This window comes from Ipomoea nil, unplaced genomic scaffold, assembly GCF_001879475.1.
Source record: "Ipomoea nil cultivar Tokyo-kokei standard unplaced genomic scaffold, Asagao_1.1 scaffold1895, whole genome shotgun sequence".
Taxonomy (NCBI): domain Eukaryota; kingdom Viridiplantae; phylum Streptophyta; class Magnoliopsida; order Solanales; family Convolvulaceae; genus Ipomoea; species Ipomoea nil.
In genome coordinates this window covers 1,379,831-1,451,919 of record NW_017618323.1, presented here as the reverse complement: position 1 = coordinate 1,451,919, position 72,089 = coordinate 1,379,831, and the positions used below count along the sequence as shown (strand labels likewise).

The 72,089-nt window shown below is 35.5% G+C and overlaps 3 protein-coding genes, 1 long non-coding RNA gene and 1 other non-coding gene across 6 annotated transcripts; 2 read left to right on the top strand and 3 right to left on the bottom strand.

Annotated features, from left to right (window-relative positions):
• Positions 1 to 5,903: 5,903 nt before the first annotated feature.
• Positions 5,904 to 10,431, bottom strand: LOC109193494 (biotin carboxyl carrier protein of acetyl-CoA carboxylase 2, chloroplastic-like). Its single transcript, XM_019344335.1, has 7 exons — positions 10,086 to 10,431; positions 9,948 to 9,980; positions 9,666 to 9,784; positions 9,267 to 9,579; positions 6,983 to 7,054; positions 6,266 to 6,331; positions 5,904 to 6,177 (listed from the first exon to the last, which is right to left on the bottom strand). Exons 1-7 carry the CDS (start codon positions 10,230 to 10,232, stop codon positions 6,154 to 6,156), a joined length of 774 nt encoding a protein of 257 aa, XP_019199880.1. The 5' UTR covers positions 10,233 to 10,431; the 3' UTR covers positions 5,904 to 6,153.
• Positions 10,432 to 26,161: 15,730 nt separating this feature from the next.
• Positions 26,162 to 26,233, bottom strand: TRNAG-UCC. Its single transcript has one exon. It is a non-coding gene; the product is annotated as a tRNA-Gly (tRNA).
• A 10,007-nt stretch (positions 26,234 to 36,240) lies between these two features.
• Positions 36,241 to 40,931, top strand: LOC109193579 (SNAP25 homologous protein SNAP33-like). 2 transcript variants are annotated; one of them, XM_019344454.1, is made up of 6 exons: positions 36,241 to 36,507; positions 37,413 to 37,987; positions 39,202 to 39,295; positions 39,439 to 39,569; positions 40,123 to 40,220; positions 40,494 to 40,931. In XM_019344454.1, exons 2-6 carry the CDS (start codon positions 37,490 to 37,492, stop codon positions 40,594 to 40,596), a joined length of 924 nt encoding a protein of 307 aa, XP_019199999.1. In that variant the 5' UTR covers positions 36,241 to 36,507; positions 37,413 to 37,489; the 3' UTR covers positions 40,597 to 40,931. The 2 variants fall into 2 exon arrangements, with proteins under 2 accessions (XP_019199999.1, XP_019199998.1); XM_019344453.1 differs by having other exon boundaries at positions 36,241 to 36,546.
• On the top strand, positions 40,219 to 40,421 carry LOC109193580. Its single transcript, XR_002056306.1, has 2 exons — positions 40,219 to 40,300; positions 40,333 to 40,421. It is a non-coding gene; the product is annotated as an uncharacterized LOC109193580 (long non-coding RNA).
• A 9,116-nt stretch (positions 40,932 to 50,047) lies between the features above and the next one.
• Positions 50,048 to 55,914, bottom strand: LOC109193594 (heparanase-like protein 1). The gene is made up of 10 exons (XM_019344472.1): positions 55,666 to 55,914; positions 54,620 to 54,860; positions 54,464 to 54,500; positions 54,097 to 54,280; positions 53,497 to 53,642; positions 53,039 to 53,272; positions 51,961 to 52,150; positions 51,711 to 51,836; positions 51,480 to 51,579; positions 50,048 to 50,633 (listed from the first exon to the last, which is right to left on the bottom strand). Exons 2-10 carry the CDS (start codon positions 54,827 to 54,829, stop codon positions 50,235 to 50,237), a joined length of 1,626 nt encoding a protein of 541 aa, XP_019200017.1. The 5' UTR covers positions 54,830 to 54,860; positions 55,666 to 55,914; the 3' UTR covers positions 50,048 to 50,234.
• Positions 55,915 to 72,089: the final 16,175 nt, after the last annotated feature.

Genomic DNA, 72,089 nt, shown 5'->3' with positions numbered 1-72,089 from the left:
TGGCTCTTCCATCCGCTGCCTCTTACTCCCTTCCTCTTCCATGCATTTAAGGTGATTTGCTTCTTCAGCCTCCGCGTATCGATCTGCCTTCATCATCAAGGCTGCGTACGACCCCGGGGTTTTGCGCCGCAGGCTCTTGTAAAAGTCTCCGGCGTTCGCGCAGCGATGAACGTGACAGTCATTGACAGGTCATCCATATCCTCTACCTCGGCCTCTTCCGATCTCCACCGCGCGAGAAATTCGGTGAGGGTCTCGTCCTTCCCTTGCTTGATACTATCAAGGTGCGTGAAATGCTTCTTGCTCCTGCTCCCTCTCATGAAATGGGTAATAAACCTGGTGGCCAGATCTTGGAATGAGCTTATGGAGCCGCTTATCAAGTTCGTGAACCATTGTTGTGCACCTCTCGACGGCGTGGAGAAAAATGCGTGACACATCAAGGCGTCGAAGGACCCCATTAACATCATGGCGGCCTGATAGGTCAGCACATGCTCTTGGGGGTCTCCCGCCCCATCATACCGACTGATGTTAGGGGTCTTGAAGTTAGGAAGGACTCATTCATGATCTAGGTGGTGAAAGGCGGGGTGACGGCTATCCTAGGTACCGTGGGTGGGCACCATGCTCCTTCCACCGTACCAACTCCTCGATCTTGGCATTCACCCTCTCGAGCCAGTCCATCGGAGGGTTGACTTGTCGGGCATGCACCCCTCTCTCCAACGAGCGATATGCACTCTCCTTCGGCTTCCTCTAGGCTTGCTTCGTGGGTGGTCCTCCTCGGAGTCCCATGGTCCCGCGATACCACGAGTGTCCTCCTCCCGTTTCCAAGGCTGTCGGGCCTCGCACTCGAGTGCTGGAGGAGCTGACCGCCGGCCTGGATAACATTCGCCCTCTCGCTGCCCTCCGATCTTCCTCCTTCCGCATGAATTGAGGCTGGCATCTCCTCCATACCATGCTTAGTGTTTCGTCCAACCTCGCTGCGCGGCTGAACGGGTAGGTGTTCTCCTCGCGAGTCGGCCATTTCGACGTACCTCGGAGTTTTCGTTCAGACGGATAGAGACTATAGACACGTACTAATCATAGCGGTCCCCACAGACGACGCCAATGATGGTTTTATTGGGACCAGGTATAGAGGTATAGAACGGGGAGTAAGAAAAGAGTAACTTTATTACCCAGGGCGCTCGGCCCAAAATAGTACATACAGGCTTAGAATGGCCGCCCAATTACAAAGAACAAGGTCCACGGGGTGGGCTATAGCTAACTATGCTATTTATAGGAATCGAACCCAGATGGTTGGGTTGAGAGTATAAACAAAAGACCACTAAACCAGGGTGCCAGTAGTGTTTAGAAGATCCCCCCTTGAAGGGAGGGAAGGACGCCTTATATAGTGAGAAGGGCCTTCTGGATTGCTGACAAGCGTATGACATCAACTAGCCTTCCGTATCCATCTTCCACGTGTCTCATGCATGCCTCATATCTTCACCCACGTCTCCACATTCTCTCCCACCTTCTCTACCACCCCTCCCTACCTCTCACTACCCCCCCAGCCAGCGGGGGCGCCGGGGGTGCATGGTCCCCGCTAGTCACACCATGTCATGGGAAGTCCAATGGGCTCACATTAATAGCCATGCGTTAGCCTGAAGGGTCAATTACCAACCCCTCTGTCGTACCTTATCCCTCCACACCATACCGCACCATTCCGAACACCACAACGCACCGCCTCGCACCCCCTCGGGAACAGGTGGCGCCGTTGAAGTGTCCGAGGGCGCACCACCCTGCCCGGCCACGCCATGGCCTGAGGTGGCCAGCGGGGCACGCCGCCGGCCGGTCGTGGCCTGTTAATGAATCTGCCCGTCGAAAATATAGGGCTTAAATATAAGCTGTAGCGATTCAGTAAACATAAGATGATGTGGTCTGATGGTCTTGGACGTGGGCTGCTATGTGGGGAAGTGTGGGTTTGAAACCTCTCCAACTCTAGCCACAATCCTGGCGGGCCACCCCGGCCGTGTTCGCGCCGTCGGCGCGACAAGATGCACACCCCCCTCCCCCCCGCTAGTCACGCCCAGCATTCCCGGCGGGCCACCCCGCCGGTTAGGGGCCGGGCCGCCTGAGCCGACAATTCTTCCTTTGTGTTTTTTGGGCCACCATGCAGGTTTGTCTTCCTAGCCCAATAAGAATTGGGCCAACCTCCTTCCTTCACCACTTCCACTTAGGTCAATACTTTGCCAATAAAATGGACTATATAAACGTTTACTATCTATATAAAGACCTATACGTACAATATATACGTTTACTATCTATATAAAGACCTATACGTACAATATATATGGTATGGGGTGGGGACTAGGGCAACCCGAATAAAATGAACTATATAAACGTATCTATATAAAGACCTATACGTACAATATATACGTTTACGACTAGGGCAACCCGATGTAGTGATCGGTTCAGTTCAGATAGGGCAACCCGAAGTACTGATCGGTTCGGTTCAGATTTTACCTAACCCGAACCGAAGAACCAATCGGTTTTTAGTTTTATATATATATATATATATATATATATATATATATATATATATATATATATATATAAATATATACAATATATTAAATTTCTGAAGTAAGGTTTGAACCCTTAACCACTAAGTTAGAAATTAAGACCAAGACTATGTGGTCTAATGGTACCCGGGTTGGACTTTCATTTGGAAGGTTGTGAGTTCGAGCTTTAGTGGAGGCGTTATTGGCTCTTTGTGTTTCAGTAGGTTGAGAAAGTATATGAACAAACACTACAATGTAATAGAGTCAGTAGCATTCACAAAAAAGTTAGAAATTAAGAGTTTTACCCATTAAGCTATACACATTTGTGTCAATGCTTACATTTGTATGTTAATAACGGTATACATTTTTTATTAAATGTTGTACACTTTAATTGTAATGGACAAAATTGTCCTTACTACATTCTTGTTAGACTAAAATAATTCTATCATTATTAGCATACACCTATATCTAATTATCTATGATATCTTTTTCCTATTCTTTAATTATCATTTTATTAAAATCATTATATAATTACTTTAATTGTTGATTATATTTTAATTAAATTTCTATGAATAGTAAATCATATATGTGTATATTATATATATAGGCACGCACACGCACCAATATATGTGACCAGGTACTAGATTAGTATTATAGATATTTTATTTATTTATTGTAAAAGTAAAAGTATAAATTATATCAAAATTGTTTACATTATTAATAAACAAAATATAAATTTTGTTCATCTCTATAGTTTTCAAATACGATGATTAAAATTTACTACTTTAAGGAATTGTGAAATATAATATGAACTATAATTTGTAATTATTTGCATTTATTAATTTTTTAATGTTGGGCATAAATTTTCGTGCATCACGCATACAAAATGCTAGTATTATATATATAATATTATAATAATTAATAATTTCAACTCTTCAAGTCCTCAGATCTCAACTCTAAGTCGTAAGTCCCAACATTTGGTGTTGTAATAATTCTTATTTTTTTCAAATATTAACTATAGATGATTGATTCTTCATCTTGTCATCAACAAAACACTTCAAGTGACACTCCAAGTGAGCCAACTAAACAACCGGTCAGGCAAAAAATGAAACTTCAAATAGTGGACTTCCACCAAAACCGAACCGAATCGAAACCGAACTTTTCAAACCCAAACCAAACTCTATTTTTAAAGGCTAAAGTGTCATTCCGCACCATGAACTATAATGAATTCTTCATGCCACACCCTGAACTTTCATAAGTGATATTTAGATCCACAAACCACTAAATTTTTTTCGTCTAGCAATTTTTACAAGTTTCTTACAGGTTGCCGGTATTAATACGCTGACATGGAATTTTCTTTTTCTTTGTTCGCCTTCCATTTGATACGTCAGCTTCATTAATTCTTTAATTATATATTCTTAGCCAAACCCAATGCATATTATTACCGGTAGTCCCGTAGAACATGGTGGTGGCGGTGTGTCCATCGCCACCGGCACGATCTCGGCGAACAGGGAGTTGAATCTCGGCGGCCAGCTCGGCGATCTCCGAGCACGCCACCAGGTCGTCTTCACTTAGCAGTTTTTGCATGGTTTCAGTCTCATTGTTCTTATTGGGTCTATATGTTAAGCAGACTCCACCGCCCATGCCAACCAATAGCAAAGGAGCTTAACTTTTCTTCACTCCAGCTTTTATTTTTGTATTGCATGCAATCCAATTGGATTTTGAGTTGAGCATTTGATTGACAAAACATGTCACAGGAACCACCCACTTTTGCGAGGACCAAAGTCAACACCTCCATTCACGTCAATCCAACTCCTTGCCCGCCATCGTCGCCGAGATTCACGTCAACCGCTAGGCAAGCACCACAGCCACCGGAGATCGATATTCGACTCTCTGTCTCTGGTTTTGCTTGACGAATTGAAATCCGATTTTTCTTTGAAGTGGTAGACCAGAAACAGCATGGCTAGATTATTGGCCTTTTACATGCTTTCTTGAACAATGGCGACCTTTGTTGATGTGCTCTCGAGCACCACCATTTTTTTTTTTACGACACCTCCCAGGTTCAGGATCAGTGTTTGCAGCAACAATGGCATCCACCGCCACCGCCAAAGCTCACGCCGAAAGATCCAATCACTACCTCGTCGGTGTCTGCTACGGCTGCTAGCTAGTGGCGACTGTGACCATCGATGGAATGAGACCGATCGAGAAAGAGAGAGAGAGAGAGGATGTCAGGTGGGGCTGTTGGGCGTGGTGGCAGTTGGTGGAAGAAACCAGGCATACGCATAGTGAGCAGCGAGAAGTTTCGGCTCCGGTGCTGCATGGCTGTCCTCCTTGGACTAAGTTAGGATTCTCAATCTCGATGATGCCCTGTAAACCCTTTTGCCTCTGTTCTTTATCATGCCCTTTAGATTCATCTCCAACTCATTCTCAGATATCTCTCTTCCTCAACTTCGGCTTCTTCCTTTCTCAATGTGCGAGGACCGGCCGTTGAGGTACCAGCCTTCATCTCCTCAGGAGTGGAGAACTGGCGGCCCCCTTGAACTTTCCTCTCACCATAGCGGTTTTTTCAGAAGTTTTCTATGAAGAGAAGAGGGAGAGGGCCAAATTCAAACGATGAGTGTTTTGGCTCGTACTTAATTATTATATTTATCATTGGATTGACTTAAAAAGAACGTCCACGTAAGTATATTATCGGTGCCACCTCATCTTCATAACTGGAAAACCTGCAAAAATTGCTAGACGAAAAAAATTTAGTAGTTTGTAGATCTAAATATCACTTATGAAAGTTCAGGGTGCGGCATGAAGAATCCATTATAGTTCAGGGTGCGAGATGACACTTTACCCATTTTTAAATCAAATGGTTTAATTTTTTAAAAACAGCAACCGAAAAAAATCAAACCGAAACCCGAAGTGCCCAACCCTAGTGGGGACAACTGACCCCACTGTGACTCTGCCACTGGGTCCCTTGACTATAGTAAAATTACAAAGTTGATCCTTGACTATATTTTGACCAATTAAGTCCCTCAACTTTAAAAACCTTAATCAACTTGGTCCTTCATTTGTTTTACCGTTAGACATCGATTAACTTAAGACCAAATTGGTAATTTCACTATAGTCAATAGACCATTTCAGTCATACCACTACCTAAAAATGTGTGCTAGGTAAATCCTATCTTGTGACCTTAACCCACAAACAACCACAAAGAGATAAACCAAACTAGGTTTCCCATAGTTAACCAACTCAAATCAAGAAGGAAATAGACCGCTACAGCCAGTTTGCAGTTCATGCAAACGTATTAATCCAATAATTTTAACAAATTGGTAACAGCAACCTGTTAAGATAGGAAAATTAACCCCTACACTGATTAGTTTCTAAGTCATGAATCTACAATTGCTTGGTATCATACAAACAAAACCAGGAGTTTGGACGAACATCCCTTGGAGATAGAGATAGAGATTGAGACGGAGAAATCACATCTAAACACAAGAAAAATATATCAATAGTTGGCATTATTCTAAAATACATCAAGCATGAGCTCATTGCAAATAAATAATTCAATTTATAAATACCAAGGTAGAGCTAAACTACTTTAACTCATGCTGTTCCACCTATCATCTGTTCTTCAGGGTTCAATGATAAATAGAGGCTGCAAAGAGGCAAACGGGAAGTTAAATACAGGGCATGTGAACGGATCAAAAGGTTAAACGTGCATGAATTGAGAGAGAAGGAGATACCATGTCTACGCTAACAGGTTTGCCATCTTCAACTACTATCTCAACTATTGTCCCAGACTGATCAGCCTGTCAAGAACGCAAAATGGTTATTTCTACAATGGGTTGGTAGCACAAAAATGCTAAGTAATCTAAAAGGAGTAACAGAATCACTAGCATGGCCATGACTCGGGAATTCATTCCAACATAGCACACGCCCCAAAACAGTAATGATTTTGACTTTTGAGCATTGAATACATGCCCATGCCCTCTTAATAGTTAATACAGGTGGCCCGCATGGATAGCTCAACTGGTCACAAAGGTGAGGTTTGTCACAAGAGACCAAGGATCGAGTCTCACCAGCGGCAGTATGGTAACAACCTCTCAGTGAGCAAATTCTAGCCACTGTTGATCAGTTGAGTCACCATGATTGACCCTACCAGGATGTGGGGGCGACTAGGGTGGGCGATTCCACATGGTTTCACAAGTTAATACAAAGGTGAGAAATGATATTGGTCATGTTGGGTGTGGGGGCGATTCCACCTTTTGTCACAAGTTAATACAAAGGTGAGAAATTATATGGGTCATGCTTCAAACAACGAATAAGCATATGACTTCTTTATCCTTCGACATACACATCTCAAAAATAATCCCATTAATCATTTGTCAATCAAAATGGAAAATGGAATTACCCTATATAAAGTGAATTATTGAGCTATTATGTAGGGGCTATATGCTCACCTCAATTTCATTCATCAATTTCATTGCCTCAATGATGCAAACTACCTGACCCTTTTTAATCTTGTCTCCAACCTGGGAAACAACAAATGTAATCATGATATGATATGAGAATATAGAAACTGTAAAGTATATGAAACATTTTTGGAGCTAGACTATGGAAGCTAGCATAAGAGGCAAATGGTTATTGCAGATGGTACAATATCAAAACATTTAACACACTTTTTGGTATTACAATTAATAGAAACATCTTCTATAGAAATTTAACAAGAACTTTAAAAGTCTAAGGCAATATTATTAAGCCAGTCAATTATATTTTTACTGTTTACTGGTTTTTTTTTTGGGAAAATGGCACTTTTTCCCCCTGAGTTATATACTTATAGCACTTTTCCCCCCTCAATTATTCAAGTGGCTATTTTTCCCCCTAAAATGTTAAATGGACATATTTACCCTTAAAATAAATATTTTATTTATTTTTCTTCTCCAACAAATTATGACCATAATTTGGTTCAAACCAAATAAACATTATAGCAACCAAACCGAAATATTCCAATTACAATTTAGAATCGAAAATCGATATTTAGAGTTTATTAAAATCCCGGAATGGACGGTTCATGTTCCGAACTGAAAAAATAAAATACATTTATTGTTGAATTTAGATTATTTTTAAAATAAAAATAAAATTTTAAAATAAAAACGGTTCAAAATCGCGAATCGGGTCCGGAACCGCTGGTTCACGGTTCAGGATCCAATTTCTTTGATTCATAATTTTAATAAATTGAAATCCAAATATTGGGTTCTAGATCTGAATCATAACCGAAAACTTTTAATTCGATTGCTATAGTGTCCGATTCAGTTCGAACCGAATCGTGGTCATCCCTACGTATACGCAATAATTTGTTGGAGAAGTAAAATAAATAAAATGTTTATTTTAAGGGTATAAATGTCAATTTAATATATTAGGGGGAAAAACCACCACTTTTAGAATAATTGAAGGGGCTAATGTGCTTACCTAAATAATTGAGGGGGAAAAAGTGCTATAAGTATATAACTCAGGGGGAAAAAGTGCCATTTTCCCTTTTTTTTTTTTTCATTTTCTTATTTTCTCCTATTTTCTTTAGTGGAAATTCTTTCCCCGTATGTTAAGGCAAAACTTTATAGTTAAATTGTTGAGCTTTATCCCAGTAATGGAGTGTAATTCTTTTGAATCCCACAACCATAGTGGGATCTTCAAAGAGTTCAAATAAAAATAGTTAACATAAGAACTTAGTCAGAAATTGTAAAATAACAAAGAAACTAATGGACAAAAGAAGCTGCAAAATCTATATTTCCTTCATTTGAGCTGGCAATTGAGCCTTCAAACAAAGTTAATCCAACGACTCCAAGTCTCCAAGTTCAGTTCAGTCTCATTCACTTTGTGTAAAGAAATACTCCAAAAGAAGTAAAATAGTTTTCATGGAAAATGATCTACGTGTAAAATATTACATAAGGCTTAGTTGCGTTTTGTAAACTTGAATCAAAACCTAACGTCCTAATGAAAACTCATCAAAAGACAAAAATGACTTTATACGCCTAAAATCAACGCTTAAACTCAAGATCCAAAAGTCATTAGCTGCCACTACCAGCCACCTCAAATAAGCTTCAGTTTGACTACTCAAATAGAAAATAAATGAGAAAACACAATCATAACGTCTCCATGATCAAAAGCAATGTTTGCAATGGATTGGAAAATAAACAAGAACATTGTTTGCAAGTTTTGGAACCGAGGTCACCTGTGGGCTTGCAAACTGATGGGAGAGTGGAAAAAGAATCAGATAGCAGAAAGGTAGTTTGAAGAAAATGGGCTACTTCCATAAAACATTTCAGATCAATATTTTATGCCTATGGGAATTGTCCATTGGGCTGGACATTCTGGGTTCTAGTCCCTCACCATTTTGGCCCTGGCAATCCTCTTGGGCCAAAGGGGGTGGTTATCCCAACATAGGTAAAACATTTTATAGCCAAAAAGTGTTTTATGGATACATCAGTTAAGTGAACAATGGAAATCATAAATGTTTTTTGCCTAAAACTGTTTATACCTATTTTACATAAAGTGAGCCAAACATTCAACTTCAGTCACAAGGGTGTGGCAAAGTGATCATTTGAGAAGCAGATAAGTTATTTCAACTTTCCTTATCTTAAAGGGCTACTAGTTAAAACATTTCCAGAAGAGAACTAGTTTGAAACCAACAAAAAATCAATTCATGGTACAAGCAAAATACACTTGAAAACATCGATAGTAAGATACCTTAACAAAAGGTGGTGCACCGGGGGCAGGGGAACGGTAAAAAGTTCCAGCCATGGGGCATTTTAGCGGGGGATGAGAAGACTTTGCTTTTGCAGGCGCAGGTGGTGGAAGAGCAGGAGCAGCTGGAGGGGGTGCGAGAGCAGGACCAGGTGGCATTTGAGGCTGGACCATTGGCTGAGGAAAAGCGGGCTGTGCTGTAAAAACTGGAGCTGCTGTGATGTTCATCGGGGATAACGCTTCCTTTTTCCTTACAAGGATTTCGCATTCCATTTGCTTTAACTGCACCTCTACAATGTCCTTTGAATCCACAAGCCTAAAATCCAAGAAAAAAAATGAATAAAATAACAATTGTAAGACAAAACAAGCTAAAATGCTCACAATCATGAAAATTGTACTCACTTCACAAGATTGACTGCTTGAGACAAGAAAGCTGAAATGGAGGCAGCATCAACCATAGCCTTGGGAACTTTTTCCTCAGTGGCTAGTTGTGAATTTGTAGATTTCTCAATAGCAGAAACCTTAACATTCCAAAAAATAATATTACATTTATTTTCCAGGACCAAAAGAAAAGCACTTTCTTTAGACTTCTATAACACTTTCTGTTTTTTGACTCTGGGCACAAATGCTTTATACAAACAAGTGAAACAACACTATAAATTAACGTAACTAAGTGTAATTCACCTCATTGAGCTGCGCAGACACTTTAAAACCACCCTGAAGGAGACAAAACCGTGTAAATTATTAAAAGTTAGAATTATGGTCGCAGCAGCAAAATTAAACATGAAAATTGAAAAATAAAAAGATAAAAGGTAAAGAAACCTGAGGACGAGAGAGCAATGCGGGTCCCGATCTCGAATCGGAGGGGAAAGAAACAGAGCTCTGCGGCGGAAGCTGGTGGCGGGACTGGGACGAAGCACCAGCAAAAACGGCGGAGGTCTTGGGGCAAGGGACAGTGAAAGAAGCCATTCTGATAGAGAATGGAAGAGACCCAGACACCAAAACCCGATCAAGAAATGTGGGTAGTGTCTCAAAGGATAGGATTCAAATGGAGATGAAGAGAGTGAGACAGGAAGAGGGGGCGTTTTGATGAGAAATGGGGCGGTGGGGTTGATGAGAAACCATCAAAAGAGAGGCGATACGTACGAGAACCAAAAGCATGGGGCTCGTGAGACAGATGGTGCAATTTATACTCGTTTGAATATCAGTCGCCAAAAGTGAGGAAATTTTTAAGTTTTATTGAAAACAAAATAACTCAAGATTTTGTTTTCAAAAATAAAATAAAATAAAAAAATAACTCAAGATTTTATAATCTTTTTTAGTTAGTGAGAAGCTCTAAAATTCAAAAAGCCTCAAATACACCATCAAACTTTATACAAGGAATCAATTAGGCTTTAGAATTTTTAAAAGGTGAAATAAAACACATTAACATGCATGTCATTTCAATGCATCAAAGTTCAAATATCGATGCGTAAGCACCGTCATATTGTTGAGAATGGTCTTACTCTTTTAGCTCATGCTTATGTTCCATTTCGTTTCTGGGACTTTGCTTTTGAATCTGTTGTCTACCTGATAAACAGGATGCCTACTCCAGTTCTAGATGATCACAATCCTCACTATATTCTTCATAGGTCTCCGCCATCTTACTCTTTTCTGCGAGTTTTTGGTTATTTGTGTTATCCTCATCTGCGTCCCCATAATCGTCATAAGATGAGTTCTCGTTCATCTTCCTGTGTCTTTTTGAGTTATCTTGAGTTTTTTCGGGGGTATAGATGCATGGATCTTCAGTCTGACAAGCTTTTTGTCTGCATGCATGTTCGTTTTGACGAGCATGTGTTTCCCTTTGCCACTAAGTCTATTGTGCAGCCTGTTGGTGTTTCTGGATATGTTCCATGGGCGGTCAATTTCTTTCATGCTCCAATAGGTCCCCTAGTGGGTGATTCGCATGTGTCTGCTTCCACAGTTCCCTCTCCATCTGTGGCAGCTATTCTAGCTACGCGTCCAGTCACTAGGACGCATGCCATGTTACCAAGAGTTTGTCTCATGCTAGAGGTGTTGCTCTGGTGGCTTTAACTGTTGAGGATTGTCCTAGTAAATCTACTTGTTATTCGCAGGCGGTTCGATTTCCAGAATGACAAGAGGCTATGGACAATGAGTATAATGTCCTTCTTCAGAATCAAACGTGATGTCTTGTTCCTTACAAGGCTTGCATAAATGTGGTTGGTTGCAAGTGGGTCTTCTGTACCAAACGGAAGGCTGATGGTTCTGTTAAGAGGCACAAGACGCGACTAGTGACTAAAGGGTTCAATCAGGTGGCTGGTTGAGATTTCTTTGACACTTTCAGTCTAGTGGTAAAACCAACTACTGTTCGTTTTCTATTGTCGTTGGCTCTGTCCTCTGACTTGGTTATACGTCCGTTGGATGTTCACAACGCTTTTCTTAATGGCACCTTGGTTGAAACTGTGTATATGAGGCAACCACTTAGTTATGTTGATAAAGACTATCCTGATCATGTTTGTTTATTGCAGTATTCTCTTTATGGTCTTAAACAGGCTCCTCGGACTTGATTTCATAAGCTTCAAGCATTTCTTGTGTTTGTTGGCTTTAGGGCATCCAACACATATGTCTCCTTGTTTGTTTTTACACAAACGTCATCGGCTGTTTATCTTTTGGTTTATGTTGATGACATACTTGTTATGTGGGAATGATGTGTCATTGGTTACTAATTTGCTGGCTAAACTGTCTGTGGCATTTAAGATTCATGATCTAGGTGCTCCAAGCTTCTTTCTTGGGATAGAAACGGTGCGGCAAGGTGCGGCAAGGTGATGGTATGTTACTTTCTCAGTGACGTTATATGGCTGACATTCTAAAGCGTGCAGGTATGGTTGATTGTAAGTCATTGGCTACTCCGATTCCTATGTCTCGTCTTGTGGATACCATTGTGGAGCCTTTTGTTGATCTCATGCATTACAGAAATCTAGTTGGAGCTCTATAGTGTTGGTACCGTTGGTAGAAAAACAAATAATAATCAAATAAAATTGACTATTATTTTCCTGGAAAGAAGGGAAGAAAAGATGAAGAAATTTGGCTAGTGTTTGGTGTTGGGTTTTTGCAAGAGTCGAGTGATCACTCTTTCCTTAAAACCTTATTTGCCACCTCCCGTAGATGCTAGGAGCGTTGTGGCCTAGGCTTCCCAGGATAAAACTTGCTATGATCCAATGTTTGAGCATTCAAACAAAGGATCCGGCGAGCAATACAATGGCTATGAACACAGTATAGCTAAAGAAAGAGTAGAAGCAGAGATTTTTGAAGCTGGAAAAGTATACTTTCATGCTGTGTAAAGCTGTGTGTTAAACTCTACTGCCTCTATCCTCTCTTATATAGGGTTGAAGGAGCCAATAGCCTTTATTATGGCAATTAAAAATGACATTAAAGCTGCCCTCCAACAGCTATAACAGCAGGCCACTACCTGGGAATTGAATTCAGAATTCAAAATTGGAATTAATAGACAATTAATTCCGTAACAGATGAATTCAATCCCCTCAACAGTCAGAACTTTCGGGTTCCTGACCGTTGGCGTACAGGGTTCGGTCTCAACTTTCGACCTCATCCAGTTTCGGCCCTTGCACCTTTCGTGGACTCTGTTGCACGAGAGTTGTGCTCTCGGTGCACCACAACCTCTCGTGCTCTCTTGTAGCACGAGAGTAGGTGGCTTCGGCCCTTGCACCTTTCGTGGACTCTGTTGCACGAGAGTTGTGCTCTCGGTGCACCACAACCTCTCGTGCTCTCTTGTAGCACGAGAGTAGGTGGCTGTTGCACGAGAGTTGTGCTCTCGGCGCACCACAACCTCTCGTGCTCTCGGTTCGGTTCTGGCCGAACCCGAACCAAGTGGCTATACCAGTTGGAAAATGATACCAAAGTTTGGCATAACTTAGCCCGCAAGGCCAGCCGATTTCCGGACGACATTCGTGCCCCCAGGTGCCGGCGCACACGAGCTTGAATCAAGCCTCCGATTTCCGGACGACATTCGTGCCCCCAGGTGCCGGCGCACACGAGCTTGAATCAAGCCTTTTTCAATCTCTGCTAGTTGGAATTTGATTTGCACCCCCCCCCCCCCCCCGCGCGAGAGAGCCTCTATGCTATACAATTCTACAAGCTTCAAAAGAGCTCTTGTATATAAGGGGGGAAAATCTTCATTCCAAAGCAATGTGGGACAAAAAGCTCACTTTTTTTTCCCTTCATTTTCCAACTCAAATGGGTCTACTTTGAGAATCAATATCTCATTCACCCATTATCCGTTTTGAGCGTACAATATATCGATCTCTTCGTCTCACTACGAAGAATCCGAATCCACTTTGACCCGACCCAAATCGGAAGTGGACCCCACTGATAATTGTACCACAAAATAGCCACTTAACATGCCATTTTATGCCATTTTAAGCTATTTTTTCCAACATATAGTACCGGACAGTTACTCGCCCTAATTTATCATTTGCTGCCAATCAGCTATGCTAGCACATGCATGCTCCATCTGTTACACATTGGGCTCAGCTGAAGCGTGTGTTGCGGTATGTCAAAGGTACTTTGCATTTTGGTCTCCGTTTGTGTAAATCTTCTTTGACAGATATTCATGCCTTTTCTGATTCAGACTAGGCTGGCTGTTCGGATGATCGTAAGTCTATGAGTGGGTTTGCTGTTTTCTTGGGTTCCAATTTGATCTCGTGGGTATGTCGAAAGTAGCGCACGGTTGCCAAGTCCTCTATTGAGGCTGAGTATACAGTTCTTGATTATGTTTGTGCGAAAGTCACGTGGATTTTTTCATTGTTGCTTGGACTGGGTTTTCAGGTGCCAGCACTGAAGCTATGGTGTGACAATCTTGGTGCAACTTATATATGTTATAATCCTATGTTTCATGCTCGTACAAAACACGTAGAACTTGACTATCACTTCGTGCAAGACAATGTGGCTTCAGGTTAGCTAAGTGAACTTTATATCAACCAAAGATAAACTAGTATAGCAGATATATTCACTAAACCGCTTCCAACTTCTCGGTTTGCATTCATGCAGGACAAGCTTCACTTTGTCTGTCTCATGTGAGCTTGCGAGGGAGTGTTAGGACTCTTATACTTCTAGTTGTAGTATATCTCTTTCTCTTGTATATATTTCTACTTGTATCTTGAACTGTGTAATTATTCAATTACTCAATTACTATAATCCTAATCATATCTAATAGTTATTTAACATATATAATCTAATTTTTGTAAATTTTAAACAAATGAAGTAAGAATTTCAATTTCTTATGATAGAACTCAACTGTGATTAAAGCATGACATTCTAGAATTCAATGATTTTAAAAGGAGGTTATAATCTTAATTAATAACTAACTTTTCATTTTGGCAAATTTATATTAGTACAAAATAATGTGTTACTGTGCTCTAAATACATGCTGAAATTTTGTAATTTTACTGAGAAAATTTTATACCCCAGTCGTAGCATAAATATGATGCAATCAAGGCTTTCAAATGGAACAACAATGGAGGACATGATTAGTCACTATGCAAACTTCGGTGAAAATTCGGTTAACGGTTAATTCGGTTCGAAACTATCGATTAACTGAATGGTTAGTTGAATATATATATATATATATATATATATATATATATATATATATATATATATATATATATATATATATATGGATGTTTGGATTTTATAATTTGTACTTTTATGTTTGCAGTTTTGTTATGGTATTGTGTTTGTATATTTTCTTATAAATTTATTATTATAGATATTATTTTAATTGATTTTATTTTTATAGGTATTATTTTAAAGATTTAAAACTTTAACTTTAAAAACTTCGGTTAATCGGTTAACCTACCGATTACCGTAAAAAACTTCGATTCGATTAATTTGGTAATATAAAATTCGGTTCGATTAACAATTAAACCTTTAAAAACTTCTCTTCAAACAATTCGGTTAACTAATTACACATCGATAAGTGTCACAACAATGAAGAACTTGATAAGTGAACAAATTGTTTCATATCAGCTTTTTCTATATCAATCAAGAAGGTAACTAAACACCAACTATTATCGTATAACATAAATTGTACGTTGGCTACTTTCCCTTTCTTTATTTTTATTTTTGAAGGAAAAAAGCTGAACTTATATTAAAAGCTCCGAAATAGAGTCACGGGGACAATGTCATAGTGTCGTCCGATGACATACAAACGCTAGCTAAAGTATAGTCTAAAACATTACCCGATTTAGGAACATGAAAAACTAAACAAGAAACAGAAGTATCCATCATATTAACACATTCTCTAGTAGTAATTCCAATATAAGATAGAATCTCTAAAGTTGCCAGAAGATTACCATGTAGAACCGCACAATCCGTGTACATAGCCACCGAGTCTTCACCCTTATTCTTCAGCCAAGAAAGAACCTCCTTGCAAGCTAAAGTTTCTGGATAATAGCTTACTCACAATACGGGATGTGGGTGCTCATTGCCGCTAAAAAACCACCGGCCTGCGTAAGAAGAACCACTCTAGCCGCTGCTCTCTCCGTACTTTCGTCATACATTGCATCAATGAAGCAACAGGGCTAAGTTGTGACACCCCGGGAATTTATCCTTTAAAACGGAATTAATTACCTAATTAATTCCTATGTTGCCTTACAATTTTCTTCTTGTTTACCTTTAAGCATAGTCGAGGGACCTAAATTGACTAAATCCCTTAACCTTTTAATTAAGTCAATGGGAAGACTTTGTGCTTTATTCTTTGTACCCTAACCTTTAGTTCTTCTCCTAACTAGTTTGTGGGAAAGGGAGGTCATTTTGGTCTTTTCACAATCCTAACTTGGAACCCAAGATATTTCCCTAGACTCCCACCCTAGTCTTCCTCACTTAGACAAGAAACACCTCTCTCTCTCTCTCTACACTCTAGCTTTCTCTCTAAGCTACTCTAAACCCTCCCACCCTAACCAAAGAAACCCTTCATTTTTTATACCTCGAAGGCCATCAAGTTTCCATCTTTCCTCATCTACAACCTTAGGAAGGGTAAGTTCTAGGCTTTTATGGTTTTATTACTTAGTTTTCCACCTCCTTTACCTAAGACTTCTTGTATTTGTTAGGTTTTTGGTTTGTGTTTGAAAGATATTTTGGAAGAGGACCTTCAAGGAGGATCGTAGGAGTTTGAGGAAGTATTCAATAGGCTAAAAAGGTAACTCATGTCTTACAAAATCTATTTACACTTGCTATTTATGATTTATTGATGCCTTTGAGTGATTTTGTGCATATTCTTATGTATATGTCTTGTAGAGCTTGTATCTAGGGTTCTTTGATGATATTTATTGAGTTATTCTATGTATTCAAGTATCTTCTTGTTGTGGTTATAAGTTTTGAGGTGTTTTGGACTTGAACTTGAGCATTCTTGCATTTTTCCTCGAAGGGATTTCTTCTCCATATTCTCGGTACCAGCGGGTACACTGGCGGGCGGTGTGCCACCCGCCAGTCCACTTGCTAGAATGTGGCTAAGGAGTAGCGGGGGGTCCACGGGTGGTTGACCACCCGCTGGTACGTGGCGGGAGGTTGGGCAGGTGGTTTACCACCCACTGGTACATTGGTTTTTGGCCTCCGTTTTGTTGATCCATTGTGCACTTGTGTGTCTTCGTTAATGTTTCGTAAGTCTAGAACGATGTCTTAAGTACCCGTGATAGGACTTGCGAGTCTTGAATCGTGTTTATGATCCAACTTTGTGATTCGTTGGATTGATGTGAAGTCTATGATGTTCGTATGAGCTTTATGATTTTCTTGATTGAATTGCATGCTAGCTACGTTATTCGTTGGTATTAGTATGTGCTTTCCTCGTATTGATCTTGCATATTCTTGATGAGGATTGGTGACTTGTGTTTACCAATCGTTGCGGTCTCTTGATTTGGAAGCCTTTTGTTATTGTGGCAATACCTTGGAATGTTTCCTTCGTATTCTTTCTTGAGTTCTTCGATTGAACCTATCATTGTGAACTTGTACAAATGTTGTACTTTATCATGAATATTCTTTGATTGGGCTATGAATGAGCCTTGATTATCTATGTCAATGATTATGTGATTATGTGTATAAAAGCTAGCATTAATGAGCTTTGTTCAAATGATTGGCGGTAAATGATCATATTATGTTATGTTTAAAAGCCGGCGGAAAGCGGTAAAGCAGGCGGGGAGCATAGTCTCCGGAGGAATAAGGTTGGACTGGTTGTACAGGGTGGCCTGGAGGTGCAGGTTATAACTGTTATAAGGATGAAGCGGTGTAAAGGTTGAAACTTGGTATAGGGTTGGAACTTGGAACTTGGTCATTGATAATAATTCTTGAAATTCGTTGCTTATGAGCATATCTTTATATGTGACCCTTTTGATGAGTGTTATTGATTACCTTTCCTTGATGATTATTCTTGTATCGTGGCATTGTTTCCTTGAATTGATTCTATTGTGTTGTTGCCGTATGTTGGTCGGTATGATTAAGTATATCTTTTGATAAGTCAAACGATGTTTCTATCTCTCTTGTTTTAATAGCTAGTGTTGCTAAGACTATATTTATGTATTCCAAGTCTCAAAGGTGTTTTTCTTATTTTATAGGGGCTGGCCAGCCGTGCTAGAAGCTGGAGGGGCTAAGGTTTGGACATAATTCCAATTTTGCACCACTCTCGCAGCTGAAGAAATAACAAAACGCGTGGGTACTGCACAATCCCAAACTGTCGAGTTCCTTCCCATCCATATTGCATAAAGAGTAGCTGCCACCTTTATGATACTGTCGCCATCTGTTGTGTTTGGAACCATGCTGGAAAAGACATGCCAGCGCCACTTGGAACATCTAGAAGAGAATCGTGCCAAACAAATGCTGCAAGATCACAACAAATTAAGGCATGCATCAGATTCTTTACCATCGTTGCACAGATAGGGCACATAGGGTCAATATCCAATCTATTCTGCAATAAATTAGAGGTGGTGGGAATTGTATTAGTAATTGCTCTCCATAAGAATGTTTTTCACTTTGGTGGAATTTTTAAATTCCACATTTTGTTCAGCCATTAAAACCAACGACCATAAAGTTAACACTACCCCTAATACGCTCTTTACTGAATAAATACCCCATATATCATCAATCCAATATCAAGAATCAACAAAACCAGGACTAATAGGCACACGTTTAATTAACCCACATCCCTGGTTATAAAAATATCTGTCAGGATATTAGTGTCCCAACTCATAGTATCGGGATCAATCAAACCAGAGACTTTGCACTGCTCAACTGTGGAGGCATGATAGTATGAATCATAGGATCTGGGTCGGGAAACCATGGGTAACCCCAAATAGTAGTATTTGTACCATCTCCAATTCTACGTCTAATTCCCCCACAAATCAAACCTTTAGTCGCAAAAATACTTCTCCAGCAGGCACTTGATTATTTCCCAACGTAGCATCAACAAAGGAGGAACAGGGAAAATACCTAGCTATATAGACACGGGCCACCAATGAAGATGGATTGGTTAAGAAACGCCAACCTTGCTTACCTAACAGAGCTAGATTAAAAGCGCATAGATCTTTAAATCCCAGTCCTCCTAAACTTTTAGGTGCGCACATACGCTTCCAAGACATCCAATGGATACCTGGCCTTCTCATTGCTCCCTCCTGCACCCCACCAAAATCTATTCATCAAACGTTCTAAGGCCACACAGTGTGAGGTAGGTAGTAAGAAAACACTCATTGAAAAGGTAGGCATAGATTGAGCCACACTTTTCAACAGAATCTCCTTACCAGCACAAGATAAAAGTTTTTTATTCCAAGATCCGATCCACTTCTGATTTTATCCTCAATATAAGAAAAGACCCTCCGTTTATTACAACCCACAAATGATGGAAGTCCCAAGTACTTACCAAAATCAACTGACGCACCTAGATTTGTTGCCACTGTATGACGGTCAATAGGGTCAGTATTCCTACTAAAGCAGACACTGGACTTATGAAAATTCACAGCCTGACCAGAAGGCATCTCATAAGTTTGCAAGCATTGCTTCACAACCACCGCTTCCTGCAAATTAGCCTTAAAGAATAAAATACTATCATCAGCAAAGAATAAATGAGATACCGGTGGGGCACCTCTGGCTACTCTATAACCATGAATAGATCCTGCTACCTGGGTATGTCGAATCAATTGTGATAAACCTTCAGCACAAATGATGAACAAGTAAGGGGACAATGGATCCCCCTGTCTGAGGCCACAGGTGGGGGTAATCGAGCCACCAACAGACCCATTGATCAAGATATTATATTTAATAGTGGTTACACAAAGCATTACCAATTCAGCCCATCTTGGTGCAAAACCCAAAAACTCCATCATCTTACACAGGAAGGTACATTCCATCCGACCATATGCTTTTGCCATATCTAATTTCAAAGCAGCCCAACCAACTTTTCCTAATTGCTTGCGATTCAAAAAGTCACCGACCTCTGCGGCTAACAAAATATGATCAATAATAAGCCTGTTAGGGATAAAAACACTCTAGGAATCTGAGATGATCGAACCCATAATAGGTTTCATCCAGTTTGCAATCATCTTAGCCATAATTTTATAAACCACATTACACAATGCAATAGGTCTAAGATCGATCACAACTTCAGGGGAATTCTTTTTAGGGATTAACACAATATTAGCATCATTCAAATTACTGGGAAAAGAACCCGAATGTAAACAGTGCAAAACAAAATCTGAAACATCCTTACTAACAACATCCCATAAATGTTAGTAGAAACCATGATTCATAAAATCAAGACCAGGCGCCTTATCCGGAAACATAGAAAAGAGAGCCAACTTTACTTCCTCCACAGTGAAAGGAAGAAGTAACGCCACATTCTGCTTCGAAGTAACTCGTATAGGTAAGACTGGGAAAGATGCACCATCCTGTACCCTTGAAGATTTAAAAATATCGACATAGTAGGATAAGATAAGAGGTCGAAAAACATCTCCCTCCAACCAGTTTCCCGAACCATCCTTCAACTTATTGATAGTATTCTTTTTCTTGTGAGCCGAGGCAAAACGGTGGTAGTACTTGGTGTTCGCATCAGCACCTCGCAACCAATGTTGCTTTGCACGTTGCCTCCAGAAAGTATCCTCCTGCGCTTCTAACTGGCTCAATTCCTCATCCAAATGTCTAAATTCCGCAAGGGAGGGAGTATCAGTATGTCCCCAAAGTGACAGAAGTTTACTACGAAGTACCTTAATCTGTTTACCAAATTTATGAAATTTATCACCACCCCATGCTTTCAATCTCTCGCCACACAACTGCAAACAATCCTGCAAACCCTACCATATCCCTTCCTGCCAAGCGTCTTCCACCATACTCCTATAGCCCTCATCTAACAACCAAGCCATCTCAAAAACTTAAAACTTTTCTTCCCCCTTCTAGACTGAAAAAACCTGTCTCTAAATCAAGAAAGAGAACATAATGATCAGAAGTGCGGGAAAGAATATTTCCCATAGACGCAGACGGCAAATAAGATCTCCAATCATCAGTAGTGACCACCCTATCAAGCCTTTCTTCAACCCAATCATCTGTGCCCCTCCCCCGTTCCGATGTGAATGGGTAGCCTTGTGTGACTAGAGTATGCAAACCACAATCCTCCAGGGCTTCTCCAAAACCCCTAAGTAAATTTTCTGGATGGAGACATCGCCATCGTTTCTCCTGTTGAAGCACCAGGTCATTAAAATCGACAATAGTTAACCACAACAGCGTGGATTGACCATGAAGAAAACGCAACAGTTCCCATGATTCCCTACGTTTATTGCGTTCAGGGAAACCAAAGAAACAAGTCATCTTCCAGGGGGGAGAAACCAACACAACTCACCTCAACATCAATGTGATTCCTAGAAAAGCTCAATAACCTAGCTGTGTTATTTGACCTCCAGAACAATGCCAAATCACCACTCAAACCAACATTATCCACATAGAATAATCCTTCAAACTCCAACTTCACTCGTAGACGCTCCGCATGTACTCTTCCAACCTTCGTTTCCATGAGAAATACAAAGTCTGGTTTCTTATTGGGCACCAAGTTCGTAATTTCGCAAACTGTCAGTGGATTGCCCAAGTCACGACAGTACCAGCTCAAGGTACCCATGATGATGGGCGGGCCTGGGATCTAGGACCCGCCAAGAACAACGTCGTTCATGGTTTCATCGCACTCATTATCCTCCACCCTCATGCACTTCTGGTCATTAATGGCCAAAACCAAACTGCTCACAAAACCACCTCTACCCTACCGATTAACACCTCCTGAACTCCTAACCCCCTTGTCCGACACTACAGTGCGACGAAGCAAAAGACCAGAATTTTCAGTCATTTTTTCTGCCGCAACAGAACTGGGAGGAACCGCTGCACTATCATCCTCCGCCTCAGCCGGAACCTTCCCCTTATCAACCCCCACCTCATTTTGAATAGGCCTAGACCAAACACTCCTCTCCGTCGTAGTGTCCCCACCTCATTAGTTATATTATCTTTATTTTCTACAATTCAAAGATTTCTTACCTTTAAATTCATTAATTAATTATATTCAACACATGAGATGTCCATTGTCTTCTTTTACACTATCTTGTTATTAAATATCAAATTTTTAATACGAAATATGTTAATATTTATTTACCAAGTATTTTATACAAATATAATAAATATTTTGTTCAATACTTTCAAATGATAATCTATGACACACATCTCATAACACATGAAACATGTAGGAGAAAAAACTACCACTGCCAAATATCAACTGGCGCTTGCAAGATAAAGAGTTAATAGTACAACTAAGATCATAGTCACATACACATGAAGGTAAATCTAAAACTTCTTATACCATAAGCTCATTGCATGACGTTGCCCTCTATGCTACCACTAGTAACCCAATTGCACATGACACACTACCAATGAAAAAGAAAATGATAAGTACTGAAGATAAAGACAATGACAATGTTACCTAAAAGAGAATTAATAAGACTTAGATAAATTTAAATTAAAAGTAGTATTTATTTAGACTATCATTTTAAGACTAAGTATTTAGACTAGCGTTATTACAAAGTTGCAAACAATTATTTTAGGTGACAATTATAATGAATCTCTTATATATTATCTTGCATTTATATACTTTGAATTACTGATTTAAATAAACAAATTCAACATTCAATTACATATGCATGAACATCTCTTATATAATCTTGCATTGATATACTTTGAAGTACTTATTTAAAAATAATCATTTAGCATTATCCTTTCGCGCAATGCGCGTGAAAAACTAGTTAGTATTATTATTATTTAAGTTTAGAAGTTACTGCAGCATATATATTAGAAGATTTTGCTTGGTTTTTAGAATAGTAAAAAACTTATGGGTTGGTTTTTAACTAATATGGGGTGAGTTTTTTTGTGGGTTTATTTTACTACAAATATGGGGTTTTTGTGGGTTTATTTTACTGCAAATATGGGGTTTTTTGTGGGGCCCGGGTGAAAAGAGAAAAAAGGAATGGATGCTGAGCTCTGAGCGTGAAATGTAGTATTCGCGCCCCCTAGCTTTTAAATTTTTTTGTCAGTTTCCTTTTACTTTTTTTTTCTTTTTTTTTCTTCACTTTTTTTCTTCCTCATATCTTTCATAGTTGACTCCACAAAATTCAAAAAAAAAAAAAAAAAAAAAAAAAAAAAAAAAAATCTCATTGCAAATGAGGATGCCTTAAGAACCGCATTCACTTCGCTGGATTTCTACATGACGTCTCCTAAATGATCAGGTAAAGTGCTTTAACTTAATATCATCCTATATATAATAAAGCTATATGGTCTTGTGAAAATTGAATGTTGCATTTAATTTTCACAAGACCATATGACTTTAAGATGTGAAAGTCTTGTGAAAATTAAATGGGCTTTAAGATGTGAAAATTAAATGCAACATTTAATTTTCACATCTTAAAGCCATATGGCTTTAAGAAGCATGCATGCAACCCCAAAGTCCATAAGTTTGAAATTAATATATAGCATAGCTATGTGGCTTAATATTTAAGATTGTTGATGTGCATATTGAGGACTACGGAGACAAAGATGCGTTATTCGTGGATTCATCGGATACTATCCAACAACACTCTCCAACTTAATTGACGTGAAGTAAGCTTAGTAACATTAAGATTATATTCTCGAATTATTAGTTCTCATCTTTTATTGATTACACACTTAATTCGATAGTATTTGGAAGAAAAAAATCAATGTTCTAACTAAGATTGTGATTTTGGTCTTTAAAGGTCAATTGTATGTTGCTACATCTAGAGTTAGAAATCCCAAAGGTCTAAAAATTTTGATCTGTGGTGACTCTAAAATTCTAATTCAATTACTATTGTAGTTTACTAAGTTCTTAAAAATTTATAATATTAAATACTATGTACTAAATTTTTAATATAGTTTAAGATTTGTAGTAATCACCCACCTTAAATATTATTTTAATTGTAAATATATTTATGTTCATAATTTTATCATATGAATTCACACATAATAATTATTAGATAACAAAAATTTTATATATGAATAAACCTCATATAGTGTATATTTTTATAACATATTTTCCGTGCATCGCACGGGACAAATACTAGTTTACATTAATATCTTTAATTCCTTATCTAATAATCTAATATTCATTTCATCCCATTTTATGTTTCTTATATATAATATTTACTCAATTGATTTGAAAAATGGGCAATGGAGTAATATTTAGCAAACTTAAAAGCTAAAATAATATTGTAGTTTTAGCTATACTCCAAGAGCAAAAAATGGGTTTGCCAACTTCAATGATTAATTAATATAAATTGATATATATATATATATATATATATATATATATATATATATATATATATATATATATATATAAACTAAGATGTCCTAACCGCCACTTTATACATAATTAAAGCAAAAAATGTATGTATGATAATAATTTATGGAGTTAATTTCCTTTTTTGGTCCTAGACTTATAGTGGCATGGACAATTTTAGTCATCTATAAAAAAATTGGTCAATTTATGGACACACTTATTGTAACGAGGACAATTTTAGTCCTCTGTCTATTATCTCGTTAGTTGACCGTCAAAAGAGGGCCATTCTTATCAATTCAACAATACTCAATCCAATTTTCTTCCCCAAATAAAGTTTCATTTGTTTTGGTAGGGGGTTTAACTTCCGATTAGATTTCTTCCCCAAACTCACCCTTCTTGTTCGTTTCTTCCCAAAACTCAATCCAATTTTCTTCCCAAAATTCACATCGTTCTGAGACTTCATAGTTATCACAAAGAAAATCAACAAGCTAGGGTTTGAAAAATCGCCAAGTTTTCTGGGTGGAGGAGGCGGGCGAGCGGACGAGAGTGGTGGCAGCGGCGATGGTCGCAGAGATTGGTCATGCGGAGGAGGGGGTGAGAAGGGTGGAGAGAGAAGAGGTGGCAGCGGAGGCGAAACGAGCGGCGATTATGAGATTACCTTCAGATTTCGCCTTCACAAAATGCCCAACCAAGGTAAATCTCCTCTCAATCTTTGCTAAATTCTCTCATTCCTCTATTGATATTCTCACAATCGGATCTCCTTGATGTTGAATTTCTAAGGTTACCTTCAGATTTCGTTTGAAACGCATCTGCTCGAATCTTGGATTGATGCACGTTGAAGCAAAGTCCCACTTCCAATTTCAACATCGTTGACAACGAGAAAGAGAACTACTTCACTTACTCTGTAATTGAATCAGTGATATCAAGAGGGATAATAGACATAAACGGGTAACAAAAGTCGCTACCGTGGTTGGAGGCTACAAAGGAGTGGGCGGCGATCAACCTTGTTCCAGATTTCGCCTTCACAAAATGCCCAACCAAGGTAAATCTCCTCTCAATCTCTGCTAAATTCTCTCATTCATCTATTGATATTCTCACAATCGGATCTCCTTGATGTTGAATTTCTGAGGTTACCTTCAGATTTCGTTTGAAACGCATCTGCTCGAATCTTGGATTGACGCACGTTGAAGCAAAGTCCCACTTCCAATTTCAACATCGTTGACAACGAGAAAGAGAACTACTTCACTTACTCTGTAATTGAATCAGTGATATCAAGAGGGATAATAGACATACACGGGCAACAGAAGTCGCTACCGTGGTTGGAGGCTACAAAGGAGTGGGCGGCGATCAACCTTGTTCCAGAGCAAGAATGCGACGTTTACAGAAGCTCTGTTTAGTATGGAAAATGCGGTATGGAGATGAAGTAGATGAACACAGCTTATATGTCGCTTCGGTTGAACATGTGCTCTAATTAATTCATGCCGGGTTCATGATTCATGAATGCCCGGTGGCCGGGTTAGGTTCGCCATCATTTCTTTCAAGCAGTTGAGGTGAATGAGAGCTCTCATTATAGGCGGAGAAGAATATAATATAGAATGACAGAAATGCCCCTCATTTAGACGGTCAACAGACGGAAAATTAGATGGAGGACAAAAATTGTCCTCGGCACAATAAATGTTTTCATAAATTGGCCAAATTTTTATGGAGGACTAAAATTGTCCATGTCACTATAAGTCTATGACAAAAAATGAAATTAATTCTAATTTATGAACTGAGTTTACAATACTTGTATAATTAATGGACTAAAATCACCATTTTCTATTAAATTTTATATCATTTTACAAATGTTCACTTTTAATAAAATCAATATAGTAACATTTGAAATGAATTGAAATTTACATCTTTTTTTTTTTGCACAAATTGAAATTTACTTCGTGTTTATTATCACCACTAAGATTGAATATAGTTAGACTGCGTACTAAATGATTTAAAATTTCATTTTCTACATGATAGTAAAAGCTGCGTTTGCCGGGAGTCGAACCCGGGTCTATTGCTTGGAAGGCAATTATCCTAACCGTTGGACTACAAACGCACATCTGTTTATGTGAACGCATTTACTATTGATTATAACCTCATGAAATTTTAATTACAATTTGAATGCTTTTTTATTTTGTGATTTTATATTGATATAATGCTTAAATAAATAAATATTGATATTAGTAGAGAATTTTTATTATGATATTTTTTTCATTCTTTTTAAATTTATAGATTTACTAGCACACTTTGTTTTTGTGTGTGTGTGTGATGAATTATTCTTTCCATTTATTATATCTATTCATTCTCAAAATGAGAACTATAGAAGGATCCATATCATGTGAGGAACACGGTACATCATGGTGCAATATTGCTGCAAATATTATTGTTGTTGTGGTTGTGGAATGACCACTTTTATTTCTTAAGTAGTTACAGATACTTTTAAGGTAGTGGGTAGTTTTATTATCATGTATAAATAGATATATATGTATTTGAAGCAGTGTTGTAAAAATCGCGCCTAGGCGTTAGGCGGTCCCCAGGCGCCTAGAGGGCGCCTAGCGACTTTTTCAACATTGATTTGAAGAAAGATGGTGAAGAATATATTAATTATCTGGTAATATTCTCTTCTTTATCTTTTTTTTCTGGAGTTGGGTTGCCACTCAAAGCACATGCATCCATGTCTCTTCTCCCTTCATTTTCTGAAGTTTAGCTCTTGACTGGATAAGAACAATCCATTGGAATGTCTTTTTAATAAGGTCTAAATGTTCTTAATTAAATGGAGATTAACTTTTAGGTGACTCATGGATGAAGTTTTCCAACTTATATCTTTGGTGCTATGCTACTCTATCACAATTATATCATAAAATATATGATATAATTGTTTTTAAATGTCATTGACTTTGAGAGTTAGTAGGTCCCTATATTAGTTTGCTGGCTAACTCAAAATTCTAAATTTTCTGGTCAATACATGTTATTAATATATATCATTGTTTTAATTTAAATGTTATATTTTTAAGATATCAAAAGTAAATCATATCATGTTAGTTTGTTAGAGACAAACATGTTTTAAAATATTGATAATGATGTATATGTTACTTTTAGATGATTGTATATACTCTCAAGTATTCTTAATGTTGCGATGAATTTTAAAATTTTAAAGACTTAAATTATTTTAAATTATTATATGGCACGAGTTATTGAGTCATCATGGACAAAATATGATGAGTTAGGTGTTTTTTTTTAATTATTATTTTGGTTGGACATCATATATATGTCAAGTAACAATTTCCTTTATTCAAATATGAAACATATGTGATGGGAAAAAACTTGTTATATGACTTTTTTGATCAAAATTCAAAATTGCCTTGTTTCTTTCTTATTGGGGGACATTTAGTATTGTGTACATAGTGTATAATATAATCAAATATTTCTCATATGTGTTTTAATATTAGTGTGTAGTTTATATTCCTATATTATCCCTACAACATACTACTAAGTGCTCAAATATACTTATTTCCAATAGCTATTTCATATTGTTAGTTTGGTACGTCTACCCCCTAAAGAGAGGGGATTAAGGCTTGACTCTACAAGAAATCGCTTCAACCGCGTCAAGTTGCAACATCGTCTCCATTGCCTCCGATGGATTTAGCCATATCTTCGTCCTCATTCACTAGTTTGGCCTAAATTGGCTAAGAAGTCCGCATATTTGTTGCCTTAGCTTCTCTCCGAACGTGAGAGACAAGAGCCATACCACCAAGTTGAATACGCTTCTTGCAGTCAGAAAGAAGAGTAGCTTCCTTTCTCTCTCGCCCGGATCCTTGTTAACTGCCTCCACCATCACTTTTTAGCCCAACTCCACTTCCACCGGGGTTAAATCCCTCTCCCTCACCACTTTGAAACCTTCCCTAAGCCCCCAAAGTTCAACCGATTAGCTATTCGTGGAACCAATCCTAGTTGAGAAACCCACAATCCAACACCTTGAATGGTCTCTAATGGGACCCCTGCACTCGCCCTCCGGAACCCCTTCTTCATTGCATCGTCCGTGTTAAGTTTGAAAGTCCCGACCACCAAAAAGGAGACAACCTATCCATTTATCATAATCTCCAAACATTGGATGCTTATGAACATGTAGCCTCTTAGCCTTCTTAGTGTGCCATTGCACTTTCATGTGCCCTCTTTTCCCTTAAAACCCCATTCGTTTTGGCTAGCCATAAAGCCCACAACATATAGAGGAATTTCATTCCCCACGTTGTATTGTGAGATTACATCTCCTTATTGTTGCAATTGATATCAATCCACTTGTCGAATGGGGAATGATGAGCATTCTTGAAAAAGTCTCTACTACAAAGACAAAGCCTTTAACTAGCTTGAGCGAACTCGCATTCCCTAGGTGGTTGGCTGATTAGTCACCATCCATACATCTAAACATATTTGCCCTACATAGCTTGGACCCATAGTTTATAAGGCTTGGTCACCATTTGCCATGCAAGTTTTGCTAGGGGGCAAGATTAAAATCCCTTTCCATACAGAGGCCCAACCCGCCTCTGTTGCGGGGTTGGGGGTATATAACTTCTCACATATATCAAACAAGATGAGTTTTTTTTTTTTTTTTTTTTTCACATTGTCTCTCCACAGAAAGTTCTTGCAAATTTTATCTACTTCATTACACACACCTACCAAAGGTCTAACGCTTGCATGGAATAGACCGAGATTCTAGAAAGGACCGACTGAACCAGAGCTCACTGCCAAGCTAAGTTGAGGTTTTCCACTTGCCACGACTCTACGAGGCCAATTTTCCTCTCATATTGTCCAAGATGTAAGCAAAATCATCTTTGGAGACACGCTTATGGAGGATAGGCACCCCCAAGTATTTACCCAATTGAGTTATTGTCATCTTTATGTCTGTCACTTCTCCAATCTGTTGCTTTATATTGCTAGGGGTATTTTGGGAGCAAAACACTTAGCACTTGGACAGGTTAACCTCTAAGCCCAACTAACTGTCTAACTCTTCTGCAAATTGTTGCATGGTATCCATCATGGTTCTCACTTGGTTAACCTCCGAGGGTTATTGGATCCCTTTGCCGCTAGAATCCTTGTGTTTCAATATGTAATTCCTTCTTTGTCCAACAACTTTTGAAATTCTTTTGAGATTAGGGAAAATGATGAAAATACTTTCTATATATTATCCCTCTTCTTTGTCCAACAACTTTTGAAATTCTTTTTTTTTTTTTAATTTTTTCTTATATTGTAAACTCAATTTTAGAATTATTCATTCTATCTATTTTTTACTGTTTAATTTTATTATTTTTTTTTTGGGTAAAGTGGTGTCTTTAACTAGGCCACTCATATAATGCATCATATTCCAAAAAAAAAAAAAAAGTAATATTAGTCAAATTGTCAAGATCAAATGAGTAATTTCACAAAATTTTCTCTCCTTTCCTTGGATGAATCACCACATATATGCTAAACCCATAAAAAAAAATTAAACTTTTTCCTTAATTGCAAATATTATAAACCCTAAATGCAATGGGTGTATATCAATATTGAAGAGAAAATCATCAAAGTAAAAATAATATTGGGGTCGCTTACCAACTTGGAAAAATGGAAGATTTTTTAGAAAAATGGAGAAATTGAGAAGTGGAAAAAATAAAAATGGAGAAGTTTTTTACTAAATTTATGCCTCCAAATGCTTATTCCACCTCCGTTCTTCAAGTTTGTATAGAATTTTGGAGAACTCTTATTTGGATATCTCCAAATGGAGGAATGGAAGGTAATGTGGATGAACAATGTTGGCTTGTGAGATGTCCACGCTTTGAACACTGCTGTGCACATTTGTGTTTTCTTTATTTTTCTCTGTTCTTTTCCTTTCTAGCCTGTTCTGTTGTGCACATTAACATTAGCTTTCTTTTACATTTCTTTGCTCCTTTTCTTTTGTTGTTGTTGTTGTTGTTATTATTATTATTATTATTATTATTATTATTATTATTATTATTATTATTATTATTATTATATTTCATTCCTTATTGAAAAAATAAGGAATGAAAATTAGAAAACTGAAAAATTGAAAGAATGGAGAAGAAAAATTGGAGGAATGGAGAAATGGAAAAATAGACTTCAATATATTTGAACTTATTATTCGGTATCTTCTCAATCCTAAGCCATCTCTAATTTGTCATTTTTGCTTTTGAAGTTGGAATCCTCTTCAATCACAAAATATAAGCATTTAGGGTTTACAATTTTTGCAATTAGAAAAGACTGTTTAGTAATTTTTTATTTTTAAATTTAAATTAGCATATATGTAGTGGTTCATTGGAGTGAAAGGGAGAAATTCTATTAAATTACTCATTTGTCATTGATAGTTTATGTAATATACTACCTTTGTCGTAGTTTTATTTTATTTGTCATATTTACTATTCATTGGTCAATTCAATTTTTTTTTTTTAAATTATTTTCTTTAACCTTTTCTTATAATTTTTGAATTCAATTTTTTTGTTTTTTTGTTTTTTTTTTTTTTTTTGAAAATCAAAGGAATAAGATTTATTAAATCAAGTGTTCAATACATGAAGGAATTAAAAAAAGCCAACAAGCTAGAGAGACCAGTTTGAAAACTCATGGCTCGAGCCAAAGCATGAGACACCTTATTCACTGATCGAGAAATATAGTGATAGGACACCCTTTCAAAGTGTCTTTCGAGAAATTTTTGTGTTTAATAGTACTTTAGTCTAGTCTTTCAATATATAAATTTTATATAATAACACTAATAATATAAATATTACAAAAAATTGAGTTATAAATAATAAGAATTAAGTTTTATTAATTGAACTAGACACTTAAAATGGGACATTGAAACTTGAAAGTATAAAGTTATTTTTATCCTTGCAAATCTCTCCCACTTTAAAAAAATATGTCCCACTTCCAAATCATCAAATTTGCAATTTCTCTATTATTTTTTTATCCTTGCAAATCTCTCTTACTTTTAAAAATGGTCTCACTTTCATATTATATTATATTATAAATATAATAAAAAAAAAAAAAAAAAAAAAAAAAACTTATGGCGTTTGCTGCCATTTTAACAGCAATAGAAAATTTGCTAATTACGTGGAGGTACAAACAAAATAAATAATGCTTTGTGTAATTTCTACATCATCTTGCAAATCTATCGTATTGTAGGTTGAGGACAGCCTAATATTTTCTGTTGAATATGGTGCATTCCATTAGTGCATGGTTAAAACTGACACTCTTCAGTCTTCACAAATAACAAAAGGAAAAAAAAGAATTGATAGAATAGTAATTTAAAGACTGAGTATAGAATAATCATTTCCTTTGAAGCTAATTAGGGTGTGTTTGGTTCGCATATAGGAATCGAAATCGGAATGAGTATCAATTAAATACTTGGTAATGGTAATGAGTTTTGGTAAAAGTATTTAACATGTTTGGTAGTAAGGTGGAATAGGAATGATTACTAATAGTAGTGGTTGAGAATGAATAAGGGAATGAAACCCTTATGGCCCGTTTGGTTCACGGAATAGGCCGGGAATGGCATAGCATTCCCAGTAATAGGCCTATTCCTTTGTTTAGTAACCATTTCTATTACCAGGAATAATATTCCCGGTAATAGCCTATTACCTCAAATAAGGTAATAGCTATTACTAGGGCCCCCCTTGTATTAGCCTATTACTGAATGCTCAGGAATATATTTTAGAATCTATTTCCTTTTTTACCCATTTCTTTAACCTAATTTTTTTTATCCTATATATAAATTTATCCTATTTCACCACCACCACCATCACCGCCGCCGCCACCACCATCACCATCGCCGCCGCCGCCGCCCCACCACTGCCACAACCGCCACCACCACCACTACCAACCCAGCATCAACACCGCCACCACCACGATCACCACCACCGCCACCATCATCGCCGCCACCAGAACCACCACCCAGCACCACCACCACCACCACCGCCACAACCGTCGCCGCCACCACCACCGCCACCAAAACCATCACCCAGCAGCACCACCGCCGCCACCACCACCACCGCCACAACCGTCGCCACCACCGGCACAACCGTCGCCGCCCCCACCACCACTACCACAACCGTCACCACTGCCACCGCCACCGCCACCACCGCCACCGCCACAACCGTCGCCGCCCCCACCACCACTACCACAACCGTCAGCACCACCACCGTCGCCCCCACCATTGCCATCGCCACCACCACCACTACCACCCCAGCACCACCACCACCACCATCACCACCACCGCCACCACCACCACCACCACCACCACCACCATCGGCACCATCACATATTTTTATAAGGGTATTTATGTCTTTAAAACATATTTCATTTCTATTCCTTAAATCAACCGAACACTGTAATATAATTCCTAAAGTCTATTCCTTCCGCGAACCAAACAACAGAATACAATTCCTATTCTATTCCTTGCCTATTCCATTCCTTATGGAATAGCATTCCTATTACCTCAAAATTCATTCCGTGAACCAAACCTGCTGTTATTGTATTTGGGTATGGGTTTTTCAATTGATGGAGTATTCGAAACCCATAGTAGTGTTCTAAAAACCTATCAACCAAACAACAACAATCACTTTCATACTCATTCCTATGGACAAAACTCACCAACCAAACACACCCTAAATTTTAAAATAACATACAATAATATCGTCTATTTCATTAATAAATTGTACCATGTGCTTTAAAGTTGTCTTATTCTGTACGAAAATATAATTCTGCAAAGCACAAGTTATTGTAAAATTTCCCTTTAAACTAATACGGAGTACTAAACAATTTCTAATAATTTATAAACTTAGCGGTTAAGAATTAATAGTTTGATTTTGTAAGTAATTCCTTTGAAGTTTCTAGGAAGTGTCATTGGTTGTTTGCATGAAAAATGCATTTGTTGTGTTTGGAAATAGTTCTCGTTTGTAATTATCCATTTATCTTATAAGTCGAACATGTTGACGAGTTGAAAATGTAACATATATGATAGAGATTATACGCTGACCGTATTGTATCATATTCGTGCTTCGTATCGAAACGTCCCATTGAGTGAAGCCGTCGTTGCCAAGCATTACCGAGCACACAGTCCATTGACTTGACCTCGATTGTCGAACTGAGGATGGATTAGCTCGCCAGCCGTGCTTAGACTTCATTATTCCACATTTTCACCTCCGGTCATATTAGGTCGGGACCTTCTACATACCCGACCTGCGCAACGTGGAGCCTCAAACCGCGCCCCTTTAGCCAAGCTGATACAACCCTGAGGTTGTATGGGTTGCTCTTCTTCGAGTCAAGAGCCAAACTCCATGGCTGTGCTTCGAGTGGCAGCCATACTCCCAATGACTATACTTCGAGTGATAGTCTAACTCCCAAATGTCTCCAGACATTCATAAATATATTCTTCATTGATATTCTTCAAATACACATGTAGCTATTTATACTGATAATAAAACTACCCACCACCCCTTTAACTATCCACTACCCCATTACATGTATAACTAACTACTCATTATTCCACTATAAACTAAACCACTAATAATAATAATAATAATAATAATAATACTAATAATAATAGTATTGCAGCTGGTTGTATCATTTCCATGCCCCACAAAATCACCTTGTCCTCAAGGTGATGGTAAACAATGGTTGATTGTATCATTGTCATGCCCATCAAAATCACCTTGTTCTCAAGGTGATAATTAATCAGAAATAGCTCCAAAAGCTTGAATAACTCTCTTCAGTACCCAACGTGATGTACGTAAATTATGGCCACCTAGCTTCAATTCCTCCATTTTATGTTCATGTTGCCCTGCAAGAGTCGACCGAAGTTGTAGCAAAACATGCTCTGCTAGGTACTCCAATGTAATTGTGGGATTTGCAAGAGAGCACGAGTGATACTGAATTGGTGTGGAAACTGTATGGAACTTGCTATCTTCTTGAAGCTGCTATGCAAATCCACGACTCAATAAGTGTTACTCCGTTTATGGTTTTTCTTTCTTTTTTTTTTTCGCAAGCCTGAAAATAATTTTTCCAGGTTGATACTCTCAATGAAAGCACCAATTGATACAACCCTGAGGTTGTATGGGTTGCTCTTCTTCGAGTCAAGAGCCAAACTCCATGGTTGTGTTTCGAGTGACAGCCGAACTCCCATTGACTATACTTCGAGTGATAGTCTAACTCCCAAAATGTCTCCAGACATTCATAAATATATTCTTCATTCCTATTCTTCAGATACATAAGTAGGTATATATACAGGACCATAAAACCACCCACTACTCCTGTACCCCACTACTTGTATAACTACCCACTATTCCACTATAAACTAAATAACTAATAATAATAATAATAATAATAATAATAATAATAATAATAATAATAATAGTAGTAGTACAGCAGCTCCCGTGGTTGTATCATTTTCCCGCCCATGAAAACCACCTTGTCCTCAAGGTGGTAATTATTTGAATGTTGAACATGCAAGGACCACTGAACTTGACTTGATGAGTAATATTGTATTCAACTGGATGCTTCATTGTATATATTCTCTGGTTCTTCAAGCCAAGAGTTGTTAGCAACAACAACACCATGCAGATCAGACGGGGAGAAATACTGCAATGAAATGAATTGTTCAAATGTGGTTAGGACGCATTGTTTATGCTCTCCGTGGCTCTATTGATAATATAATAATTCCTATCAAAGGAATTATTATGAGCAATTTCATTCTTCTAGTTCCTTGCAAAGCACAATAGCAATTTGCAAATCTTCATAGGGGAGCATATGCAGCTTGAACAGTTCGTCCTTCATAGTGGAGATCCGGGCTCTATCAGTTGTGCTGCATCGGATAGATCAGTAGATGGATTTTTTTGTTTCGTCCCAAAAATAATATTTCTGGACGGATACTCTCAACGAGAGCACCAATTGATACAACCCTAAGGTTGTATGGGTTGCTCTTCTTCGAGTCAAGAGCCAAACTCCATAGCTGTGCTTCGAGTGGCAGCCATACTCCCAATGACTATACTTCAAGTGATAGTCTAACTCCCAAATGTCTCCAGACATTCATAAATAGTGGGTAGTTATACAAGTAGTGGGGTACAGGGGTAGTGGGTAGTTTCTATGATCCTATATATATATATAACTAATAATAATAATAATATAATAATAATAATAATAATAATAATAATAATAATAATAATAATAGTAGTAGTAGTAGTAGTAGTAGTACAACAGCTCCCGTGGTTGTATCACAAGCACAGTAACTCCGAGAGAGTCAGGAATCTTGAGACATGTAGAGAAACCAGCGAAGCCTCCGACCTTCACCTGTGCATGCGCTCCACGTGCACATACCAAGAGACCGACATGTGTTCTCTCGCACCTCATATAAATAGTACATTAAATACAAGAGAGTTGGACTTTTGGGAGATTTTTCACCGACAACTATACAGCTCGAGATCCTATAACCTTACGTCATTTCCCGAGTTCAAGACTTAAACTAATAGCAGACTAGAGAATAACCTGAATTTGGTCCGACCTCAATACTTATATGTATTTGTAGAAAGTGCCGTATTTACCACATCAATATATACATACTACTCAGCTTGTACTATAATTGAAAGTTTTATAAAGTTGTGTTTTAAATATATACGTGCATTAATTAAATATATTAGAACCCTTAACAAAAATACTTTGTTACTATTTAAAAGAAAAGTTCAGTAACAACTATAATAAATCTCCTATATTACATTGTATTCATATACTATGAGTTACATATTTAAATAAACAAATTCAACATTAAATTACTTATGTATGAACTTTTCATATATAATTTTATATGAATATACTTTCAAATATTTATTTAATTATATACATTAACTCATTCGTGCAATGTGCGTGTAAAACTAGTAAGTTATATATAGTCAAATTAAATAAACCATAGACACTTAATAATTAAGTATAAAGTGCATTATTTTATACTCCGTATTATAATAAAATCTAGAAAGGGAACAGTGCCATCGTCGCATATTATACGGCGGCATATGGAAACGGTCTAATTTTCGTCAGAAGAGGCTGCCTGCCTGCCTTAAATTCAAAACTCCATCTCCAGTCTCCACGCGCTCCTCCCTCCGCTCCTTCATTTGATCCTTTCAACTCTTTCCATTTCCATTTTCCAATATTGAAACTACACTACACGCTTATCATTCACTTATAATTCTGTATATATGCACACAAGTACAAATATACCACCTTCAATTTCAGCATTCAAGCTCTTTCTAGATTTCTTCTTTTTTCTGTCTCCAGTGTAGATCGGCTTTCTTGGAAAGCGTGCGTTAAATCTTGACACCGCGCCTTTGGATTCTCGGGGTAATATGTCTGATTTGTTTTGTTAGTGTTTTTTTTTTCCCCTGGGTTTATTACATTCTTCATTTATTTGTGTCGATTTTGAAGTATTTCCTTGAAGGTAGTCATATCTTTGCAGTGGTTTTTCGTGTTTAATCAATCAGATTCATTTACAACCACCCAGTTCTTGTTTTTATTTTCTTGTTCTGTTAACTTTTGTGTGTATAAGAGTGTCTAGTTGAATGGATTAATAGAATCTATACTGTTGGTGGAATTAGGATTTAGGTTTAGTTGAGTTGAATTGAAGATGGGATGTGTGACTTGGGCATCAGTTCGTTACGGGGTTTTTGAATTTGTAGAAATCAGAAGGAATAGCAGAGATAATATTTAGTCCTTGAATTTGTTTGTTGGTCTTGAAGAACAGATTGCTGGTGTGAGTTTTTGGCAGTTTGGGCTCAGGGGTCCTGCTGCCTAGGGTGTGCTGGAGATTGGGGCAGGTGGAACAAAGGACAATCCATGTTTTCCTGTTTGTATCTATATGTATGCTTTTGTCTAATTCAAAGGGTAGAACTTAATATTGTCAAAAAGGTTTTAAAAAGTGCAGATTAAATTATTAAATTTTCTCTTTTTTTATTATTGACAGGCTAGGAAAAGACTGTATTATATGCTTCCAATAACTTTCTAATGTTTCTAACTGTTTTTACAGTTATGAGTCCCAAGTAATTATCATCTTTTTCGATTTATCATTTTACTGCCAGCTTTCTTGTGATTGTTACCCTGTGGATTTCATGAAACATTTTAGAGGACATGATCTTCATAGTTGGTTCTGGTAATGAATATAGCCCTGAATAATCTTAGTTTGGTCTTGTTTGTTTGTGTATTTTGTACAGATATATTCTTTTCTGTGGCTGTAGCAGTTGATCCTTCTGACATCCTGATTTCATCCTGCAAAGTTTTGTGACTCAAAATGTTTGGTCTTAAGAAGTTGTCCCCCTTGAACAAGAATACTAGAAACCACTCAGTTGATCCTGGATTTCATACCTATTCTAATTCAAACCCTTTTGATTCTGATGATGAGTATGATAAGAAGCAAACTGTCAAAGCCTCAAGGAGTTCTTCAGAGCCTGCTCTAGTTGCTCCAAATTTGAGCACTAACCCCTTTGATGATGATGAGACTAAAGTGGGGAAATCCTCATCAGCATACTCCTTCACTTCAGCAGACAGAAACAGATACAAGAATGGTTTCCATGATTCAGGAGGATTGGAGAATCAATCTGTACAAGAATTGGAAAATTATGCTGTGTATAAAGCTGAAGAGACTACAAAATCAGTAAATGGCTGTTTGAAGATTGCTGAAGAGATAAGAGAGGATGCCACTAAAACATTAATCACCCTACATCACCAGAGTGAGCAAATTACTAGAACTCACATGACTGCTGCTGACATTGACTATGATCTTAGCAGGGTATGGCTCCATAAACTCAATGAGTGCTATTATTCCAATCTGTTGAGAAACTTGATGATTTTAAACTTGTCTCATTCTCAGTGTTAGCTTAAAGATGCTAAAAAAATTTACTGCCTGCATTGAATCATGTATTGATCCTTTTCCCCAAGGTGACCATTAAAGGGATCCTTCTTCCAATATAAGAATTAGGTCTCTTTCTGAAAACATTAACTGAGAAAATGCTTTACTGCCTTCCTCACATGTTCACTGGTGTTCTAGCTAGCAAGTAATACTAAATATCTAAGTCTAACTCCAGCAGATTTTCTTAATTTGGCTGCCTCTGTTTTTTCCTTTGTTTTGTGAAGGAACAAAGTAATTCTGAAGTTATTTCCATTTTAGGTGTAATTTTGAACCCACAAGTAAACATGATTCTGTCACAAATTCCATATACAAGTATTGTTGAAGTTGATGAATCTGTTGTGTTCTTGCTATTATTATTGATGCATGATCCAGTTAATGGTCAAGGTTCTGATGTTTTATGCATAGCTAAAATTTTCCCTTCATTTACTTGTTTAGTGTAGGCCCTAAAGTGAAATTGAACTGATAGAAAGTTAGTTTTTATTTTATTTTTTATTTTTATTTGATATCAAATTATTTGGGTGATAAAATGGTTTCATTCATTGATTATTTGGTTGTCATACATGGAGATGCTGTACTTGATAAAAATATTGCACTCTTGGAATGCTCTAATTGACATTTACCAAATTGCTAGGTCATGCTTGCAGGATCTTAATTATGTACTCCCTTTGCCCCATTTTACCTATACTATTTACTATTCATTGGTCAAACCAAATCTTTCTTCTTTGCTTATTTTCTTTAGTAATTTTAAATTATTTTAATATTTAATTTTTTGTGTTTAATAGTATTTTAATGTAGTTTGACTAGTTTCTAATATATAAATTTTATATACTAATACTAAACTTAACAATATGAAAAATTGAATTAAAAAGAATTTCAGTCAAGCCTCGTTAACTGAACCAAACACATAAAGTGGGACGGAGGGAGCATATTTTAATTCCCATGGCCTGCATTCCTTTTACTGTCTTCAAATCTCTGTTTCCTTGAGTTTTCTGCCTAATAAAATGTTATGTTTTTGTTTGAAATAGTGACTTGTTTGCTTTTGGATTGTGGCTCTTGATATTGGATAGCTGACTGAAGTTTTGTATTAATTTTAGGGTGAAAAACTTTTGGGCAGTCTTGGGGGCTTATTTTCCAAGACTTGGAAGCCTAAGAAGAATCGTCCAATAACAGGGCCTATCATCACTAAAGGTTAGTTCTTAATCTCCTTCACAAAAAAAAGTGATATTATAGACCAGTAAAAATGATTGCTTTTGCCTTTTGGGATGTAGAAGTAGGTTGGGTGATTGAACAGTTGTCTGTGCAATTTGTCTGACTAGTTTTTGATGTTACAGATGATCCAGTACCAAGGAGAGGTAACCACTTGGAGCAGAGGGAGAAACTTGGATTGAATTCTGCAACCAAAGGGCAGTCAAATGCACGAAGACCACTCCCTGAACCAACTAATGCATTGCAGAAAGTTGAGGTATAGCATTGTGACCTTGAGGACATGGCTCATTTGTTAATTATTATTTCTTTCATTGATCTGAGCATATTTAGGTCACATATCAAATATGTTTGGGATTAGCAATTTGTCTGCTCCCTCCTCAATCAGTTTGTTTAGATCATGATTGGGATTATTAATCATTGCTCCATTTTACTAGACAGCTTGGTTGTAATTACAGGTCAAGACTCAAGATTAAACTCCAGTTCATTTCCTCTTTATCAAATTGTCATGACTGTTTGAGTTGCTCCTTGTTTTCCTCTTCCTCGTGTTACCCCACCCCAAAAAAATTATATATATATAAAAAATGATGTTAATCCCCGTTTTGACATGGTTGTCTTTATTCTTATGATCTTAACGCCTGGTAATTTTGTTCTGGTGCAATTCAGACTCATTTACATGCAATTTGGTACTGTTAGTTATGTTACATATTGTTGTGTGAAGTCAAGCCTGTCTAGTGGGTATATTTTTCTTATAAATAGATGCACTTGTGAATATAGCAGCTAATCTTATTCTTCTACTGACATTTTAACAGGTGGAAAAGGCAAAGCAAGATGATGCCCTGTCTGATCTTAGTAATCTCTTGGGGGAGCTCAAGGAAATGGCAATGGACATGGGGTCTGAAATTGATAGGTACGTTGTTCTATTGGTCCCCTAATCCTTTCTTCACGTGTCCTTTGTCAATGTCTTTATTCTTTTCTCCATGTACATTTGTAATGTGTCTCCATGAATTAGTGATGATAAGTCTATTACAACTTACAAGAGCAAGGCTTTTAGCTTTACTTGTGTACATTTCTTTTACCTTGACCTAAGTAGTCAAGGGCACCCGTTCCCCAAAAAAAAGGGGAAAAGAATTGTAGTTACTTGTTACTATGTGCTCATGGGAAATGGTCATGGACAATGCAGGAGTAATTCGGCCTTGGATCATCTCGACAATGATATTGATGAGCTCAACTACAGAGTGAGAGGTGCTAATATGCGAGGCCGCCATTTGCTTGGGAGGAAGTAGCATCTGTTCAGGATCAACTTGATGACTTTTTGTTGTTCCTAAACCATGTTTGGCTCCCTTTCTATAGTAGAGCAGAGCTTAGAGAATAACCGTTCATTCGTTGTTGGTACCATACTCCTTGATGCGCATTATTGTTATTCATAGGAATTTTACTGATGTTTTTATTCATTGAACTATTGAAGTTGGTCCCATATCAAATGAAAACTCTAGCCTCTATCAAGTATGTTTTGTGTATTCTGTTCATTGTACTACAATGAGTTTGTGTATGTGGTTTGCGTGTATGTACATGTCAATATGTCATGATTCTGGATTGGATGAGTTCATATTGATTCCTCTATTTCTTTGCAAAACTTCTTCAGCTTTACAAAACAAGGCTAACGTAGTAACGTTCATTGTTTGTGTACATTAACAATGCTGATTATTGAGATTAACGAGAACGAGAAAGAGAAACAATAACAATGATAGGAAGTAAAGAAGACAAGATTTTTGTGGTTTGGTAATGTGCATACAGACATGGCAGCGAAACTATTTTCTTAGTAATTGTGATGGTGATAAAACTTAGAGATACAAATAATGTATTTATAGGTATTTCTAGACATGTACATGTACAAAAATACCCATGTGCCATGGGCCCAACCTACTCCGCTTTGCTCCTACCATATATGAGACATACTCAACAAATCTCTACATTAGCAAATATGTCCTTTAGGAGAAAAAACATATCTCACATATATACATGGGTCAGGGTAACTATGTTCATCTAGTATCTGGAAACACCCACAAATCCAAATAATGTTTGAACTTGTCACTAGTAACGGCCTTTTTCAACATGTTTGCTGGATTCTCAACTGTATGAATTTCTTGCAATAATATCTCATTAGAAACACCCAACTCTCTAACCTTATAGAGCCTTACATCAACATGTTTGTTTGTGGCATGATATACTTGATTTTGGCCAAAAAGATGACACTCAACTGTCACAATGTAACTAAACTCCACATTGCTCAATATCCAATTCTTTAATCAAGCATGAAAGCCACAAAGCCTCCTTAGCTGCCTCAGTCACAACCATGTATTCTGCTTCAATTGTAGATAAAACTACAATAGATTGAACCGATGACCTCCAACAAACAGGTGGTGTTGCGTCCTCCGCCTCAAGAACATTTGGTTGATCATTTGTGGGCTCGGCCTTCGCAACAAAAGTGTGAACCACTTCGTCCACCATAGTGTCAACTTCAGTTCGAGTTGTTTCATGTCCGGTCTCCTCAACTGGATCATCTCGGTTGCTTGGGCCAACGAGAGGATTGGGATCAATGAACTCAGCTTCAAAACGAGCCAAACGTTGGGCTTCCATTAGTTGTTTTTTGAAAGATTTGTTAGGGTCAACGGGAGTAGAATCGTCGTCATCGACTGCTCTACCCTTACCTTTGGCAGGGTCTTTATGAGCTAGCTTGTCTTGAAAGGCTCGATCTATCTCATTAACTTTGGTGGTTGCGTAGATGGAAGAGGTGCCCATCCACTCTAGAGCAAAGGCTTCCTCGTCCACATGCGAGTTAATCCCTCGACAATGACTTCGAGGCTCGACATGCGCCGCTTCTGCCATTCAACAACTCTTCTCAACTCGGCTAGCAGAATTTCATCGATTTGTTGCTTTTCTGCCTCGCAAGTTTAAGGAATAGCCTCAATTATGTCTTCATTGGCTATTTGATGTGCTAGTTCGGCATCAACATTCATTGGACTTCTTGGTTGAACTAAGTCAGTGGCTTGAACATTTGCGTCCTCGCCGACTTCACGAACGATCTCGGCTACCACGTTGGAAACATTCTCACTCGTCACCTCTGCTACTTGGGTAGGTTCTTGTGGGAGGTTCGGAGTTTGAATGAAGTCCGGAACGTCTTGGGACTTGTCGCCTTCCCTAACCGGAATACTCATCTCCTCGGTTAGAGGAATCTCTTCATGATCCATTAGGGCGGTAAGCTCGGTCCTAACATCCTCTCGAGCCACATCCACTCAATGGTCTTCACCCTGGGTTGGCACTGTCTCGGCTGCTGGTGCGGCACACCCCCTCGGTCACCCTTCTAATGTGCCTTAGAACTCCAAACCCTCGAGACTTTGAGGACTTAGAAGTTTTGGACTTCTTCTTTGCTGGTTCGGGTGTCGACTAGGCTTCTTCGACCGGTTGACTCGAGGTGCCCTCAGGTTGCTTACGTTTACGCGTCTGGGCTTGGCTAAGCACCTCAGTCAGGGGTAAGTCAGGAGAGTTAACACTTCGGACTTGGTCCGAAATTGGAACTTCATCAGCTGGTGGGACAACCGGAACTTCTTCTTGAATCACAGCTGGAACTTCAGCCAGAGAGGTGGCTAGATCATCAGATGGAATAGGAGCTTGAACCTCAATGGGTTCAGATACTATAACTGGAATAGATGGTGGGGGCAAGTGCATAAGATTTCTTTTTCGAGGGCTTCTTTGATGGCTCGGCCTTGTCCTTGGTAGGAGCGTTCAAAGTTGCTTCCTTCGAACCTTTTGCCAGAGCCTTTGAAGTTGGTACTTTTGGTGCCTTAGAAGTGGAAGCTTCTTTCGCAACCGTACCGGAGTAGATGGTGCTGCTTTTGCTATCGAAGTCTTCGACTTCTTGTTGCTTGGAGAGGGGGCGGCTAGAGCTGTGGCTTTCTTCTTTTGTGACCCTGGTGGCTTCATCCTCATGAAGTAATGAGTCCTGTGAGCATTAGAACCTACTCGAAGCTTTACACCCTTGGACTTTAATAGCTCGCCAATCAGAAATCCAAAGCCAACATTTTTGGTGATTCGGTGGTGAGAGATAACATCCCTAGCACATTATTTTAGGAAATCATAAACTACCCTATACCAATCAACTGGGTAGTTGTTAAGGAATGCACTCAGCGTCTTCAACTTGTCTTCGGACACATCATTAGTGTCGGAGAGCTTACTTTCAACGACCTTGCTGAGAATGTCGACAATGTGCTCTTAATCCCGCTTGAGGGCCTTCTTCTTCACTGGGAACTTGAGCTTTTCAGAAGCGTCTTCACCATGAATCGTCTTCCACAGTTCATCATTGTCATATACATGTCCAGAACAGTCAGGATGGTCATTTTCTCTAACTGGGAAGTCGAAGTGAGACTTGATGTCAACGTGAACTATGGTGAGCTTCGTGCCATTAAAAGTGAGAGAATGGCGTCCTCAGTCTTGGAGATTCTGGAATTGATGAAAAACTCTGTTGCATCATACATATGATGTTTCTTGAAATCAAAGGTTGCGTATTTCAAAAGTCCTCCATCCTTGATGCAATTCAGAACCTTCTTCGCCAACTTCTTGTCGTCGATGTACTTCAAGAAACCGTTCATGTCCAACATTGAACCGGTCTTGACCTTCAGTTTGAATGTCTCAATAATAGGAGAATCTGTTACTGGCTCCAAAGATTGCTCGGAATGAACTGATGATTGTTTGGATTGCTCAGAAGCAGTGGATGAGTGAGATGATTCTTCAGAGTTCGCCATTGATGAAAAGCTTGAAGAACTTGAGAAGTTAGGGTTTGCTGAGAGAGGGTTTGAGAGAGTTTGAGAGTAGGGAATTTCCTTAGGCTGAAAGAAAGAAAAGTGGGACTTGAACTTGAGAAGTTGGGGTTTGCTGAGAGAGGATTTGAGAGAGTTTGAGATTAGGGAATTTCCTTAGGCTGAAAGAAAGAAAAGTGGGACTTTTGGGTTGGAAAGTGGGACTCTTTGGTTGAAAAGGGGTTTTATACTTTGGATACTGGGTCGGGTTGTCTTGGGCTTGGCTTGGCTTGGATTTAATGGAAAACAGACAAATTGTCTTAAATGCCCTTGAGAATTTGAATTTTCAAAGGAAATAAGGGTTGTTTTTCAGTCTATAAGTACGATTGATTTAATGTGAGAGAATTATCACCAATTTGTGAAATTGGCATTTAATAGGAGAGAGAAAAGATACTTGAGTACTCGACATAGCATTAAATGAGAGAGAGAAAGTAATGAGTGCTTTTTTTCCTCATTGTACAGTCGTGTCAGAGACGTGCGCGAGTGGGAGCGACTTTCCCGCTTAGTGCGCTCTAACCGTTTCGACGCTTCGATGAGTGACATGTTCCCCCTATCCCTTTGGCTTTCATACTATAGTTATGATCAGACGGTTCATCTTTGTAATCATTCGAATCTTAAATGTGTTCCGATTCGACCAGGCTTATTCCTTTTATCATAAATGAGCATTTATTGATTTTCTAACGATTCGCCTTCTATCAACTCAACTTTATTTCATTCTTTGCCCTTTTTAACGAATCATTTGGCCAGTCTTTCCATTATACTTTCCAACAGCTTCAACACTTTGAGTTGTTACAACAACTCGGTCTTAGATTAAGTAGTTTCATATTTAACTGTTTGGATATCCATTCGATCTACTTTGACATGAATCGTTTAAGTTTATCCATTCGGTCTTTTTTTTCTTCACCAATTAACTTGGTCAAGTTGTCTATCAACTCTACTGTCCTCCCTCGTTATCCATTCGATCAACCATTTCTTTTAACTTGGTGATTCGGTTAAGTCTTTTGTCCATTTGTCCATCTTGACTCTATAGTAACTTTGAATTAACCATTCGGTCAATTTTACTATCTCATAGCTTTTTGAGAGTTTTATTCTTGTTTCGGCTTCTTTTATCTCCTCAAATCGTAATGACGACTCGGTTTGTATTCGAAGGATCTGCTTATCCTCTTGAATTAGTGAAGACTTAATGAATTTGTCCTTAATTCATTTTGATCAATTTTTGTGTGTTGATAAGGAAGATTTGAATATGTTAGTGCTGTTTTGGATATGATAGCAAACACACAACATTTATTCATTAACGCATCAAAGGAAAATACAGCAACAACTTTTAACATTCATCACTTTTTCTTGGATTTATTGCTGGATGCAATGGAGCGAAGAGGTGGTGTAGTCACCTCAAGTGTTGATGGAGGTGAGAGATCCTCCATGGTCTCCACGAGCTCTTGAAAGATCCTCATGTAGTCCGAGTCGGTCTCCGGACTACTGGGCACTTCTGGGATTGCATGGATGTAATACAAGTGAGGTGGTACTTCTTGATGCGGTGGTGCTACTGGTTGAGGTTGTGATGGAGGTGGAAGTTCGTCATCATATGAATACATGATAATTCCATCGTCTCCTAGGTAGTTACTATCCTCTTCCGAAGACACGAGGAGAGGATTGTTGGAAGAGTCTCCAACTTCATAACCTCCAAGAGCAGTTTTCCGCTGTCTTGGAATTTCTCATCTCCTCAGCTCGGCTAGTCACCTCTAGAAACGCTTCTCTGAATTCTTGATGTTGTTCTTCTTAGAGTCCATAACTTCTGTAAAGAAAAACTCCAAACAAGAATTTGTTAGCTCTTGCTCTTATTTATAGTCGAAGAGCTTGTACTTTTGGTCACATGCATTGATGTTTGGAGACGTTTGGAATGACAATTCAATGCTTGTCCATTTCACAAACTCTAAAAGTTCTTGAAACTCCCATAATTAATGCCAATGTGCTCCTCACGAGAAAGCTTTAAATGCTGATGACTAAAAAGACTTTTCACTTATTTGGTCAATGGGATGAATTTTCCTTAATTCATCTCTATCATTCCCAACTCGTGCCTTAGAGTTGAAAATCTACTTTCACTTAAAGGCTTGGTGAGAATATCTACCAGTTGATTGTCCGTGTGAACATATTCCGGGATGATATCTTTCTTCTCGACATGATCTCGAATAAAATGATATTTGATATCAATGTGTTTGGTCTTTGAGTGAAGCACTGGATTATGTGTGATGGCAATATCACTCGTGTTGTCACACTTAATGCTAACTTCTCGAGCAATAACACCATAATCCTTTAGCTGTTTCATCATCCATAAAATTTGTGCACAACAATTGCCTGATGCGATGTACTCTGCCTCGGCAGTACTCGTGGCTATTGAGTTTTGCTTCTTGCTAAACCACGAAACTAGCCTTCCCCCTAAGAATTGACTCGTGTTGAGTAGATTAAATTTCAGACCTTCTACGTATGACACATCACGAATCGTCAGTCCATTCCTTTGGACATCACCAACGCCTCTTGTTTGTCCACTCGATTCGCCACCAAAATTCACCTTTGGATCATTGACTTCTCAGTAGTTGCTCAGATTTGATTTATCTCCAGTCATATGCCTCGAGCAACCGCTATCTACGTACCAAATGATCTTGCTCACCTAAAATCAAAGATTTATTTGTTTTAGGTATCCATACCTTCTTAGGTCCTTCCGGATTAGCAGTGAGCTTCGGCATCCACACGAACCTAGAGCTCGTTAAGCCCATCCTCGGTCCTCTATATCCATTAAAGACTCGATAATCATAAGGGATGTTTTGAAACTTTTGGGGCTTTTTGGGTGTATACTGTTTTTGAAAATGGAGTCTTGGCATGTTACGATACACCATAGAATAGAACGTTTGCTTATGTCTATGATACCTTTCGAATTGCGCTTTCGGCATAGGTTCAGGGATCTTAAGCTAGTCCTCATTGGAAGGAAAAAGTGTTCCGGCACCTCTCATTGACCTTCTAGATAGTCTCTTAGGTTTTGCGAACCCGCTATATTGACCATTCGGGTAATGACTCGGCTTACCCTTAGATTGACCATTCCTTCGTCTTTGTGAATGGTTTCACCTTGGGTTGTTATTGGGTTTACCCTTTGATTGGTTATTCCTTCTTGGTTGACCATTCGTGGGATGACCACTTGGCCTATCACCACTCGGTCTATACCAATTTGTGTGTTGAACACTCCTCGGTCTATATCTGTCGCCATGTGCGGTTTAACGAATCTGTTTTCCCTTTTGCTACAGGTTCACAACAACCGGTTGCTCCACCGATATCTATTCCGTGGGCTTCTTGTCCCATTATACCTATAGGGTATGTGTCCCCGGTAGCCGAGCCTATTCCCTTGGCTCAAGAAGCACTGTCGTTAGCCATTGAGCCCACAGCACCACCTGCACGGACTCGTAAACGAGCTAAACGGACTCAACCTCAAGATAGGGGGCATGTCATGCGCCTTCGTCACATGACGAAATGAACCACCGAGGAATTCCAGGCCCTAACTGCAACGACTGATCCGACGTGCTACTCCTAAGCAGTTGGGCACCCACAGTGGCGTGACGCTATGGACCAAGAGTTCAATGCCCTGCTCCACAACAGCACTTGGCGTCTAGTTCCACCTGATCCGACTATGAAGATCATTGGGTGCAAGTGGGTTTTCCGCACTAAGCGGACTGCTGATGGCTCAGTCGAGCGCTACAAAGCCCGACTCGTAGCCAAAGGGTTCAATCAAGTAGCTGGTGAAGATTTTTTTGATACCTTTAGCCCGGTTGTCAAACCAACCACAGTACGTATTCTTTTTTCTATGGCTGTAACGAACGACTGGACACTACGACAGCTGGATGTTCACAATGCCTTTCTAAACGGGCATCTAGCTAAAACAGTATATATGAAGCAGCCCCTAGGGTATGAAGATCCGGCACACCCAGTTCATGTTTGTCTCTTACAGCGCTCTCTATACGGCCTTAAACAGGCTCCGAGGGCTTGGTTCAAACGGCTACATGACTACTTGATTTCGGCCGGCTTTGCTTCGTCCAAGACCGATGTTTCACTCTTCTACTACACCTCTGCTAAGTCACAGGTTTATCTTTTAGTATATGTTGATGACATAATCATGATGGGAAGCGACGCTACCTTGGTCAACTCCTTACTCCAGCGTCTGGCCTCTACCTTCAAGATTCGGGACCTCGGAAGACCAGGTTTTTTCTTGGGGATTGAAACAGTACAGTCAGGCTCGGGCATGGTTTTGTCACAGCGGCGCTGTATGACTGACTTATTAAATCGGTCTGGGATGTTGGATTGCAAGCCACTAGCAACACCAGCTTCTGTGACGCAAGCTGTATCTCCGTCAGATCAACCGTTTGATAACCCGACACAGTACCGCCGTATAGTGGGGGCATTGCAGTATCTCACTATTACACGACCTGATCTGTCTTATGCGGTGAACTGCCTCTGTCAGTTTATGCACTCACCCACTACTGATCACTGGGCCATGGTCAAACGTGTGTTACGGTACATCAAGGGAACTATTGATTATGGGTTACGTCTATCACCGTCCTCGACTACTGCGATTCATGCTTATTCAGACTCGGATTGGGCTGGTTGCCCTATTGACAGAAAGAGTACAAGTGGGTTTGCTGTCTTTTTGGGGTCTAATCTTGTTTCCTGGCTCTCTCGGAAACAACGCACAGTGGCCCGCTCCTCTACTGAAGCCGAGCATAAATCTCTAGCCGATGTTTCAGTTGAAGTCACGTGGATTGTATCTCTACTCCGTGAGCTAGGGCTGCACTCTGGACAGCCATCTACTTTGTGGTGTGATAACTTGGGGGCTACATATCTGTGTGCTAATCCGGTATTTCATGCTCGGACGAAACATGTGGAGATTGATTATCATTTCGTTCGAGACAAGGTAGCTTCTAGGGACTTCTTGGTTAACTTTATTTCTACCAAAGATCAGCTAGCGGATGTTCTCACCAAACCGCTACCAGGGCCGAGGTTTGCTCTACTACGGGACAAGCTCAATGTTGTGCTTCACCCACCTTGTGCTTGAAGGGGTGTGTTAGTACGGTTCATATTATTATTATTATTATTATTATTGTTATGTCTATAGTATATTAGTTTGTGGTAGGAGATTAAGTCTAACTCTACTAGCCTATTAGTTAGGAGTCTTTAGTGGTAGATTACTGATATACTATTCTGTAATCCCATTACGTTTGATCAATCTAAATCACATTCATCGCCCTAAACAATTTTTTTTCCACTTATTAAGTTTCTATTAAATCCAATTTTTATATTCATTAATAGGTAAAAAAAAAAATGTCCAACGTGAAAGATGCATCAATAATATGCAGCTGCAAAGAAAAAAATGGTCAATTGCTTTTTTGCTCGAATTCAAATACTGAAATGAAGCCTTTTCTAATTTGAACATTTTGATGGCTTGTTTGCCCTTTTCGCTAATAAATATGGCAATTTGGCACTTCTCCTACCTTTCTATTTATTTGTTTCCCTCCTCCCAAAAGGTTAAATCCCCAACCCCAAGGGCCCCACACTCCAAACCCGATAAAGCATTTCAAAGGATTGAAATCATAGTGACTCAATGACTCAACAAACAGAGCCAAATGCCGGTGCGTACAAGGGATTTGCCCACTTTGAGCATAGTCTCCATAGTGCTGCCGCGAGGTTCGAATCTGGGTCTCTTCTCTCAAATACTGCCTATTGAACCATTGAGCTAAGCCTACACATTTTCATTTTCCTGTTCACAGACGAGTTTTCTCCATTTCCATAACTACCAGTACAAATCTTCCAACTTAAACAAGACAAATAGAAAAATGAACTGTGGAAGGAAAAAAATGTATTGATTTTGGAACATTTATTCATATTGAAGGTATATGCCAAAGTGGAAAGAAAATTTGCAACAGATGCTAGTGATACATGGTGCTATGCTAAGCTATAATACATTTGCAGAATGCCAGAATGCATGTAAGTAAAACATTAGTAAGCGTTTCAGAATCTTAGAATATATGTCAAACCTCCTGGCAACCTGGAGCAATGAAGTTAGGAAATACAATGAATTTGATGGACAAGGGGGCAATAGAAACGGGAGAGCTTACATCTTGGAGGACTGGTGAGAAACTCGGTATGTCTCCAGTTTCGCTAAGCTGTAATGGTCTTCCATTCAGGAGCGCACTTCTGCTTTGAAGGTTCCCGTCTTCTGGAGTTAGATGGTATTCTTCTCGTGACAATGGTGCGTCCGATGCCTTACTTCCTACCCATGAAACCGTTTGCTTTAGACCGTGCAGGAACGACCTTTTCTTGTGATGTGGTTTCACACTGGCATGCAAGCTGATGCTTGTAGTGGATTTAACGCCAACGCTGAACTCTGTTTGGTTGCTTAGGTTTATTAGAAGCAGCGTGACACCCGCCTGTACAAACACAACTGCAGCAAGTTAAATATACAGAAACGCAATGAATCTAATCTCAAAAAGAATTGGAACACCCTATATGCATCAATGTATATACTAAAGCACTACAACTCTGTTGGGCGGAGGCCGGGGAAAGGTCAAGTCCAACAATCGGTGGATAGGGGAAGTGTTGGGCGGAGGTCGGTGAAGGGCCAAGTCTAGCACCCTGCCTCTCGAAAATGTGGTGGCGGTATATATATAAAGTTGCGCCTTCGCTATGAGCTATAGCTTTTGGCGTAATGGTAAGCACTTGAGAGTTAATTTCACTTTTGGTCCTATGACTATTGAAGTCTTGTTAATTTCAATCCACGACTTTCAAAACCATCAATTTATTACCTTAACTATTCAATTTTTTCAATTTTGGTCACTCCGACCAAATTGTCGACCAAAACTCACAGGAAAATATTAATAGGTAAAATAATGATGGTATTGTAAAGAAGAAAGAAAAGAGGAGTAAAAAGACTAAAATACCCTCTTTATTTTACCTATTAATATTTTCCGGTGCGTTTTGGCCGGGGTGACCTGATAAAAATTGATTAGTTAAGGTACTAATTGAAAGTTGTGGATTGAAATTAATAAGACCCCAATAGTCATAGGATCAAAAGTGAAATTAACTCAAGCACTCGATCTTACCAAGTGGTATCAGAACCAACCTTTGCTATGAGCTATAGCTTTTGGCGTAGAATATCTTACCGTTTTTATCATCCTGCTAATTCTCTATTAAAATTTTTCATAAAAAATATAGGTCTCCAGGCAGCCCATGTGACTCATTCTAGTACCAAATAAATAGATACACATGGTGCTTACTCTTTCTTTTGTGCAGTGAGCATAAGAACGTAAATATGGCGATCCATTGCTGTTAACATCAAGCACTCCTCTTCCCATAAGACGATGCCATAGAAGTGCACTGAATTGAACAGAACATGAGTAAGTAATCCAAATTCAGCCGAATCTTTCAATAACCAACTTAAAAAGTTCATTATACATTTCATTTAGCAGCACCACTTATTCTTGAATTTTATAAATAATTCGCCTAACCTGTAATAATCAGGATTCGGGATAAACGTGTTTGTGTCAAGGAGCCCATAGTTTCCACCGATTAATGTCTGCCTGCAATAAACTTTTGTCTTGTACTTGGCCGCCATCCCAAGCTGATCTACATACCTTAAATTCCATTTCAGATAAAGATGTTGATAACTTATCCATGTAAAAATTTCACATATTAATGCAAAATTGTGTTTGAGTTGCCAATTTTCGATACAAATTCAAGCATAGTAAAGAAAATTACCAAAAACTGTTGACAAAGGTGTTGGACACATTATGCCCACCGCTATTATAGGCGCCACCAGATTCTCCAACCCAAGCTGAAGCCCAAGGACCATTTGCTTGAATGGTTTGTGTAAGGTTTCCAAATGTATATGATATCTTATCCAAGTACTCGGGATTTAAAATTTTACTAATGAGATTGCGGTCGGATCCTGAAACAGAATTTGTAAGGTTTCATTCAAACATTCATAGTAGCATTGTCAGATTCATGATCCCCGACACTTAAATGAACCAGAATTTAGTAAAGATCTAAAAATACGAAGCTCAGTCAATGTGTTTCACTCTTCTATCTTGGTGGAGAAAAATGTTTTGAGAGCGGAAAAAAATAGAGGGGCAAAAGGTTCTTTTTTTTATTTTTTAATCCATTTGAATGCAAGAGTTTATGCTCACTTTTGTCCAATAACTTTTCATGCATTATTCTAACTACATAAAATGCAAAACATTCGTAAATAATAATGGTTTTAGTAAATTTTATTAGGGAAAAATGCAATTTTAGTCCATCAATTGTTCATTGCTAGTTGTTTTAGTCCCTAACTTTTTACTGTTGCAATATACACCCCTAACTCTTCAAAAAAGTTGCAGTTTTAACCCCTGGAGCAACAAAACTATTAAACTCTATTAAAATTTTACTTAATACATGCGTATTTTAGTACTTTTTTAATATTTCTTCTTTAATTATAATCTTATTTAGTCTCGATATTTCATTTGTAAAATAAATAACATGATTTTAACTGGGGTGTGTAGGGAAATAGGGAAGATATGCCACAATTGAAAAGGAAAAAAAATTAAGAAAGAAGGTTGTTAATTTTCTATTTTGCAGATTAAATACCAAAACTGACAATGTTATAAAGAACAAAGATAATAAAATTTTAAAATAACCATGTATTAAGTAAAATTTCAATAGAGTTTAATAATTTGTTGCTTCAGGAGTTAGAAATGCAACTGGTGTATATTGCAACGGTAAAAAGTTAGTGACTAAAACCGCTAGCAAGGAACAATTGAGGGACTAAAATTGCATTTTCCCCGTTTTATTAACTTACCTGGTCCTAGATTGTATATATGATGTGTCAAAGCATTGACAGTGGTTGGCCCTGAAACATCAAGAAACTTCTCAAACCACACCTTATCGTAAAACCCTCCAGGTGCCAATAGAAGAGGCTTTGGGTCGACGTCTTTATACAGTTGACCTATGAGAGATTTTAGTCTGATCACATCTTTTGCATATAGTTCGGCATCAACACTTGCACCTACACCTGTACCACACAGCTCATTGCCTGCAACAGCAAAAGGAAATAGTGATCCAAAGTCGGTATTGTATAGCACTTATAGAAGGGGACATTTGCACAAGTTTCAGGAACAAATAGATTTCGAGTCCCCGGTGGTGGGGGCATTGATTCTTTGAGCTGAAAAAAAGATTGAGAAAGTATTGAACATATACTACCTTGTAAAGAATCATGAGTGTTTCAAAAAATAAATAAATAGATTTCAAGTACTCTACCAAATTCCCATGAGTCTATCTGGTAACCCTTGGAAATAGTGTACTTAATAAAATCATGGGCATTGCTGGATTGCCAGTTTCCTCTCCATTGCTTTTTTATCTTCTGTCTCCCGTGTAATGCATTCAAACCGAATGTAACAAGTCCTCTGAAACAATTATTTTTTGACAAGAAATTATCATAATTATGAAATGAGTTTGTACCTAATGACAAAGCAGAGGATCTCAACCATGGCAGACTGTCAAAAAGCTCAACCACAACATAAACTTGCTATCCTTTTAGGGAAGTGAAACAAAAAGAAAAGAGATCGACCAAAGTCTTTGAATAACTAGAATGGAAAGTTTAAAAAACAAGGAATTCTTTTGGATGAAATGCAAAGGTCCCGAAATTCACTTGATGTATTAACAAATTTTTCTGGAAAGTATTCGATCCATGAAGCAAGAACAAATGGGCTAAGATTTACCACACTAAAAGATTGTTAGCTAGTCTAACTTATTTCTTATAATCCCATATGCTCTCTCTTATTTATCAATGTGGGACTCTTAACAATTAGAAACAAAGTGGGGGGGGACAGAAAAGGATTGTGAAAAGGTATACATTACCCCGTCCTCTTGAAAAAGCTGTTTAGCTTATCCCACCTATCCATAGGTAGGCATCCATTAGAAAATCCAAACAGCCCGTCCTTCTGCTTTCTAAATGGATGGCAGGGAGTCTTCAGATTGCCCACATCATAAAGAACTTGGTCTTGCAATGAACCCCCGAGCCGCAATCTCAAATGCTCAAAAGCTGCAATGGTCAAAAAGAGATACACATCCGCAGAGGAGAATGTTTCCAAAATTAATTAATTAAAACAAAATAAAGCATAGTAATTAACTTGAAGGTGAGATACAATATGAAATTGGAAAACGTGCTTTGCAGGACTAGTTTAAAACATGGAAGGAGCATTAGCATTAACGAATCGATACAAACCTTGAATAGCCTTGGCAAAAAAGGGGTGAGATAAATCCTGAAAAGATCAAAACACAATTAAGAAATGTGAAAAAAAATTTAACTGCAAAAAATTGAGCTGAGGTGTATAAGAATGCTGATGATCTCTATGGACATAATTATCATTTGGATCCTTACCAAGTTTAACACAGAAGATGACTCCCAAGGGCATTGGTTGTAGTTACACTTCTCGTGAGGCCACCAATCAATGGTAGCACATATATAATTAGCATCCGTATCCGAAATCCTTGCAGTTGTTTCAATTAGAAGTTCAGCATGTTCGATAGTTTGTGTTAATGCTGTGGGAAAAAGTGCCAAAAAGAGTAACAATACAGCTGGGAAGTGCATTGATTATTGAACCCCAGAGCTTCACCACTAGCTGAATTGAGTCAAATGAAGAACTGTCAGAGTTGCATAAACAAACCCTATTTTCTGCTTCTTTATTTAACTGCAAATACAAAGGGGAAAAGAAAACATGTGGCAATGAAGGAATGAAGGTAACATATGGCCGGTAAAGGCGAAGTCTAGCAACCTGGTTGGAGGATTGTTGGGCAGAGGCCGGTAAAGGGCTTAATATGCCAAGTCCAGCACCCAGCGTCTCGAAAATGTGTGGCGGTACAAAGAAATAAAGTTGAACCTTCGCTACTAGCTATAGTTTTTTAGGTGAGTGGTAAGCGCTCGGTCTAAAAGTGGTATCAGATCAGAGCGACAGAAACACGGATTCGAGTCCCAGCAATAACATTTAAAGTTAATAATAATGAATATATGTCTGAATTTGAAGAATGGAACAAAGAATTGCTAATTCAAAGCTTCAGATGCCAAAAATAACCAGACAACCAAATGGCAAGTAGCAAAGCATCAATATTTTTTTATCCAGAGGGACAAAGCTTTAGCAGGGAGACTTGCTTTCTACTTCTTCTCTTTATGGAAATAAAATATTTATTAAAAAAAAATGCAGAACAGCATTCATTAGACGACAAACAACACCAACAAAATGTTTCTTCAAATCAAAGAGAAATTTCAAGCAGTATAAGCAAAGCAACAATGTCGTTAATGACGAATATGAAAACTACCCATCCACTCTGAACCAAGAAACAAAATTAGATACGCCAAAAGAATCAGATCCCTTTCAGCTAAAGCAGCCAAAAAAAAAAACGAAATACAAACAAGGCCAATTTAGTTACCTCCAAGCTAAAACACAGTAGAATTAAGACGCAGGGAGAAATCCGAAGCTTCCCAGAGCCAAGTGCATTAAAATTATGCAAAACCCAGATGAGAAGTAACCCCGAAGACTACAAATCCGCCATTAATGAGCTGAACTTCTGTACAGCATACACCAATACTGGGAAGCGCGAAACACAATTTTGCTAAAAGATAATCCTTTTGTTTTTTCTCTCACTAAAATGCATAACACAAGTGACAAGTGTGTCAATAGCGTCATGCTCAATGGGTTGGCAGAACATGGGGCTCTTTCCTGGAACTGGTCATGCGTCAGCATCAACTTTCGCTCTCGAGGGTTTGGTATAAAACATACGGTTCATGAAATTCATTTTTGGTTCATGAAATTTTTCTTAAAGTGAAGGAAAATGTTATATTTTAGTGTTTGGTTCATGAAATTTATTTTTCATTGGAAAATGAATTTCTCAAATTTGAGGAAAATAAAATTTTTGATTGGACCAAAGATTTTGTTTTTCATGGAAGATGGGAAGAAAAAGTAAATAGATTGTCTATTTTACCCTTACTTTCTTTTTTAATTATATTACTTTTATTAATTTGTAGGGGCATATAAGTCTTTATACTCATTATTCCTTACAATTTCAAATCTAACCAAACAATTAAATTCATCTTCCTAGTAATTGTTTTTCCATGGAATTCCAATTCCACTTCCCTTAAAATGTTTTCCGCGAACCGAACGAGCCCAGGAATGTGAATTAAAATCAGTGTTTGGTTGACATTTTTAAAATGTAATTATAGAATTTGGGTTGTTTTTGGCATATTTAACTGAAAAGATAACTTAAAGCTAAAAAGTTAATAGCTAATAAGTTAAATGATTGAAATTAGAGAAAATCAACGATTTGGTCCCTCAATTGTTAGCGAAATATCAATGTAGTCCCTTAATCGCGAAATCATCGATTTAGTCCCTGGAAATAACTGTTTTTAGTTGATTTGGCCCCTCCGACCGTTCCCCGTTGAAAATCCGGCGAAGGCTCCGATTAGGCATGGGTAATTTAGTCTTTTCACACCATCTTCTTCATCCTCCTTGACTAAGCTTCACCAGAAAACGTTCCTCGGCCGGAAAATGGAGCCAAGTCCATTTATCTTTCTCAATCCGAAATACGACATTGATCATTACGATTCACTGTTCTTCAAAGATGAAGATCAAAAGTTTCTGCAGAAAATTCCATGGCTGAGTATGAAATCCGACCAGTATTTCATCCCATATCTTTCCCTAATGCAATCCTTCAAGAAAGATGTCGGGGACATGTTTCCCAACATAGAATTCGTGTTCCATTTCCTGGTACGGTACCTATTTCATCCCACAAATCCGGTCTGGAAACTGATTACCAGATACCATCAAGCATACCTGGCCAGAGCCGATGAGAAGATAGGAATTCAGGTGAGAGTGTTCGACCAGGAACCCGGTCCGTTCAAACATGTTTTGGATCAAATCATAAGTTGTACAATGTCGGAGAACATACTCCCATTAATCAACACAGACGATAATGATCCCAAATCCAACATTATAGGCAAAAAGAACAAGACAAAAGCTGTGCTGATAACATCTCTGAGTTCTTGGTCTTCTTCATCCTCCTTGACTAAGCTTCACCGCCTCTCTCCCTCAGCCGCTCCGTGTTTTCACGCGCCACCCAGAAGAAACGAACTCCGCTTTCACAGACGCCGGCGACGATATCTTCCAACTGCCCAGCCGAAAGTGAGAGAAAGCTTCCATGAGAAATATACAACACAGAATTCGCGGGTTGAGCATCAAGCCAGGTGAGGTAATCTGGGCAGCTAATTTCATCGCCATCGCCTTGGATAGGGAAGTAATTAGGTATTGCAGTGCCGATGGAATAGATAGGGGTTTTGAGTTTAGGTCTGAGAGCTTCAATAATGGCGGCAGATTCCAGCTCCGCAACGGAAGTGAACACAAGGTATTTCCCGCCGAGCGTGATAGATGGACTTGGCTCCATTTTCCGGTCGACGAACGTTTTCCGGTGAAGCTTAGTCAAGGAGGATGAAGAAGATGGTGTGAAAAGACTAAATTACCCATGCCTAATCGGAGCCTTCGCCGGATTTTCAACGGGGAACGGTCGGAGGGGCCAAATCAACTAAAAACAGTTATTTCCAGGAACTAAATCGATGATTTCGTGATTAAGGGACTACATTGATATTTCGCTAACAATTGAGGGACCAAATCGTTGATTTTCCCTTGAAATTAAGGTGTTTGTAAAATTAATTATTGAATAAGATGATAAGCGTAAAAAAATTATAAAAAGATAGTTTTATAAATTCAGTTTAGACATACATGTATTCATATAATGTTAATATGTGATCATTCAACGCATATCTACTATCTATACTATATACTATATATATATACTAATATAATAAGAGTCCAAGAGAGTTAGGCCTATAATGGGTAGAAAAAATGGCGGTCAAATTTTTTAATTAAATGAATGGTTCAGATTGATCAGATTTTAATTTTTCCTTAAGATTTCCTAATTTATCCTTAATGAATATGATTATCCATTAACTTTTCCGTTAAATATTATCTTTTCTCTTAATTTCTGTTAATTCACATTTAACTTATTCATTGATTTCAATAAGAAAGGTCTTAGGTTCGAACTCTATCCCAATCAAAGTTGGCATAATTAGTACTCTATTTTACCCTTATTAAATTAAATAATAATTTAGTAGCTACAACAAAAAATAATACATATGCATTTCTTTAATTTAGAATTATGTGTCTACAATGTCTTTATTAAAAAAAATCAATAAATTAAATAAGGGAAATAATTTCATTAGTTATATTGTATTTATTTTTTTCCAATATAAAAATTCTTTACATTCAAATTCATCAATTGATTATATTCGTTACATTGTCCCTTCAATGTCTTTATTAAAAAAAATTAATTATCAATAAATTAATTAAGAGAAATAATATTATTAGTTATATTGTCTTTATATTTCTCCAATGTAAAAATTCTTTACATTCAGATTCATCAATTGATTATATTCATTACATTGTCTATTATCTTTTTTATTCACTATTTTTTAATTAAATATCAAAGTTATAATACAAAATAATGCTATATATTTATTTACCAAGTATTTTATTAATATCATGAAAAAATAAAAAAATATATATATAATTAATAAAGCCAAACATATTAACTACTTGAGGGATTCGTTGACAAAAAGAGTATTCAAATATACAACAAATTGAAGTGAGAACTATCTCGCAATGTCCTTATCTGACAATCAGCAATTAGCGGTTAGCGTTAACGGATTCTATTAGCGAATTATATCAACGGTTGGTAAAAAGATATTTGAAAAAAGCTGTTTAGATTAACATGTAAAATGACTTAAAGGTATACATATATTTAATAATAATGATAATAAATGTTTTAAAAAATAAAAAAAATATGATTAAGCCAGTCATATTAACTACTTTGGAGATTTATTGACAAAAAGAGTATTCAAATAACACAACAAATTAAAGTGGGAAACTATCTCGCAATGTCTTTGTTTGGCAATCAGCAGTTAGCTCTTCAATATTAGTATATATTTAATATTTTATGCCCTAATTTTTATTTGTTCTCCCTTATGTCCTGTATTTGGTTTCAACCATACCTATACAATTATTTTATTGACAATTATAATCAATCTTGACTATATTATCTTGCATTTGTAAACTTAGAATTGACTATTTAAATACGCAAATTTAACATTAAATTATCTATGCATGAACAATTATAATATAATATTACCTTGATATACTTTAAAGTACTTATTTTTAAAAAAAATATTGGGTATTATCCCAATCGCGCAATGTGCGTAAAAAAACTAGTATATAATATATGTATCAACGCAAGGGTGGTGAGCGTTGTTTGTCTGCAAAATATAATAATCATTGTATGGCACTATTGAAATATGTGAGGAAAAGTTTTATCAAAATAAAGTTTAATAATATTTTAAGGGAAATAGTTAAATAGGACATCAAAATTTATAATAAAAAAAAAAGTAATTAAACATCATTAATTTTAAAAAATTACAATTAAATATATTAATTTTTTGATTTAATGCAATTAAACTAAATAGTCGATTATCTAAAAGTAATTAGTAAAAAAATAAACAAACAATCGAAGAAGTCAAATGCCCCTCTGTCTTCTCAATGACTATTATTTAAAAAAAAAAAATTAAAATGGCACTTCAACAAATTTTATCGGCTATTTAACTTAATTATAATAATTTAATAAGTTATTAGTTTAATTGTGTTAAATTTTTAATATTTTTAATTGTAACTTTTTAAAGTTTAAGAATTTAATTTTTTGTAAATAAAATTCAATGACCTAAGATAATAATTTTTTTAAGAAAAAACCTCTAGAATTATTGTTATTAGTAAAATATATGATAGTGTACGTGTTGAGGTTTGGACACCAAAGTCCAATAATTTGTTAGAGATTCTACTTGTCTACGCTTAAAAAGTTATGCCTTCACCATATGAAATGGAATAGATGCTTTGTATAATAATTTTGGGTTTTGTGTATAATTAACGTTTTTGTTTTTGTTTTTTTTTAAAGTTTAAATAATAATAATTGAGGGAATTGATTTCTTCCGTTCAGTCAAAGCTTATAAGTCAAATTGAATTTTTCGGTGAATAGTTTAACCAGCCAATTAAATAATAATTAGAGAAAAAAGGCAGAAAAATCACCTTAGTTTATGATAACGATCACAGTCTTGTTAATGTTAACTTAGTTGGCAAATTATCATAAAGTAAAGCAACTTAGGTTGTTCATAATTGATTTCTTTAATCAATAGATAACTTTTATAGAGAGTTGAATTTAGAATCTTGTGATTATTAAGTCAATTAGTAATTCATCCGCGTGATGCACGGACAAAAAATTATGTTATTATAAATATAAATAAATAATAGAAAAAATAAAAATATTTTAAATTGTTTAATATAATAATATTTTTGAGCTTCCATTGGTCAAGTATTTATTATTTTTATAGAATACAAAATTACAATTAAAATTAAAATTAAAATTTTGTATGATTAATATAATCTCTAATTATGTGCATATTCAAATAAACTTATAGAGAGAATTTACATAATTACATTGATTTATTCTTAATTGTATTTCATCTATACTATTTTATTTTTCAAATGTTATGCTTTTTTTTTTTTTTTATAATAAAGGATGTTGTGGCTATTTTATATTAATAAGGATAGAGACAATAATTATAACAATAATCCTATATATAATAAAGCCATATGGTCTTGTGAAAATTAAATGGTGATAATCAACATTTAATTTTCACAAGACCATAATAATATTGTTATTGTGAAAATTAAATGTTGATAATCAACATTTAATTTTCACAAAACCATAATAATATTGTTAATTTATATATATATAAAAGTAAAATCCTCCAAACCAATTTTCCCCCCAAAACTTAGGGCCATTTTTGTAAATTCATATATATTGAAATAATAATTATAGATATAAAAATTTATATATATAGTCATTTATATATATACGTGTGATATTATATATATATATATATATATATATATATATATATATATATATATATATATATATATTAGATTAGATGTATATATTGATAGTAATAATATATAAATTAGGTAGTAAAAGAATAATTAAATAATTAAATATAGTAAATATTCTGTGTGATATATATATAGACATTATATACAATTAATATTTAATTTAATCTAATAATAATAATAATAATAATAATAATAATTTTATTACCTTACTTACTTTACTTTTTATATTTTTTAAATAAATTATTATACTTTCCTTTCGAATTACTATTTTTCACCTATAAATACAAATTTTTAGACTTTGGCATTCATTCATCTTCCCTCACACTACTGGTTCTTCATGATTTTTAATATATTCGTACGTTTTCTTCAATCCTAGCAAAACTCATTCACTTAATCTCTACTTCAGGTAATTGTTTCTACTCTTCAAATTCTTTTGTTTAAATCTAAGTTTGTTGAGATTGATGATGATGATGATCAATGAATAATATGCTTCGCTTATTATTATTATTGGATTTATTTGATTCACATGCAGGTTTCTTATCAAGGTGGTTAGGATGCTATTAAGATTATAGAAAGTTTGCCTTTGAGGGTAAGATTTTATATTCACCAAAATTATTATTTTCCCCGAGTACTGTATGTAGTGATATTATATGTGATATTATATAATATATGTTATTCATGTGAACACAAGTACATTTATCGATAAATAGTAATATTGTGAGTGGTGATTCTCGAAATATCGAGAATGAGTTTCGATTTGTAGAACTCGTGCGTTATGTAAATACTTGGCTTGAAATTTTTGGTGTTGTATACATAGTAGTATTGTGAAGTTGTATTAATACTGGATTATGGACTATAATTATATTTTGGACAAATCATGTGGAGAAAATTGTATTTCTTTTTTTTTTTTTTTTTGAAAAAGGTATTTGGAGAAAATTATATATTCTGGAGAACATTGTATTTTTGTGGAGAAAGTATTTATTTGTGGAGAAATAATGAAATTTTGAGAAAATAATATATTGTGTGGTGTCCAAGTAAGAGTGAGTACTATTTACTTGGACTATTTACTACTCATTTGGGCTTAGAATCACATGAGAGTGTATCACATAAGTTATGATTCAGTTTCCAAATTGTTTGAGTGGTAGTAGGTAGGAAAACCTAACTACTTGGATCATATATTACCCAGTGGCTTGGAATCTTCTGGGGTGTGCACATAGGTTTTAGTCCAATTCCAAAGTGGATTTCAAAAAGTTTGGTTACTTCTCCATAAATAACTATTTATTCTCCATACAAGAAAATGTATAACTCCACATGTATTTTGGAAAAGTATGAAATTATGAGTTTTGAAAATATAAAAAATTCAAACCATTATTTTATGGGGTGAAGTGAAACTTACTTAGCTTATGCTAATTTTTGTCTACATTCTGTTTTTGTGTAAAATTTTTTATACAGGTGAACATGGATAGGAATTCGGGATGAACAAGTTGAGAAGGAATAAAGTTTAATTATTTGTTATTTTTGAGGAAAATATTATTGTATAGTAATTTCAGTTTTAAGTACTAAGTTGATTTTGAGATATTATTTGATGTTGTAAATTTAGCATAATTACCATAAATAATGTTTAATAATTGACAAATTCTATATAAAAGTAAAATCCTCCAAACCAACTTTCCCCCCAAAACTTAGGGCCATTTTTGTAAATTCATATATATTGAAATAATAATTATAGATATAAAAATTTATATATATAGTCATTTATATATATACGTGTGATATTATATATATATATATATATATATATATATATATTAGATTAGATTAGATGTATATATTGATAGTAATAATATATAAATTAGGTAGTAAAAGAATAATTAAATAATTAAATATAGTAAATATTCTGTGTGATATATATATAGACATTATATACAATTAATATTTAATTTAATCTAATAATAATAATAATAATAATAATAATAATTTTATTACCTTACTTACTTTACTTTTTATATTTTTTAAATAAATTATTATACTTTCGTTTCGAATTACTATTTTTCACCTATAAATACAAATTTTTAGACTTTGGCATTCATTCATCTTCCCTCACACTACTGGTTCTTCATGATTTTTAATATATTCGTACGTTTTCTTCAATCCTAGCAAAACTCATTCACTTAATCTCTACTTCAGGTAATTGTTTCTACTCTTCAAATTCTTTTGTTTAAATCTAAGTTTGTTGAGATTGATGATGATGATGATCAATGAATAATATGCTTCGCTTATTATTATTATTGGATTTATTTGATTCACATGCAGGTTTCTTATCAAGGTGGTTAGGATGCTATTAAGATTATAGAAAGTTTGCCTTTGAGGGTAAGATTTTATATTCACCAAAATTATTATTTTCCCCGAGTACTGTATGTAGTGATATTATATGTGATATTATATAATATATGTTATTCATGTGAACACAAGTACATTTATCGATAAATAGTAATATTGTGAGTGGTGATTCTCGAAATATCGAGAATGAGTTTCGATTTGTAGAACTCGTGCGTTATGTAAATACTTGGCTTGAAATTTTTGGTGTTGTATACATAGTAGCATTGTGAAGTTGTATTAATACTGGATTATGGACTATAATTATATTTTGGACAAATCATGTGGAGAAAATTGTATTTCTTTTTTTTTTTTTTTTTGAAAAAGGTATTTGGAGAAAATTATATATTCTGGAGAACATTGTATTTTTGTGGAGAAAGTATTTATTTGTGGAGAAATAATGAAATTTTGAGAAAATAATATATTGTGTGGTGTCCAAGTAAGAGTGAGTACTATTTACTTGGACTATTTACTACTCATTGGGCTTAGAATCACATGAGAGTGTATCACATAAGTTATGATTCCGTTTCCAAATTGTTTGAGTGGTAGTAGGTAGGAAAACCTAACTACTTGGATCATATATTACCCAGTGGCTTGGAATCTTCTGGGGTGTGCACATAGGTTTTAGTCCAATTTCAAAGTGGATTTCAAAAAGTTTGGTTACTTCTCCATAAATAACTATTTATTCTCCATACAAGAAAATGTATAACTCCACATGTATTTTGGAAAAGTATGAAATTATGAGTTTTGAAAATATAAAAAATTCAAACCATTATTTTATGGGGTGAAGTGAAACTTACTTAGCTTATGCTAATTTTTGTCTACATTCTGTTTTTGTGTAAAATTTTTTATACAGGTGAACATGGATAGGAATTCGGGATGAACAAGTTGAGAAGGAATAAAGTTTAATTATTTGTTATTTTTGAGGAAAATATTATTGTATAGTAATTTCAGTTTTAAGTACTAAGTTGATTTTGAGATATTATTTGATGTTGTAAATTTAGCATAATTACCATAAATAATGTTTAATAATTGACAAATTCTATTAGGCAATAAAAATTAGCATTATAAAATCTTTTGTACTATGGATACATTATTTTTAATTATTTCGGTTTAATAATATTATATCCTATTTATAAAAAATCAAAGTAATACTTTTACTACTATTGAATATTGATTGACTAAAAATAATCTTAATTATTATTGTGGCAATTAATAGGTATTTAGCTTTAAAAAGTTTACAAATATATGAATTATACAACCATTGAATCAATTAGTAGGACAATTATATTAGGTAATCTAATTAATAATTTACTTTTTAAATTATATCCCATTTTCTTCCGTGGTAAGCATATGTTTAATGTAAATTAATTAAAATGTATTAATTGGTAATATTGCATAATTATGGTATTGTAAATGTATTAATTGCTAATCAATTTATAGTAACGTGAATATTATGTATGGGAATAACATATGAAACACGGATTTGGAAAACGAAATTGAAATTATGCAAATTGAAGAAGGAAATGTATATTATTAATGGGCTGAAAATTATAAAAAATTTCTAATTGACTGAATAGAAACGGAAATGGAAAATGAAACTTATATTATTAATTTATAATTCTCACATTCTCTACCTATAAATACAATCCATTGGTGACCTAAAAAAAAAAGGGAAATGGAGAGTTTTTTTTTTTTTTTTTTTTTTTTTTTTTTTTTTTTTTTAACCAGAAGTTTCAGTTTCTATGTTTTTTCGTATACAAATTTATAATTGTAAATTTATATTAATAAATAATTATTAAGACAAGTATAATTTATTTTATATTGTGGACACGTTATTTTTAATCATTTTGATTTAATAATATTATACCTTAATTATAAAAATTATACATAATAATCTTAGTATTAAATGTCATACAATAATTACCATAAACAATGTTTAATAATTGACAAATTCTATTATGCAATAAAAATTACTATTATAAAATCTTTTGTTATATGGACACATTATTTTAATTATTTTGATTTAATAATATTATATCTTATTTATAAAATTCGAAGTAATACACTTAGTACTATTGAATATTGATTGACTAAAAATTATCTTAATTATTAAGGTAATTAATAAGTATTTAGCTTTAAAAAATTCAAATATATGAATTATACATAGTAGTATGGAATCAATTAGTAGGACAATTATATTAGGCAATCTAATTAATAATTTACTTTTTAAAATTATATCTCCTTTTCTATAATTATATATATATATATATATATATATATATATATATATATATATATATATATATACTTAATGTATAATATTATTGGCATAAAATAAATTATACTTACCTTAATATATAATTAATTTTTAATATAATTTTCTAATTTTTATTAATGGTAATTATTCTAATAATTTTCTTTCCTTCTTTCGTGTAATTATTATGATAATTATGGTAATGTGTTTAAATATTGGAAGAGAACAAATATTAGAATTAATATAATTAATGAAATTATTATGGTAATTGCCACAATATTTATTAATTATAATTAATATAATTATTGAAACTGAGAAATATAAGATTTATTCCCTTGAAATATTTGTGACAATTTCATTAAATTATAATTAATAAAATATGAAATATAATTAAAGAAATGAAAGTATAAAATTAACAAAACATGAATATTTATAATTTTTTTAAAAAAATACACATACAATTATACACTATAATAATCATACAATATTTAAATGCTACTTTTTAAATTTCTGAATATAATTTTTTTAATTATAAATCTATCAATATAAATTATAATTAATGAAATTATATTATAGAATTTTTCTATATACATATTAATAAATATTATGTGTATATACAATGTATTATACAATCATATAAGGAAATGTGTCCGGTTGGAGTTTAAATTTATTTATACAAAATTTAGAATTTACATTTTTTTATTGATTTCTAAATACAATTCTCTTAGTTAGTATTCATATTTTTAGAATTATAATATATATGAAATACAATTAGAAATAAATAAACTTAATTATGTGATTTTTTTAATAACTTTATCTAAATATACAACATGATTAGAGATTATATTAACCATACAAAAAAAATTCTCACACCAAAAAACATTAACCATACAAAATTTAAATTTAAATTTTGTATATTATGAAAATAGATACTTGACCAAATATATAAAAGTCCAACTATATTATTATATTGTACATTATAATATATTTTCATTGTTTTCTATTTTTAATTTTAAATTCATAATATAAAAAAAAAATCGTGCAACGCATGGGTAAAACACAATCGTTATACCCTGCACCACGACGCGCTCAGCACTGTGCGTCCCGCGTCTCTCAAAACGACGTCGTTTTGGGAGGCGCGGAAGGGGGTTGACGTGATTATGTGTATTTGTTTATATCATTATGTGTATTTATTTATACAATTATGTGTATTTTTTTATACAGTTATGTGTGTTTGTTTATACAATTATGTGTATTTATTTATACAATTATGTGTATCTTTTTATATAGTTATGTATTGCATCAAGGCGCACAATGCAATGCGCGCCCTAGTGCATGATATAAATTGCCGGTAAAACACTATATTTTTAAAAAATATAATTTGATAAATATCATAAATTAATTAGTACAATATCATTTCTGTTTATAATAATTAAAGAAAAAATAAATAATTCAAATATGTGAACCAATAATTTCAAAATGAAATCAATATACAATTACAAATAAATATAGCATTATTAGATTTAATTTAATTATTTTTAATTTTATTAATGAAATGACTTTTCTTTATCCATTTTTTGATGGGATACTAAGGGATCGAAGTGTTTGGATTGCTGGAAAATCTATAATCTATAATCTATAATCTATAATATAATTAAAAACAAAATTCTATTTACTTGATTTTCTGCTCAAACAATAGTAAATAGTAAAGGTAAATTAAAAAAAGGAACATAAATATTTCACAATAATTCTCTACATCATCATCAATTAAAAATGGAACAAAAATTAGTTAAATTAGAAAATAAAATGAATATTAATAATTGACTGAAAATTAAAAATGAAAAAAGAAACAGAAATTAGGTTAATTGTAAAAGGAAATGAATATTAATAATTGATTAAAAATAAAAAATGATCCATAATTGATTAAAATGGACAAGAAAATTGTCTGATTATTGCATTTTAATTTTTCACAATAATATTACAGAGTAGAATAAATTAAATCACAATTATATCATAAATATTTCACAATTTCAAGCAATGAAACATAAATAAAAAATGGAACGGAAATATTTCAATAATAATATCCTACATCATAAAGTAAAAGTAAATAAAAAAAATGAAAAGGAAAGATTTCAATAATAATATTCTACACCATCAATAGTAAAGACATATTTTAAACAATAGTAAAGGTAAACTAAAAATGGAACGGAAATATTTCAATAAAAATATTCTACATCATTAATTAAAAATGGTTCAGATAGGTAAAAATATCACTGCATCTGATATTCTAATTATCTAATTGACTGAAAATAAAAAAAATAATTGTCTAAAAATGAATCTGATATTAGTAATTGACTGAAATTATAAAAGGAAATGAATATTAATAATTGACTACAAATAAAAAAATGATCCATAATTGAAATGAAAAAATAAATTGACAGATCATTGCATTTTAATTAAAAAATGGAACAGAAATTAAAAATTGGACGAAAATATTTCAATAATAATATTCTACATCATCAATAGTAAATGCATATTTTAAACAATAGTAAAATTAAATTAAAAATACAAAGAAAATATTTCAATAAAAATATTCTACATTATTAATTATAACTGGAACAGAAATTAGGTAAAAATATCAATGCATCTAATATTCTAATTGACTAAAAAAAAAAGTAAAAATAAAAAAGAATAATTGGCTGAAAATGAATTTGATATTACTAATTGACTGAAAATATAAAAGGATCACTAATTGACTGAAATTCTACCATTATATATTTTCACCCGAGTCACCCATCCTTTTGGACTAAAGGTGTTAGCTCTAGACGAAGATAGACAAGATTGTGTTGTTACTACCAATGTTGTCTACAAAGAGGTTTCAATAGTATGTAAATACAATTTGTGATATTATGTTTTTTTTTTAATGGAAAAATTGCTATATATCTAGACAAAAAATAGATTTTCCCTAAATAAATTAGGATATCAATTCATTTTTATAACTGAGTTGCTAGAGAACGAGCACATTTGACTAATTTATAAAAGTACTGAACAATGATAAATAAAATCTCCAAAGTTACAGCACCGCATGCGTACATCTACATATTAGCTATTAATTTGAGCAATTAATAACATAAAAACACATAAATGATCCAAATCATACCTTCAATTGCACTATATAATATTTGATGTTTTAATTTAAATAATTATATATCGATCCAAATATTCTTAATATATTACAACAAATCCATTCCGTGCATCGCACGGGCGCAAATACTAGTTATAATAACAACAACAACAACAACAACAACAACAACAACAACAACAACAACAACAATAATAATAATAATAATAATAATTGCAATAATAATAATAATGATAATAATTTTCACGGACAGTTTCTAATATATATATATATATATATATATATATATATATATATATATATATATTTACTTATTTATTTATTTATTATATTTATTTATATTTCAATTTCTACTGGCAATTTATTGTGAGGAACGATGGTCCACATAATTGTATCGATCATGAATATCAAATACATTTTTAATATATTAAAAATACATTATTTTTATATTGAAAGTACCTTACATACATATATAATGTACCCTTAGTATATTTAAAATATACTTTTTATTGCATGCAACCCCGAAGTTCATAAGTTTGAAATTAATATATGGCATAGCTAGGCGGCCTAATATTTAAGATTGTTGATGTGCATATTGAGGACTACGGAGACAAAGATGCGTTATTCGTGGATTCATCGGATACTATCTAACAACACTCTCCAACTTAATTGACGTGAAGTGGCTTAGTAACATTAAGATTATATTCTTGAATTATTAGTTCTCATCTTTTATTGATTACACACTTAATTCGATAGTATTTGGAAGAAAAAATCAATGTTCGAACTAAAATTGTGATTTTGGTCTTTAAAGGTCAATTGTATGTTGCTACATCTAGAGTTAGAAATCTCAAAGGTCTAAAAATTTTGATCCGTGGTGACTCTAAAATTGTAATTCAATTACTATTGTAGTTTACTAAGTTCTTAAAAATTTGTAATATTAAATACTATGTACTAAATTTTTAATATAGTTTAAGATTTATAGTAATCACACACCTTAAATATTATTTTAACTGTAAATATATTTATGTTCATAATTTTATCATAGGAATTCACACATAATAATTATTAAATAACAAAAATTTTATATATGAATAAACCTCATATAAGGTATATTTTTATAACATATTTTCCGTGCATCGCACGGGACAAATACTAGTTACTCACCAAAATAATAATTGTAACATTAATTACTTCCCAAACCATATAACTTTATTATAGTTAAGATAAGATTGTCTAATCTTTTTTTTTTTTTTGAAAGTATAAGATTGTCTAATCTACTTAGCTAGGGATTACACCAAGAAGAAAAGTAACTTGATTATTTATTCTAATTAATTTAGGGTGTGTATTGTGTAGTCAATAAAGATTTTTATAAAATTTTAAATAATTATAAAGAGTCTTAAAAAATATGATAGCATTCGATTTTGACTTTTAAATAATTTTTAAAAGTCTACTGGTATTCGATTCAGTGTTTTAAAGAATTTTTAAAAGTCTATTAATATTCAAAGACTTCTAAATTATCAAATTAAAATTTCTGTATACTTTTTCAGTTAGTTTTTCTTCTCGGGTTGAAATCCAACCCTTTAATCTCAAAATGTTCATCTGAACGGTAATTTTTTCCTTATCTGATATAAATAATTAATATTATTATTAGAGTAAATACCAGTGGAGGTCCTCTGACTTTGGTGGCATTGCCACTTTTAGTCCTCAACTTTTAAATCAACCACTCTTAGTCCTCTTACTTTTTGTTTCTAGCCATCTATGGTCCTTCCGTTAAACTTGACCATCTAATGCCGTTTTCTCAAGGATAATTTAGTCCTTTCATAATTAATTTATTAATTATTATGTTTGCCGAGTCATACTGAGATGTCCCGACGTCGTTTTGGCACAACCTTCGTACCAGCTTTTGTACGCCATTTTGATTCACGAGCTGGTTTTGTACACGTTCATAGCTGGGAAATCGTTGTTTGACTATTCTTATGAGGAAATTAAACATACTAATTAATAAATTAATTATGAAAGGACTGAATTATCTTTTAGAAAACGGCATTAGATGGTCAAGTTTAACGAAAGGACCATAGATGGCTAGAAACAAAAAGTAAGAGGACTAAAAGTGGTTGATTTAAAAGTTGAGGACTAAAAGTGGCAGTGCCACCAAAGTCGGAGGACCTCCGCCGGTATTTACTCTTATTATTATGTACTTACAGTTCATATGTTATGAACTTATAACAATATTAAAACAACATGCGTGGTCCACAATATCCATGATGAAATTTAGTCAACAAAATAATTTGTGCTACTAAAGTGATTTGTTTTGATTGATTTAAGAGAAAAATGTGAGTTATAGCTTTTATTTATTTTTTTCACCAAATAAAAATTAGATCGCATGAAGTAGCTCTTTCAAATGAAAGGTCATGAGTTTGAGCCTCATTGGGATAGTATTGACTCTTTGTGCTTTAGTAAATTGAGAAAGTAGCTATGAACAGATACTACATTATAAAAGAGTTGTAGAACTCAAAAAAAAATAAAATTGCATAACATATATATATATATATATATGCAGCTGAGGAAAGTTGAAAGTGTTGTCGTTTGTTCACGGGTCTATTTGTTGTCATTTTCAATTTGGATTTACTCCAATCCCTTCCTCCACTAATTAAGCAATCAAATGCCTGTAGGCAAGATAATTGGATGTTCTTCTCGATCCCCTCCACCAATTATTGTTGGAAAATCATTCAAAAGAAAAACGTTTATCTTTGTACCCTGTCCCACGTTACTTTCAAAACCTTCGGGGTCGTTTACTTCGTTTTTCTGTTTTTCCATTTCTAGTTTTTCATTTTTCCATTTCTCCAGTTTTCTTTCTCTATTCTTTCAGTTTTCCATTTTTCCAATTTTCCAATTTTCATTCCCATTTCTCTAATTTTCTGATTTTATTAAATATGATCATCCCATATAGCATTTTTACATTTCTACAATAATAATAATAATAATAATAATAATAATAATAATAAATATGTGTGCATAAGAATGAGAAAAAAGG

Bases quoted from the DNA above. Each gene is read 5' to 3' on its own strand.
- LOC109193494 (XM_019344335.1), bottom strand. From the start codon at position 10,232: ATGGCTTCTTTCACTGTCCCTTGCCCCAAGACCTCCGCCGTTTTTGCT. The intron at 6,332-6,982 runs GTGAGCATATAG...CGTTCTTGACAG, and splicing joins AATTGATGAATGAAATTGAG to GCTGATCAGTCTGGGACAAT. The intron at 6,178-6,265 runs GTATCTCCTTCT...GCCTCTTTGCAG, and splicing joins AACCTGTTAGCGTAGACATG to CCTCTATTTATCATTGAACC.
- LOC109193579 (XM_019344454.1), top strand. From the start codon at position 37,490: ATGTTTGGTCTTAAGAAGTTGTCCCCCTTGAACAAGAATACTAGAAAC. The intron at 37,988-39,201 runs GTATGGCTCCAT...TATTAATTTTAG, and splicing joins TTGACTATGATCTTAGCAGG to GGTGAAAAACTTTTGGGCAG. The intron at 40,221-40,493 runs GTACGTTGTTCT...TGGACAATGCAG, and splicing joins ATGGGGTCTGAAATTGATAG to GAGTAATTCGGCCTTGGATC.
- LOC109193594 (XM_019344472.1), bottom strand. From the start codon at position 54,829: ATGCACTTCCCAGCTGTATTGTTACTCTTTTTGGCACTTTTTCCCACA. The intron at 53,273-53,496 runs GTAGAGTACTTG...TTGCTGTTGCAG, and splicing joins GATAGACTCATGGGAATTTG to GCAATGAGCTGTGTGGTACA. The intron at 51,837-51,960 runs GTAATTTTCTTT...ATGGAATTTAAG, and splicing joins ACCTTTGTCAACAGTTTTTG to GTATGTAGATCAGCTTGGGA.